Source organism: Sciurus carolinensis, chromosome 15 (genome assembly GCF_902686445.1).
Source record: "Sciurus carolinensis chromosome 15, mSciCar1.2, whole genome shotgun sequence".
NCBI classification, from domain to species: Eukaryota; Metazoa; Chordata; class Mammalia; order Rodentia; family Sciuridae; genus Sciurus; species Sciurus carolinensis.
In genome coordinates this window covers 20320599-20392687 of record NC_062227.1, presented here as the reverse complement: position 1 = coordinate 20392687, position 72089 = coordinate 20320599, and the positions used below count along the sequence as shown (strand labels likewise).

Here is a 72089-nt window from a genome sequence, read left to right as displayed (position 1 = left end):
GCCAACACCTGTTGTTGCTTGTATTCTTGATAATTGCCATTCTAATTGGGGTGAGATGGAATCTTAGGGTGGTTTTGATTTGCATTTCTCTTATTACTAAAGATGGTGAACATTTTTCCATATGTTTGTTGATTGCTTGTAGATCTTCTTCTGTGAAGTGTCTATTCATTTCCTTAGCCCATTTGTCAGTTGGATTATTTACATTCTTGGTGTAGAGTTTTTTGAGTTCTTTATAGATTCTGGAGATTAGCGCTCTATCTGAAGTATGATTGGCAAAGATTTTCTCCCACTCTGTAGGCTCTTTCTTTGCATTGCTGATAGTTTCCTTTGCTGAGAGAAAGCTTTTTAGTTTGAATCTATCCCAGTTATTAATTCTTGCTTTTATTTCTTGTGCTATGGGAGTCCTGTTGAGGAAGTCTGGTCCTAAGCCGACATGTTGAAGCTCTGGACCTACTTTTTCTTCTATAAGATGCAAGGTCTCTGGTCTGATTCCGAGATCCTTAATCCATTTTGAGTTTAGTTTCGTGCATGGTGAGAGATATGGGTTTAGTTTCATTCTGTTGCATATGGATTTCCAATTCTCCCAGCACCATTTGTTGAAGAGGCTATCTTTTCTCCATTGCATATTTTTGGAACCTTTGTCTAGTATGAGAAAATTGTATTTATTTGGGTTTGTGTCCGTGTCCTCTATTCTCTACCATTGATCCACCTTTCTATTTTGGTACCAATACCATGGCGTTTTTGTTACTATTACTTTGTAGTAGAGTTGAAGATCTGGTATTGCGATACCCGCTGCTTCACTCTTTCTGCCAAGGATTGCTTTAGCTATTCTGGGATTTTTATTCTTCCAGATGAATTTCATAATTTCTTGCTCTATTTCTGTAAGGTACATCATTGGGATTATAATTGGAATTGCATTGAATCTGTATAGCACTTTTGGTAGTATGGCCATTTTGACAATATTAATTCTTCCTATCCAAGAACATGGGAGATCTTTCCATCTTCTAAGGTTTTCTTTAATTTCTTTCTTTAGTGTTCTGTAGTTCTCATTGTAGAGGTCTTTCACCTCTTTTGTGAGATTGATTCCCAAATACTTTTTTTCGAAGCGATTGTGAATGGGGTAGTTTTCCTAATTTCTCTTTCTGAAGATTCATCGCTTATATATAAAAATGCCTTAGATTTATGTGCATTGATCTTATATCCCGCTACTTTACTGAATTCACTTATGAGATCTAAAAGTTTTCTGGTGGAATTTCCTGGTTCCTCTAAGTATACCATCATATCATCAGCAAATAGGGATAGTTTGAGTTCTTCTTTTCCTATTCGTATCCCTTTAATTTCTTTGGTCTGTCTAATTGCTCTGGCTAGAGTTTCAAGGACGATATTGAATAGAAGTGGTGAAAGAGGGCATCCCTGACTTGTTCCAGTTTTTAGAGGGAATGCTTTCAGTTTTTCACCATTTAGAATGATATTAGCCATGGGTTTAGCGTAGATGGCCTTTACAATGTTAAGGAATGTTCCCACTACCCCAATTTTTTCTAGTGTTTTGAGCATGAAGGGGTGCTGTATTTTATCAAATGCTTTTTCTGCATCTATCGAAATAATCATATGATTCTTGACTTTAAGTCTATTGATATGGTGAATGACATTTATTGATTTCTGATGTTGAACCAACCTTGCATCCCTGGGATGAAACCCACTTGATCATGGTGCACTATCTTTTTAATATGTTTTTGTATGCGATTTGCTAAAATTTTGTTTAGAATTTTTGCGTCGATGTTCATTAAGGATATTGGTCTGAAATTTTCTTTCCTCGATGTGTCTCTGTCTGGTTTAGGAATCAGGGTAATATTGGCTTCATAGAATGAGTTTGGGAGAGTTCCCTCCTCTTCTATTTTCTGGAATACTTTGAGAAGTATTGGAATGAGTTCTTCTTTAAAAGTTTTGTAGAACTCAGCTGAGAACCCATCTGGTCCTGGACTTTTCTTTGTTGGAAGGCTTTTGATGACTTCTTCTATTTCATTACTTGAAATTGGTCTATTTAAATTGTGTATGTCCTCCTCGCTCAGTTTAGGCAATTCATATGTCTCTAGAAACCTGTTGATGTCTTCGAAATTTTCTATTTTGTTGGAGTATAGATTTTCAAAATAGCTTCTAATTATGTTTTGTATTTCAGTCGTGTCTGTTGTGATATTTCCTTGTTCATTCTGAATTTTAGTGATTTGGGTTTTCTCTCGTCTTCTCTTTGTTAGTCTGGCTAAAGGTTTATCAATTTTGTTTATTTTTTCGAAGAACCAACTATTTATTTTGTCAATTTTTGTATTGTTTCTTTCAGTTTCAATTTCGTTGATTTCAGCTCTCGAGTTTAACTATTTCCTGTCTTCTACTACTTTTGGTGTTGGTCTGTTCTTCTTTTTCTAGGGCTTTGAGCTGTAGTGTTAGGTCAGTTTATTTTTTGAGTTTTACTTCTTTTATTAAATGCGCTCCATGAAATAAATCTTCCTCTAAGTACCGCTTTCATAGTGTCCCAGAGATTTTGATATGATGTTTCTTTGTTCTCGTTTACCTCTAAGAATTTTTAATTTCCTTCCTAATATCTTCTGTTATCCATTCATCATATAGTAGCATATTGTTTAATCTCCAGGTGTTGGAGTAGTTTCTGTTTTTTACTCTTTCATTAATTTGTAACTTCAATCCATTATGATCTGATAGAATACAAGGTAGTGTCTCTATCTTCTTGTATTTGCTGACATTAGCTTTGTGGCATAATATATGGTGCTATTTTAGAGAAGGATCCATGTGCTGCTGAGAAGAAAGTGTATTCGCTCTTGGTTGGATGGTATATTCTATAAATGTCTGTTAAGTCTAAATTATTGATTGTGTTATTGAGATCTATGGTTTCTTTGTTCAGTTTTTGTTTGGAAGATCTGTCCAGTGGTGAAAGAGGTGTGTTAAAATCACCTAGTATTATTGTGTTATGGTCTATTTGGTTTCTAAAATTGAGAAGGATTTGTTTAACATACATGGATGAGCCACTGTTTGGGGCATAGATGTTTATGATTGTTATATCTTGCTGATTTATGCTTCCCTTAAGCAGTATGAAATGTCCTTCTTTATCCCTTCTGACTAACATTGGCTTGAAGTCCACATTATCTGAAATGAGGATGGATACTCCAGCTTTTTTGCTGAGCCCATGTGCATGGTTTTTTTTTTCCCATCCTTTCACCTTTAGTCTATGGGTATCTCTTTCTATGAGGTGAGTCTCTTGCAGGCAACATATTGTTGGATCTTTCTTTTTAATCCAATCTGCCAGTCTATGTCTTTTGATTGATGAATTCAGGACATTAACATTCAGGGTTATTATTGAGATATGATTTGTATTCCCAGTCATTTGGTTCATATTTAATATTTTTGACACGTCTTGGTTCCTCCTTTATTTGACAGTTCCTTTAGGATAATTCCTCCCTTTGCTGATTTGCTTCTTTGTTTTTTATCTCTTCCTCATGAAATATTTTGCTGAGAATGTTCTGTAATGCTGGCTTTCTTTTTGTAAATTCTTTTAGCTTTTGTTTATCATGGAATGATCTTATTTCATCGTCAAATTTGAAGGTAAGTTTTGCTGGGTATAAGATTCTTGGTTGGCATCCATTTTCTTTCAGAGCTTGAAAAATGTTGTTCCAGGCCCTTCTAGCTTTTAGGGTCTGGATTGAAAAATCTGCTGATATCCGTATTGGCTTCCCCCTGAATGTAATTTGGTTCTTTTCTCTCACAGCCTTTAAAATTCTGTCTTTATTTTGTATGTTAGGTATTTTCATTATAATGTGCCTTGGTGTGGGTCTGTTGTAATTTTGTGTATTTGGAGTCCTATAAGCCTCTTGGACTTGATTTTCAATTTCATTCTTCAGATTTGGGAAATTTTCTGATATTATTTCTTCAAATAGATTGTTCATTCCTTTGGTTTGTTTCTCTAAGCCTTCCTCAATCCCAATAATTCTCATATTTGGCCTTTTCATGATATCCCATAGTTCTTGGAGATTCTGTTCATGATTTCTCACCATCTTCTCTGTTTGTTCAACTTTGTTTTCGAGGTTAAATATTTTGTCTTCAATATCTGAAGTTCTGTCTTCCAGCTGTTCTATCCTATTGGTTATGCTTTCTATGGAGTTCTTAATTTGGTTTATTGTTTCCTTCATTTCAAGGATTTCTGTTTGGTTTTTTTTCAATATCTCTAACTCTTTATTGAAATGATCTTTTGCTTCCTGAATTTGCTCTGTTAACTGTCGATTGGTGCGATCGTTCAATGCCTGCATTTGCTCTTTCATCTCATCGTTTGCTTCCCTAATTATTTTAATTATGTACATTCTGAACTCCCTTTCTGTCATTTCTTCTGCCATGCTGTCGTTGGCTTTTATTGATGTAACATCTAGATTTGTTTGGGGCATTTTCTTCCCCTGTTTTCTCATATTGTTCAGGAATCAGTGGGTCATTAAGATATTGCAGATTTCCTCTATCAACTTATAATGTCCCTGAATATTGCTAGTATATCCCCTCTTATCCTTCAGTAGCCTGAAGTCTTGGAGGAGGTTGATAATGCAGAGCTCCACGAAGAAGCTGCCTCTCTAGGTGTGGTAATCCTCAGGTGGCGTATATTCCCTGTTAGTGGGCAGAGGTGCCTCCACTTGTTGACCAATGGTCATCCAATGGGGAACTAGACTGCGGGCTGAGGCAAGGCCTGTTTGTGCCTATGTCTCTGGTTTTACCGTCCCTGTGAGAAAACCTCCCCCGGCCGGGAAGAGTCACTCGGTGGGGACGTCTCGCTGGTCAGTTGCCCTCCTAGAGGTTCCCCTCAATCTTCAACTACCACCTGGGCTGGGCTGTCTTCCTCTGCAATGATCCCAGGGGCCCGGACCTACGTCCTGGGCCTGGGAGCCTCACCCTTCACAGGCGAGTCTCCTTAGGCTGCCTCTCCCAGAGAATCTGCCCGCAGCCCTGGAAACTTCGCTCCTGCCCCTAGGCATGTCTCTGTGCGGCTCTTCCAGCAAGAAGCCACCTAGCTCCTGGGACCTGCTCTGCACCAATCGCCTGACTATGCAGCCCCTCCCCTGAGCCACCACCTGGAGCCCCGTACAATAGCTCCGAGACCCAGAGACCCGCCACACACCTCCTCCTCCGGACAGCCGCCCGGTTTCCGACGCAGTCACCAGGAGTCCAAACAACTCACCTCGGGTCTCCTCCTCCCGCCAACCACCCGCAGTCCCAGGCAGTCACTCCAAGTCCAAGTGACCCACCCTGTTCCTCCTCCTCCTCCTTGGGGTAGCTCCCCGAGTGTTCAGGAGCGGTGGCTCCGAGACCAGGCAACTCTCCACGCTCCTCCTCCAGGCAGGCCACCGGTGTTCAGGAACGGTCGCTTTTAGTCCAATTAGCTCACCACTCGCCTCCTCCTCTGGCAACCGCCTGTGGTTCTGATGCAGTCACTCCCAGACTAAGCGTCCCACCGCTCTCCTCCTCCAGGCAGGCCACCAGTGTTCTGGAGCAGCTGCTCCGAGTTCAAACAGCTCGTCACGCAGCTCCTCCTCCGGCAACCACCCGCGGCTCTGATGCAGTCACTCCCAGGTCAAGCAACACGCCGCGCTCCTCCTCCTCCTCTGGGCAACCTCCCGGCACTCAGGAGCGCTCGCTCTGAGTTCAAACAGTTCACCACGCAGCTCCTCCTCCGGCAACCGCCTGTGGTTCTGATGCAGTCACTCCCAGACCAAGCGTCCCGCCGCTCTCCTCCTCTTCCTCCGGGCAGTCCCCCGGCACTCAGGAGCGCCCACTCTGAGTTCAAACAGCTCACCACGCAGCTCCTCCTCTGGCAACCGCCCGTGGCTCTGATGCAGTCACTCCTAGACCAAGCGTCCCGCCGTGCTCCTCCTCTTCCTCCGGGCAACCCCCCGGTGTTCAGAAGCAGTTGTTCTGGGTCCAAACAGCTCGCCACGCAGCTCCTCCCCAGGCAGCCGCCCGGAGCCCCAGCGGCTGCTCGAGTCCAAGCGCTATGCTGAGTCGCCTCCTCTACGATGATCCCAGTTGTCCGTGATTACCGCTCCAGCAGGGGGAGGGGCGTCTCGCCGAGCAACTCCACTTCACAAATTCCCTGCATTCCGGGGCTACCGCCCCATCCGGGACGCCTCCCCAACAGGAGAGACTCACCCGGCAGCTTTGAGTTGGTCCCAAGTCTCTCACTATCTCCTCTTTTGAATCTTGCGTCCTGGAGCAGCATGAAATGCAGCCGCCCTCTAGTCCGCCATCTTGGCCCCAGGAGGATGAGTTTTTATTTGAGTTGGTTTGCTAAACTTGGCTTTGGGAGTGGCAGATGATGGACAGAGAAGCTGAGGAAAGAAGCCATTTAGATTAACAGTGGGCAGGAGTGACAGAAGCTGCAGCAAGAGGACTGGGGCCTCTTCAGAGAAAATATCCACTGCCCTGAGAGTCACCCATGGGCCTGCCACTGTACCTTGAGATAAAATGGCAGGAGGAGCCAGGTCTGTGAGCTCACAAGGGTGCTGTAGGGCTGGAGTGAGGCAGAAGCCCTCAGAGGCTTTTGTGGAATGTCTGTTGGAGGAGGGTCTGGTGGAGGACTCAGCCTTCTGACTTCATTGATTCAGTCAATGAAGCAGGCAACCCTGGTGAAGACGCTGGGGTAGACAGGATGCCAGCAGTCCAGGCCCCGGCTGGCTAGCCCTACTAGGACCCAGGCATTGGGGCCATAGCAGATAAGAGGACTCTCAGAATCACCCTGAGGAAAGAGAGAGGAGTTAGTGTGGGGGCTGAGTGGGATCAGAGACACCAGAAGATAATGTCAGACACCCTAGGCTGCCACTGCCTGAGTCAGAGCCCCACTGAAGGCCTACCAGATCAATTCCCCAGTGAGGGACACCAGAATGGAATAGCAAGAAGCTCCTGAGATGATCCTCCCAGTGGAGATCATGTTTCTAAATCCATCAGTACATGGCTCCACCATCTGCTCCCCATGCCTGGGCTCCTGGTGACCCACAGCAACGTACGGGTAAGACCTGGAGGTGACAGCTCTATGGGCAGAGGGGCCGGTGATCAGGTTGGGTCAGCTGACACCTCTGTGTAGACCCTCACTCTGTAAACCCTGAGCTGCAGGGATTACCCACACTTCTTTTTGGTTCACTGAGCACCCAGCTTCTTAGAATTTTGTAGGAACAGAATCATACAAGTTGTATTAATTTCTTTTGTCTGGTGTTTTTCACTAAAGATTCTTTTCTTCTACTTGTTTCTTTTCTTTCTTTTTTTTTCTTTTTTTTTACAGTCCTGAAGATGAAAAACAAGAGCCTCATACATGGCAGGTCAGCATGCTATTAAAGTCATTTAGCCCCAGGACAGTTGTTTAGTAATTCACCTGGGCAGTCATGTGCACCCATAGTTTATTCCTCATTATTGCTGAGCAGTGTTCTAGTGTAGCAATATTCCACAGTTTGTTCATTAGCCTGCTACTGATCTTTTGACTTTTTCTTAGTTTTGAACTATTACCCAAGAAACCTGCAGTGAATTGTCTTGTGGTCATGTAGATGTCTTTATTGACCAGGTGCTTTCATTTCTCCTGGATAAATACCTAAAATTACTATGTCTGGGTTGTGAAGCAGAAGTGTATGTAGTTTTTTACATAAATGTTTTCAAAATATTTATGCCAGTTCACATTGCTACCATTTGGGTATGAGAGTTTCAGTTGCTTCACTTCCTTGTCAACACTTGATATAGTCAGTCATTTTAATTCAGTCATCCTAGTGAATGTGCAGAGGTATCTCACTGGTGTTTGAGTTTGTATTTCTCCAGTGCCTGAGAGGCTTTTTCATTTGCTTGTTTGACATCTGCATGAACTTTCTGATAAAGATCTTATTTCAATCTTTTGCACACTTTTCAAATCTTTCCATTTTAAATAATATAGATTTAGGCTAGAATTGTGGAATTAGAGATGGATCATTAAATACATATTCGGATTTTACTAAGTACAAATATCCCTACTCTATTCCAGGGCTCAATCCAGTATTCCACTTATCTTTAATTATCAAGTTTTATTAACTTTCTTCAATCTCAATATTTCCTTCTTTTTATAACCTTCACATTTTTGTATACTACCAACCAGATACTAATATTAACATTATTTTGGGTACCAGAGAGTGAGTCCATGGGCACTTTATCACTGTCCCACATCCTCATCCATTTTTATATTTTATATGAAAACAGGGTATCCCTAAATTGAAAAATGTCTCACTAAATTACTAAAGTTTGCCATGAACTTGCAGTCAACCCCCTGAGCCACTAGGTTTATAGGTGTGCACCAGCACACCAGGCATGACCAGATATTATATAGGATGCCCTCGATGTTGACTTACCCTCTATTTTTTGATGATTAGACTGCTGCTATGAACTTACAGTAAAAAACGCTGGGTACAGATATAATGCTAAGATACAGAAGATGGCCAACTGTAAATCTCATTTGCAGAAAATTTCAGAATCAGTTCTAAAGATTAAAAGTGAATCTGCTGGTTAGGGATGAGAGGAGGGCTGGATGGGAAGTTGTGGGTGACTGGTAACAGGTTGCATCAATATCAGAAAAATCATCATGCTGTACACTTATGAATAACTCATCCTTGTGTTTATGCTACATGTCAATCAAAGTTTAAAACAGGCAACTAAAATGGATTCTGTTTGAGGGTCTTTGCAGCAGACAGCTTTGTGCTGGTCTGGAGGAAGACTGATAAGCCAAGAAGCCCAGGAAAAATATTGGAGGAAAGGAAGCAGGAAGTCTGAGGGTCTCTGCAAAGATAGTTGAGGCCAACACAGCCTCTTCAGGGGAGACAGAGGTCAACAGGACAGGCAACAGTGCAGTAGAACCCAGCCTTACTCACTTGGCAGATGGCCTTTCCTGCTGAGATGTCCCTTGCACACAGCATCTCTTCATGCACAGAATAGTCCTTGCCTTTTCCAGATGTTTGCCCATAGCTGGTATTGCAGAATGTGCTCTCCACAAGGTTCACCTTAGCTTCCTGGAGAGAGTGGGGTGGTAGCAGTAGTGCTGTGAAAATAAGGGGGAGGTGAGAGACATGCACTATGCCTTAGCAAAGAAACCCAGACTACTCAGAACCCCCAATCTGCCTGACACTCACCACTACTACCAAGCATGGGGTTCAAACCTCGATTCAGTCTTTCATCTACCCCTGATAAGATCCTCTCCTTTTTCTCAAAGCTGTCCATATACTTAACCTAGTCCCTCCACAACAATAGAACACACCTCCCCTATTGCACAAAGTGGCAAATCCCACTCTCTGGGGTTCAGCAACCATTCACTCACTCACCTATCCTTTCATGAACCATGTAGTCCACTCTCCTCCCATCCATCACTTATTTTTTGCCATCTCTGTATCCACCCATCCACTCACATGTTCACTCATTCACCCACTTTGCCATCCATCTACCTATCTCCCACAGTAATTCTTCCATCCACTCTCATCAATCTCTCCATTCCTTCTTCCTCCTCCTCAGCCATTAATACATTCAACCACTCATCCACCCATTCACCCATCCATCCATCCATCCACCTATCTTTTCATCCAGTTGCACACTCATCCTCCCATCTGTCAGCCCCTCCATTCACTCATCCAATCACTTATCTATTCACTTGTCCTTGTCTTTGGTGTATTTTAGACACTGATGGTATAGAGTGACACTTTGAGTTGGGAGAGACAGAGCAATTAAATGAAGAAATTGTAACATGGGATGAACTAAATATAATGGGGAGATGATAGTAGAAGTTGCCTATTTCAGCTGACAGGATTGAGGAAAACTAGGAGTACTGAGCTGAGTTGAGCTGTAAATGTCAAGAAGAATGCAGTCATGCAAAGAGGAGAGGGAAAAGCAAGCTAGGCAGGGAAAGTAGCGAAGCAAATGGTCCAGAGATGGAGATGGCCTTTCTCAGGATGAGCAAAGTTGACTGTGCTGCTAGGTATCAGGTATGTGAGGGATGCAGTAGGAGATGAGGCAGAGAAGGGGCAGGGCACCAATATTGTGTACAGCTTTATAGCCGAGGTGGGGAGTTTACATTTAATTCCAAGTGCCCATAAAAGGGCCATGTGGGGACTTGAATGGAAGTACACAGCATAGAAAATGGGAGACAAATTTGGGGGCAACAGGCAGGAAACAGTACTTTACTAGGCCAGGGTAGAAGAGAGCAGTGGAGTACCTCCCAGGAGCCAGAGCCTAGGACATCATTCAGGACATTTAAACAAGACTTAGTTCCTGCCTTCAAGGAAGAATCAACACATGTGTTTGTGTGCACTCATATGTATGCTGGGTGCTGGTGATCACATGACTAGGGAGTGTTCCTAGCACTGAGTGGGCAGGCATTAGGGTTGTTGGCAGAGCCCCACAAACAGAAGACATGTTCTGTCCAACATACACATAGCACCTCTGTTGAGAAACACTGAAACAAATTCTGACCCCATGGATAATTACAAATTTGTACTACTTTTCCTTTCATTGAAAGAACACCAGAAGTGTTTCCCAAACCATAAACAATCCTTTCTTTATTAAATCATCCATGCATAAGCCTTTGTCTATAATTCTCTTCTTTCAACTTGTCAAAGTGACAAAAAGCTAACTCATATACCAGGTGTCTCTTCCAATGTCTACTTTTGACCCATCCCAAGGCCTCACTACCTCTGCAGCCCCTTCCTGAAGCTTTTCTGCCTGGAAGTAAGTGCTCACAAGGAATTTCTTAAATGCATGAAGGAGCACACAGAATGTAAGCTCTCCTTGTTCCTGAAAGAGAATGAATCTTCATGGGTTTGTTCATATAGCTCTCTGACCTGGAGGGTCCCCATCTACACCAGGCCCAATTCCTCCTTTAGGGAAGTCCCTGCAGCTCCTTGAACCTGACCCCTATATTATAGCACCTCTCTGGACCCCTTCCTCATCTGCCCTCCTTGCCCACATTGAGCTTTCCGCCTGAAAAGATGGAGACACTTTGTCATGGGTGTCATGGATGGAGACACTCGCCACCCCTCATGTCAGGGAGGGTTTCAGGGGAATACACACAGAATAGATGCCAAGAGGACCCAGTTGGGGTCTCAAGGTCAGTAAGTGCTCAAGCTGCAACTTTCCAACCTGGACTGTGAATCCCATGTTCCCTCTGGGTTCCTCCACATGTGTTATGAAGTTAGGCACAGAGGCCCAGGAGGGCCAGGAAAGTTAGACTCCAGGTTGTCCATGTCATTCTCCAGGGTCAGGGAGTCCTACACTCCCCACCTACACAGCCTGACACATGGGAATGGTGGTAGCAAAGTTTCCTCACAGGAATGGAGTTTAATAAAGATAATGAAAGAACAAATTTCATTGCTGGTCATATCTGATCTCTACCTACAATCTTACTCTCAGGAGTGTGGGGTAAAGTGCCAATGTTCTCAGGACATGTCTGTTTTAGGACATAGGGAAGAGGGGTCTCCCAGCTGGGGCTGAAGATGAAGGATGATAAGAACCCAGGCAAACAAAGAAAGCACTGGGTGACCAGTGGGAAGGACAGTCCACATGGAGCAGACAGTGGATCAAGGAAGGAGCAGTGTGCATTTGGTGGCAGCACACTGACCATGACAAATCCCAAGGAGGGCCATCCCCTCTGCTCCCATTTTCCCTTCTCACCCTTGCATCTTCCTTCCCTGCCAACCCCCTGTGAGGGCCCCAGGAAGTATAACTCACTTGAGAAAGCAGTGGGCAGTGGAAAGTAGCCAGTAGGAGTCACTGAGGACTGCTCTGCTGAGGTGTCAGCCCTAGTAGAGCAGGCTGGCCTGCCATGGCCACTGGCCAGCCACTGCATAGTGGCCACTGTACACCTTCCCTATCACCTTAGGCTTCCCACACACTGTGGAGACAACCCCAACACACTTGTTACACACACCTGTGGTTCCCCAGAAGACCACCCCAAGGAGGCCCCTGCTTCACTTCACAGATGGGAAGACCAAGGTCAAGGGATAAGAGACCTGGCCTAAATGACTGAGGGCTGTCTTGACCTCTGTCTTCAGTGACCATAGCCTGCACCTAGATGGCTTAGAATAGCTAAGCACATGCTGTGAGAATATTCATCTAGTGCTCTGGACAGCATGGGGCAAGGAGAAAGGATGCCCACAGCAGCCTGCCAGGGGCCCAGGGTCTGGGAAGGACGCCCTGTGACCTCATTCCCTCCACTAACACACCTCTGTGCCTACTTTTCAGATGGAAAGACTAAAGTCCTCTGAGGTTACTACTCTTACTTGTTCAGGATCATGATTTCTAGGTGACTGTCCCCACTTCACACTCTCCACCCATGTCACAGAGAGAGAAATCACAAGCAGGTGTCTGTGGTGCTGTGTGACCTGGGGTGATCACTCCCCTCATGGCAAGTTCCATTTATAAAGGGGTGGGCCTAATGAAGACAACTTTGTTTAGAAGATTTCCATCTTGGGGGTGTGGGGTCTGTGGTCCTCACATTTGAGGAGTGTTGTCTTGGTCCCTGGCTGTGCTCCCCAGATATCAGGAAAGGGACCTGAGACTCCTAAGCCTGCCTGCCTCTACCTCTGGGCACCATACACCCCAAACCCTGGGTCACACCTGGGCCACCTGTGCTGTTCCACAGTCCCATAGCTGATCCCTAGCAGGGATTCCCATCCATAAATTCCTCACCAGAATGGGACCCTGTCCTACTTCAGTTGATGTCATCTCTGTGGTCTCCTGCTTCGGGCAGAGGCAAAGAGAAGATACTGGTAGCTTCTGGCATCAAAGCCTGCCAGAGCCTGCTCCCACCCCCACCAGCCTTTCCCACCAGCCCCTACATCAAACCGACCTTGGGCTCCGCCCACATAGCCCTGGGGCCTTCTTTCCATGGGCTCCAGTTCCTCCTGTACCCCTGTGATCCCATGTACCTTCTGTGGATTGTGAGGGTCTAGGGGCACCAGCAGCCTTAAGATTCAGCGACAATAGCATCAACAACAGCTACCACAGAGCCATGTGCCTAGCCCACCTCGGGTCTGCACCTGCCCTGGATACCATCTGGGAGTGCTGGACTGGAGAGATGACCCCGCCTTGACCTGTACCTATCCATGTGCAGATGGTTCCTAACCTGGCTGGCGAGACAGGCACGAACCCTCCAGCTACTGTCCTATCCACACCTCGCCACTGACCTGACTACCCTCACCTGTGGCCAGATGAACTGGAGGTCCTGACCTCATCCTAAGACAGACTCCCTTCACACACACTGACCCAGTACCCTGACCCCTCCCACACCAAGTTTGTCCCAACCTTGACCACAATCAAGGGCTCCTACAAATCGATGAGAAAAAGAAAAGCTATTTTGTAGGAAGCAACAGGAAAGGATATTAAATAGTAATCCACACTGGGGGTGTTGCTTGGTGGCAGGGTCACTAGGCTCGGGGTTCAATCCCCACTACAGGGGGCAGTTCCTGTAAGACATAGAAAATGTAATTCGTGGAAAAACAAATAAAAGACTCACAGTACACAGGGTGAAATGTTTTATTATTTGCAAAGTGAAAATTTGAAAGTGTAATTTTCAATCATCAAAGTACAAATATTTCAGGACACTGATTAAAAAAACCCAATCTTCTGTTCATCAGTCATTTCTCCATCAAGTGATGGGAATAGGGGAAGTCCTATATTCCAAAGGCATGCTTCTTTATGTTTACATTATATTACCATGTAATATACTGAATTTGTAGTTGTCAATCTACATTTATTTCCTCATGTCTTTTTCTTCATTTCTGGATTTTAAACTTAAGACTAAAGGGAACTTGTAAACCAATGTCCAAAAAAAAAAAAAATTGATCAAATGGATTAGAATTGTTTCTGGGTGCATAAGTGGAACAGGGGGTCACTGTAATCACAGCTCAAATGCATACACAGTTGAACCTCTTATTGGCCTGCTGACCAAAGTGGGCCACACTGTCAGTGTCCTGAAACATTGCTAAACTCTGCTGATCTTCCTTCCACCGAACTATCCAGAGACTGAGACTGCACCCATGCTGCATCCTACAAAATAGCTTAATTTTTCCAGAACAAGTCTTAAACAAAATACAAAACAACACCACCGATGCCTCGCTCAGGAAATACTTTGAGGGCTTTGGGGACATGGAGGAGGCTGGGGTTATTACCGACCACCAGACCGGCAAGTCCCGCAGCTACAGCCTCGTGACCATGGCCGACCGTGCAGCAACTGAGAGGACTTGTAAAGACCCAAACACAATCATTGATGGGTGGAAGGCCAACATGAACCTGGCATATCAGGGTGCCAAGCCCCGGAGCCTTCAGACAGTCTTTGCTGTTGGCGTGTAGCAGCTACACCCCACACTGGTCCCACAGACTTATGGGCTGACCTCCCACTACATCTACCCGCAAGCCATCGTGCAGTCCAGCGTGGTGATCCCAGCCACACCGGTGCCATCGCTGTCCTCATACTACATCGAGTACACGCCTGCCAGCCCTGCCTATACACAGTACCCACCAACCACCTATGACCAGTACCCATATGCCGCCTCGCCCGCCACGGCCGCCAGCTTCGTGGGCTACGAATACCCAGCTGCCATACTGCAGGCCCTGTCGGCCACGGCTCCCGCGGGTGCCGCTTTTGTGCAGTACCAGGTGCCACAGCTGTAGCTGGACAGGATGCAGTGAGGGCTGTCCCCCGCTGCTGGGAATGTGGTGACGTCGCCCACCAAGCAGACAGACTCCGGTTAGCGGATGGCTCAGCTCTGGGCACCAACAGCACCTGTGCCTCTGAGACCCCTGGCACAGCCAGGCGGTGTCTCTTTGGGCCTGGGTGCTGTTGTACCTTAAGGGGGACTTCAGGACGGAGTAGCTGAGAGGCTGTCTGAAGAGACATCTCTCCACTGGGCCCGCCCAGGCCTGTCCTGCCCCCACACTCCAGGTGCCTAGAGCCGCGCCGACACTCTTCCACCAAGGTGCCTTCTCAGGGGGACTGGCAGACAGGACCCAGGACTGCAGGTTGGAAGACGAGACCAGGGCGGGCCCCTGGCCCCCACGTGCCAGCCCGCACCTGCCAGCCGACCCTGTGGCCCTCTTCCTGCTATCGTCCTTTGCTCCTGAGATGATTTCAGAATTTCAGTCCATTTTTTCAACAGACACTGCTGCGGCCAAGAACCCAGAACCTAGTTTGACTTTGAGAGACTTGTTTTTGTGGATGGCTCCACCGTGGAGACGATGACAGTATTTCTGAATGACAGTGTCACCAACGGATGGTCGGGCCCTCAGCAGGGCGGGCATCACAGGTCGGCAGGGCCCCGCTGGGCTGGCAAAGCGTGTCCACCCCAGGGTGAGTTCTCAGGTGTCTTAATGCATCATCGCTGTCCTCTGCCTGGGCCCTGCTCCTCCTGCCTGGGGTAGGCGCAGCCCGCTGCCGTCGGTCTGGACTGAGGCAGCCCCCCCCCCCCCGCAAGGCTCTGAGTGCAGGTCCTGCGCCCGCTGTCCCTTGCCATCGGCTGCACTCAGCCCGAGACGCAACTCCTTCCAGCTGAGGGCGCCATGGGGGCTTCTGGTTCATGGTGGCAGCTCCCAGGGGCGAGGCTGGAGGCTGAGGGGCTCCCGGCAGTGAGGGGGCCGCCAACGGGCAGGCAGCTGAGCTGTGGCTTTGCCATACCTCAGGGAGCCCAGTGGCCAGCGCCCACTGTGGAGAAGGCCCAGAGGTGAAGGTAGCTAATGTTATAATATTTTTATTAGAATGTTCTGATTATAAAAATAAAACTTGTTCTCTATAAAAAAATATGAAAACAAATACTGGATGGGGGAGGAATAAGAAACCTTACACACCACTGATGGGAATGTAAATTAGTATCAACCCTATGAAGAACAATATGGAAGGGAGGTACCACAAAAATATAAACATAAACTGATCATATGATCCAGCTCTCTCATTCCTGACTTATACCCAAAGGAATCAAAGCAAGCACATGAGAGAGATACTTGCATACCCATGCTTATTTATGTACTACTCACAACAGCAAAGTTATGCAATCAGTCTAGATGCCCATCAAGAGAAGAATGGACAAACAAAATGTGCTATATAAGCCAGGCATCATGGTGCATGCCTGAAATCCCAGTGAAACGGGAGGCCTAGGCAAGAGGATCTCAAGTTTAGCAAGCATGAACAACATAGTAGCATTGTGTCTCAAAATACAAATTTTAGAAAGGACTGGGGAAGTTACTTATTAGTAATGCCCTCTGGGTTCCATCCCAAATACTATTTTTTTTTATTGTAAACAAATGGGATACATGTTGTTTCTCTGTTTGTACATGGAGTAAAGGTGTACCATTTGTGTAATCATAAATTTACATAGGGTAATGTTGTTTGATTCATTCTGTTATTTTTTCCCTTCCCCCCACCCCTCCCACCCCTCTTTTCCCTCTATACAGTCCTTCCTTCCTCCATTCTTGCCCCCCTCCCTAACCCTAACTCTAACTGTAACACTAAACCCTCCCACACCCCATAATGTGTCGTCATCCACTTATCAGTGAGATCATTCGTCCTTTGGTTTTTTGAGATTGACTTATCTCACATAGCATGATATTCTCCAATTTCATCCATTTGCCTGCAAATGACATAATTTTATCATTCTTTATGGCTGAGTAATATTCCATTGTATATATATACCACAGTTTCCTTATCCACTCATCAACTGAAGGACATCTAAGTTGGTTCCACATTCTGGCTCTTGTGAATTGAGCAGCTATGAACATTGATGTGGCTGTATCTCTATAGTATGCTGATTTTAAGTCCTTTGGGAATAGACCAAGGAGTGGGATAGCTGGGTCAAATGTTGGTTCCATTCCAAGTTTTCTAAGGAATCTCCACACTACTTTCCAGAGTGACTGCACTAATTTGCAGCCCCATCAGCAATGTATGAGTGTACCTTTCTTCCCACATCCTCGCCAACACCTGTTGTTGCTTGTATTCTTGATAATGGCCATTTTAATTGGGGTGATGGAATCTTAGTGGGGTTTTGATTTGCATTTGTCTTATTACTAGAGATGGTGAACATTTTTTCATACGTTTGTTAATTGCTTGTAGATCTTCTTCTGTGAAGTGTCTGTTCATTTCCTTAGCCCATTTGTCGATTGTGTTATTTGTATTCTTGGTGTAGAATTTTTTGAGTTCTTTATAGATTCTGGAGATTAGTGCTCTATCTGAAGTATGATTGGCAAAGATTTTCTCCCAATCTGTAGGCTCTTTCTTCGCATTCCTGATAGTTTCCTTTGCTGAGAGAAAGCTTTTTAGTTTGAATCTATCCCAGTTATTGATTCTTGCTTTAATTTCTTGTGCTATGGGAGTCCTGTTGAGGAAGTCTGGTCCAAAGCCGACATGTTGAAGATCTGGACCTACTTTGTTTTCTATAATCTGCAGGGTCTCTGGTCTGATTCTGAGGTCCATAATCCATTTTGAGTTTAGTTTCATGCATGGTGAGAGATATGGGTTTAGTTTCATTCTGTTGCATATGGATTTTCAATTCTCCCAGCACCATTTGTTGAAGAGGTTATCTTTTCTCCACTACATATTTTTGGCCCTTTTGTCTAGTATGAGAAAATTGTATTTATTTGATTTTGTGTCCAAATACTTTATTCTGTACCATTGATCTACCTTTCTATTTTGGTACCAATACCATGCCGTTTTTGTTACTATTGCTTTGTAGTAGAGTTGAAGATCTGGTATTGTGATACCCCCTGCTTCACTCTTTCTGCTAGAGATTGCATTAGCTATTGTGGGTTTCTTATTCTTCCAGATGAATTTCATAATTGCTTGCTCTATTTCTGTAAGGTACATCATTGGTGTTTTAATTGGAATTGCATTGAATCTGTATAGCACTTTTGGTAGTATGGCCATTTTGACAATATTAATTCTTCCTATCCAAGAACATGGGAGATCTTTCCATCTTCTAAGCTTTTCTTTAATTTCTTTCTTTAGTGTTCTGTAGTTCTCATTGTAGAGGTCTTTCACCTCTTTTGTGAGATTGATTACCAAGTATTTTATTTTTTTGAGGCTATTGTGAATGGGGTAGTTTTCCTAATTATTCTTTCCAAGGATTCATCACTTATGTATAAAAATGCATTAGAATTATGTGCATTGATATTATATCCTGCTACGTTACTGAATTCACTTATGAGATCTAAAAGTTTTCTGGTGGAATTTCCTGGTTCCTCTAAATATATAATCATATCATCAGCAAATAGGGATAGTTTGAGTTCTTCTTTTCCTATTCGTATCCCTTTAATTTCTTTGGTCTGTCTAATTGCTCTGGCTAGAGTTTCAAGGATGATATTGAATAGAAGTGGTGAAAGAGGGCATCCCTGCCTTGTTCCAGATTTTAGGGGAATGCTTTCAGTTTTTCACCATTTAGAATGATATTAGCCATGGGTTTACCATAGATTGCCTGTACAATGTTAAGGAATGTTCCCACTATCCCTATTTTTTCTAGTGTTTTGAGCATGAAGGGGTGCTGTATTTTTCAAATGCTTTTTCTGCATCTATTGAAATAATCATGTGATTCTTGACTTTAAGTCTCTTGATATGGTGAATTACATTTATTGATTTCCTGATGTTGAACCAACCTTTCATCCCTGGGATGAAACCCACTTAATCGTGGTGCACTATCATTTTAATATGTTTTTGTTTGTGATTTGCTAAAATTTTGTTGAGAATTTTTGTGTCGATGTTCATTAAGGATATTGGTCTGAAATTTTCTTTCCTTGATATGTCTCTGTCTGGTTTAGGTATCAGGGTAATATTGGCTTCATAGAATGAGTTTGGGAGGGTTCCCTCCTCTTCTATTTCATGGAATACTTTGAGAAGTATTGGAATGAGCTGTTCTTTAAAGGTTTTTGTAGAACTCGGCTGAGAATCCATCTGGTCCTGGACTTTTCTTTGTTGGTAGACTTTTGATGACTTCTTCTATTTCATTACTTGAAATTGGTCTATTTAAAATGTGTATGTACTCCTCGTTCAGTTTAGGCAATTCATATGTCTCTACGAACCTGTTGATGTCTTTGAAATTTTCTATTTTGTTGGAGTATAGATTTTCAAAATAGCTTCTAATTATGTTTTGTATTTCAATCGTATCTGTTGTGATATTTCCTTATTCATTCCGAATTTTAGTGATTTGGATTTTCTCTCATCTTCTCTTTGTTAGTGTGGCTAATGGTTTATCAATTTTGTTTACTTTTTCAAAGAACCAACTATTGATTTTGTCAATTTTTTGTATTGTTTCTTTAGTTTCAATTTTGTTGATTTCAGCTCTGAGTTTAACTATTTCCTGTCTTCTACTACTTTTGGTGTTGTTCTGTTCTTTTTCTAGGGCTTTGAGCTGTAGTGTTAGGTCGTTTATTTGTTGAGTTTTACTCTTTTATTGAATGCGCTCCATGAAATAAATTTTCCTCTAAGTACTGCTTTCATAGTGTCCCAGAGATTTTGATATGATGTTTCTTTGTTCTCATTTACCTCTAAGAATTTAATTTCCTTCCTAATATCGTCTGTTATCCATTCACCATAAAATATCATATTGTTTAATCTCCAGGTGTTTGAGTAGTTTCTGTTTTTTACTCTTTCATTTATTTCTAACTTCAATCCATTATGATCTGATAGAATACAAGGTAGTGTCTCTATCTTCTTGTATTTGCTAACCTTAGCTTTGTGGCATAATATATGGTCTATTTTAGAGAAGGATCCATGTGCTGCTGAGAAGAAAGTGTATTTGCTCTTCGTTGGATGGTATATTCTATAAATATCCATTAAGTCTAAATTATTGATTGTGTTATTAAGATCTATGGTTTCTTTGTTCAATATTTGTTTGGAAGATCTGTCTAGTGGTGAGAGAGGTGTATTAAAATCACATAGTATTATTGTGTTATAGTCTATTTGGTTTCTGAAGTTGAGAAAGATTTGTTTGACATACATGGATGAGCCACTGTTTGGGGCATAGATGTTTATGATTGTTATGTCTTGCTGATTTGTGCTTCCCTTAAGCAGTATGAAATGTCCTTCTTTATCCCTTCTGACTAACTTTGGTTTGAAGTCCACATTATCTGAAATGAGTATGGATACTCCAGCTTTTTTGCTGAGCCCATGTGCATGGTATGTTTTTCCCCATCCTTTCACCTTTAGTCTATGGGTATCTCTTTCTATGAGGTGAGTCTCTTGCAGGCAACATATTGTTGGATCTTTCTTTTTAATCCAATCTGCCAGTCTATGTCTTTTGATTGATGAATTCAGGCCATTAACATTCAGGGTTATTACTGAGATATGATTTGTATTCCCGGTAATTTGGCTCATTTTTAAATTTTATTTATTTATTTATTTTTTGACACGACTTGTTTCCTCCTTTATTTCACAATTCCTTTAGGATCATTCCTCCCTTTGCTGATTTGTTTCTTTGTTTTTCATCTCTTCCTCATGGACTATCTTGCTGAGAATGCTCTGTAATGCTGGCTTTCTTTTTGTAAATTCTTTTAGTTTTTGTTCATCATGGAAGGATTTAATTTCATCGTCAAATTTGAAGGTAAGCTTTGCTGGGAATAAGATTCTTGGTTAGCATCGATTTTCTTTCAGGGCTTGAAAAATGTTGTTCCAGACCCTTCTAGCTTTTAGGGTCTGGATTGAAAAATCTGCTGATATTCGTATTGGTTTCCCCCTGAATGTAATTTGGTTCTTTTTTCTCACAGCCTTTAAAATTCTGTCTTTATTTTGTATGTTAGGTATTTTCATTATAATGTGCCTTGGTGTGGGTCTGTTGTAATTTTGTGTATTTGGAGTCCTGTAAACCTCTTGAACTTGATTTTCCATTTCATTCTTCAGATTTGGGAAATTTTCTGATATTATTTCATTGAAAAGATTGTTAATTCCTTTGGTTTATTTCTTTAAGCCTTCCTGAATCCCAATAATTCTTAAATTTTGCCTTTTCATGATATCCCATAGTTCTTGCAGATTCTGTTCATGATTTCTTACCATCTTCTCTGTTTGGTCAACTTTGTTTGCAAGGTTAAATATTTTTTCTTCAATATCTCATGTTCTGTCTTCCAGGTGTTCTATCTATTGATTATGCTTTCTATGGAGTTCTTAAGTAGGTTTATTGTTTCCTTCATTTCAAGGATTTCTGGTTTTTTTTTTTTTTCGATATCTCTAACTCTTTATTGAAATGATCTTTTGCTTCCTGTATTTACTCTTTTAACTGTCGATTGGTGCGATCATTCAATGCCTGCATTTGCTCTTTCATCTCCTTCTTCAATGCCTGCATTTGTTCTTTCATCTCATCGTTTGCTTCCCTGATCATTTTAATTATGTACATTCTGAACTCCCTTTCTGTCATTTCTTCTGCCATGCTGTCATTGGATTTTATTGATGTAACATCTAGATTTGTTTGGGGCATATTCTTCCCTTGTTTTCTCATATTGTTCAGGTATCAGTGGACCACTGAGATATTTCAGATTTCCTCTACTGACTTATAATGTCCCTGAAGATTTCTAGTATATCTCCTCTTAGTCTTCAGTAACCTGATGTCTTGGAGAAGTTGATAATTCAGTGATCCACAAAGAAGCTGCCTCTCTAGGGGTGGTGGCCTTCAGGTGGGGTATATTCTTTTTTTTTTTTTTTGAGGTTAAATGTACTGTTTTATTTATAATTATGTCATTGAAATATTGTTAAAAGCAAAAGGCATGAAATTAATATATACACCAGTGCCTATTCTGTCTTTTTTTTTCATTTTTATTATTATTGTATACAAATGGGATACATGTTGTTTCTCTATTCGTACATGGAGTCAAGGCATACCATTTGTGTAATCATACATTTACATAGGGCAATGATGTTTGATTCACTATTTTTTCCCTTCCCCCCCACCCTTCCCACCCCTCTTTTCCCTCTATACAGTCCTTCTTTCCTTCATTCTTACCACACTCCTTATCCCTAACCCTAAACCTAACCCTAAACCTAATGCTAACCCCTCCCACCCCCCATTATATGTCCTCATCTGCTTATCAGCGAGATCATTTGTCCTTTAGTTTTTTGAGATTGGCTTATCTCACATAGCATGATATTCTCCAATTTCATCCATTTGCCTGCAAATGCCATAATTTTATCATTCTTCTTTGCTGAGTAATATTCCATTGTATATATATGCCACAGTTTCTTTATCCATTCATCAACTGAAGCGCATCTAGGTTGGTTCCACAATCTGGCTATGGTGAATTGAGCAGCAATGAACATTGATGTGGCTGTATCTCTGTAGTATGCTGATTTTAAGTCCTTTGGGTATAGGCCAAGGTGTGGGATAGCTGGGTTAAATGGTGTTTCCATTCCAAGCTTTCTGAGGAATCTCCATACTGCTTTCCAGAGTGGCTGCAGTAATTTGCAACCCCACCAGCAATGTATGGGGTATATTCCCTGCAAGTGTGCAGAGGTGCCTCCACTTGTTGACCAATGGTCATCCAAAGGGGAACTAGGCTGTGGGCTGAGGCAAGGCCTGTTTGGTCCTGTGTCTCTGGTTTTACTGTCCTTGTGGGAAAACCTCATCCGGCAGGGAAGACCCACCCAGTGGGGAGGTCTCTCTGGTCAGTTCCCCTCCTAGAGGTTCCCCTCAACCCACAAGTACCACCTGGGCTGGGCTGCCTTCCTCTGCAATGTTCCCAGGGGCCTGGACCTACCTCATGGGCCTGGGAGCCTCACCCTTCGCAGATGAGTCTCCTTAGACTGCTCCTCCTCAGAGAATCTGCCCCACAGTCCTGGAACCTTTGCTCTGCCCCTCAGCTTGTCTCTGTGTGGCTCTTCCACCAAGAATTTCCCTAGGTCCTGGGACCCTGTTCTGCACCTAATTGCCTGGCTATGCAGCCCCTCCTCTGAGTAGCCACCTGGAGACCCGTAGTCCCAGCTCTGAGTCCCACCAAACTGCCGTGCTCCTCCTCTTCCTCCAGGCAGCCCCCCGGTGTTCAGGAGTGGTTGCTCTGTGTCCAAACAACTCACTGTGCGCCTCCTTCTCTGGGCAGCCACCCATAGCCCTAGTGCAGTCACTTTGAGTCCAAGCGACCTGCTGCATGCCTCCTCCTCCGGGCAGCCGCCCAGAGCTCTGGTGGGTTGCTCCGAGTCTAAGCGTTGTGCTGAGCAGCCTCCTCTACAATGCTCCCAGTTGTCTGAGTTCACTGCTCCAGCAGGGATAGGGATGTCTCATTGGGCAACTCTACTTCACAAAGTTCCCTGCATTCCAGGACTACCGCCCCATCCGGGATGCCTCCCTAACAGGATAGACTCACCCGGTGGCTTCGAGTTGGTCCCAAGTCTCTCAATATCTCCTCTTCTTGAATCCTGAGTCCTGGAGCAACATGAAATGCAGCCACCTTCTAGTCCACCATCTTGAAACCCCCCAATACTATTTTTAAGAAAAGAATTTCATATATGTGAGAAATAGAAAATCTGATGATTAATTTTCAAAATATAAATTCTCAGATAAGTAGATTTTAGAAATTCTAAACACAGGGAAAATAAGGCAGACTGGAAAATTATCACAAGAGAGTTCATATAGCAGAGTGAAAAATTATCATGAGGGTTCATTCAATAACTTGTGAGTGTGGCAACCCTGAGACTCATGCACATACAGTCCCCTTTTAGAAAACAGGATGTGGGAATAGGAGCCTGTTTAACAGATTAACAGAAGAAAATACCTACATTGAGAAACATCAGCTGAAGGGGGAAGAGATCTTAAACATAGTAAAAGGGTTTCCTCACTTACGAATGTGGGGTCTTAGTCAAAGTTCAGGAAGGTTGTGACCCCCATAGTACTCAACCAAGGAGGAACTGGATGAGGGACCTTTGTGCACTTGGGAATAAAATGCAGGTTGTATCTGCCCTGTAAAAGTCTCACTTTAGCTGCATTCTGTATCTCCATGTCCTTTCCTTGGAATTGGACAAATGCTCCTGTTTCAGGAACACACACACACACACACACACACACACACACACACAGAAACACATTAGTATTATCCACATAAATAAAATAAAAATGATATCATGTCATTTTCAGGAAAATGGATAGAATTAAAGATCACCATATAAGCAAAATAAGCAAGACTCATAAAGACAGTATGGAATGTGTTTTCTCATATGTTAAATCTGGGAGGAGGGGCATAGTATCAAATAAAGAGGGTCTATCAGGGATGGAGGAGGGAACCAGGTGGAGGGAGACGGATATAAATGGAGGAATAGGAAAATGTACACTCAATCAAAGCTCCTTAGAATTGTGTACGAACATTTCACAATGAAACCGATTATTCTGTACAATTTATATGCTCTAATATGTATAATAAAATTAAACTACGGAAGTCTCCAATTCAATTTTTTAAATTTGTAAAAAGAAAAAACTGTGAATGGTAATTAAGCACATGAAAATATGCTCCACATCATTAGGCGTTAGGGAAATACAAATTAAAACTGCAATGGGATACCAATTAATTTGAGTAGAATGGCTAATGAAACAGACAATACGAAATATTGGCAAGGATGTAGAAAAAGTGGAACCCACACACATTTCAGAAGGAATGTAACATGAGAGATCCCTTAGAAATCAGTTGGAAATTTACAAATTATTAAACATAAAGTTACCACATAACCCGGTCGTTTCACTTCTCAGAATCTACCCAAGAGAAACAAAAAGGCATGCCCGAAAAGAAAGAAAACTAAACAAATAATGTAAAGTAGTTTAACTTAAAAACAAAAATATTCATAACACCATTGTTCATAATATCACAAAACTGCAAACAACCAAATTCTTGTCAACCAGAAAACAAATATCAAAGTGTGGTACAACCAAGCCATGGAATAAAACATGCAAAATATGGATATGTGCCAGAGTCTAGAAATTTAAAAAATGTTACCCTAAGTGGAGGAAGCCAGATGTGGAAGACAACAATTTCTGTGATGCTATTTATCTGAAGTACCTAGAAAATGAAAAAAAAAAAATCTTAATGTGATCCTACAATTTGTATGATCAGAAAAATGAGAGATTACACTTCACTTATGCATAATCTAGCAAAATAAATAAATAAGAAAGAAAAAAAGTGGTAGTTATCTAGAGGTAGAAGTGAGAGTGGAGGTTAATGGCAAATTGGTTGATTATTGCACAAATCTGTGAATTTAACACTGTTTCAAGGAAAAAACTCGAAACTGAGGGATAATGCTTTAGGGCACTTAATATGCAGTTGGGAGACCATTGCAAATCACCTCTGAGACATGACAACACGCACTACTGAAACACTGAACTGGGCTGCCTGTTCAGGTGCATCCTGACTGAATGGATTACTCTAACAGCAAGGATTTTGGAGATGGCAACACTGTGAGTCAGGAAGTAAGACTGCTGCTGGAAAAATTACATCATTTTGTAGGAAGGGGCATGGGTACAATCTAAGTCTCTGGATAGTTTTGTGGAAGGAGTGATTTGTATAGAAGATCAAGCATTTAACAGTGTTTCAGGAAACAGGTAGTTTGGCCACTTTGATCAGCATGGTGGGGTGCAGCCCAGATAAAGGTTGAACTTTGGTTTCCAGTGAGATCTGATTAACAATGGCCTCCTGCTCCATTTCAAGTGCCCAGAACCAATTCTGCTCCATTTGATTTTTTTTCTGACAGTGGTAAATAAAATAACCTCCCTCTAATCTGAAGTTTATGGTCAGACATGAAGAAAATGTCATAAGGAAATAAGTGTAAAATGATACCTCTCTGGAATCCTCTGGTTGCTGGCTCTAGGCCCTCTTACACCCTAGGAATCCTATCAACCTCCCACAGAATGTGCAAAGGACATGGGGCTAGAAGTCTCAGGGTTCAGGGACAACAGCAATGGCAGCAATTGCCAGAGGCATGGTCTGGTTTGGCTCAGGTCCCCACAGTCCCTGCCCATCTGGAGTGCAGGACTGGAGGGTGTGACCTGGCCCTGACCTGAGCCTGACCCAACTCTAGCCAATCCCTGATATTCCCCAAGTCATGCCCTTTCTTCCCCCACTACAGTCCTGACCCAGCATTCACTGGGGACCACAAACACAGGAGGCACTGGTTCAATCCCAAGATGGAGTCCCCCATAGACATTGTACCCCAACTCTTTCATACACAGTGTTGGCCCCAAACTGACAGCACAGTGACCTATGTTGGGAGTGACTGGCCCACATTGCAATCTATTACTCTTAGAAATCAATGAGAAAACCCAAAGGAGGCTACACACCACATGGTATATGAATCATTGAAACATGGAATTTTGCAAAGGAGAACAATTTCCTTGAAAGGGGTCCAAAGTTTATTGCTATTTATGGGATGAAAATTGGGTTGAACTTGGGCATGCACAAAAGTGATTGGAGGTGAAATAGTTCATGATTTGTCATTCATAATCAAACTTCATGGTTCTTCAGAGGACACAGTTTCCAAAAGTGGTGGCATTAGTGTGATCTGGGGATAGGGTTTTCACCCCTCTGGCATTAGGAGGTTACCCATCAAACACCATTATAGGTCCAAGGGAGATCAGTGGTTTTAATGGGAGCAGGCATCGCAGCCCTGAAAATTAATCTAGGAAATTACTATTCTAAACTCCCATTTCAGAGGTGTTATCTCCTACAAAGGTTTGGGAAATGAACATTGTATTGTTCAGTGGCCTGTCCTCCAAAGTTAGTGATGTGTAAAGTTGACAAAATGCAAGTAACTACTGGCAAGCAAGTGAAGCTAGAGGGCTTATTCAAGTTTCTCCTTAGTTTCAACAAGGCCCTAGAAATCCACTCAGGTTGCTGCTTCATCAATACATTGTTTCTCTTAATTAATTGCTGAGTTCTTCCTGGGAAGACTGTGCCATGGCTTGTTTCAGTGTTCACCACTAGGGTGGGCCAGGGGGTGTTGTGGTTGTCTCCAGTTTGGTCCACCATGAATGATTGTGTACTGATATCCACTCTGCTGGGATAAACACCCAGGAATGTAGTCGCTGGGTCTATGGTAAGTGTGTGTTTAATTTTATCAGTTTTTAAAGATACACACTATTTTCCAGAATGGCTTTACCATCTTCTGGTTCCACCAGGAGTGAACGATAAATGGGAGTGCTGGCACTCTCACCAGCATTCAGCGTCATTACTGATGTGTGTTTTAGCTGTTGTAATTGACATGGAGTGATTCCTACTGGGGGTTTCTACTTTGCATTTCATTCTTGGAAAGTGATGTCAAACATCTTTTCATGTCTTCCTTGCCAAACATCTGACCTCTCTGACAAAAGATAGGTAGATATCTTTTGCCCCCTTTCTAACTGGATTGTTTCTGTTTCTGCTATCCAGTTTTTTTTAATTTTTAATTTTATTTTTTCTAATTAGTTGTAAATGACAGTAGAATGCACTTAAACATTTTGATACGTAATACACAAATAGAGTGTAACCTTTCATCTTTCTGATTATTGGAGGATCACGTTCATGCAGTCATACATGTACATGAAATAATAATGTCTGTTTCACTCTACTATCATTCCTTCCCCCATACTTCTTCCCCTCCCTTCACTCCCCTCTACCTAATATAAAGTATTCCTTCCTATCCCATCCCCTTTTTGTGAATTAGCTTCCGCATATCAGAGAAAACATTTGACCTTTGGTTTTTGGGTTTGACTTGTTTCACTTCTCATTATATTCTCTAACTCCATCCATTTACCAGCAAATGCCAGAATTTCATTCTTCTTTACAGTTGAGTAATATTCCATCATATATACGTACCACATTTTCTTTATCCATTCATCTGTTGAAGGGCATCTAGGTTGGTTCCATACTTTAGCTATTGTGAATTCAGCCACTATAAACATTGATGTGACTTCGTCACTGTAGTATGTTGATTTTAAGTTCTTTGGTTATAAACCAAGGAGTGGTATTCAGTTTTGATAGTTTGTTATATATTCTAGATGAAAGATTTTAACCAGATATTGTATCTGCACCAAATGATCATCAAAACAGATCTTTCTGCTTGATCACAAACAGAATGTTCCCAAAATATTCAAGTGCTATGTTGTTCCCTTGAAATGAATCAAGACAGTGCTCCCAAATCACACTAGTAGAGATTATATTTGAATGTAATATAGCTGAATGAAAAATGACATTTTCAATTAATAAATGTCCTAGATGAAGCAGTAGGGATGATTAATGTTCTTAAATCTTGACCATGAAGTTTGGTCAGGCTGCTGGGGCAGAGCTCTCCACTTAGCACATAGCACTACACGGGACTCCACGGCAGCTGCAGCCCACAGAAACATAAGGCTGCACAGGGTGTTCCACCTCGGTATGAATCCGGAGGCTCACGTGCTCAGCCTTGTTTTAGTTTCACCACACAGGACTATGCCTAAATCCTCATGTCATGCTGGAACGGCACTGTGAAATGTGGCTCTGCAGGAGGCTTCAGAGTACGTGTTTTGAGGTAGACAGGTAATACTTGCTCAGAGATCCTCCCAGAGTGACCTGGGGACCATCTAGTGAAGAGTAAGCCTGGGACACTAACCCGCAGCATCCTGGGTTCACACAAGAAGGTGGGTGTCTGCTTCACAGGCTCGCGGCCCCCAGACCAGCTACTCCAGTGCTTCCTTGCCCCTCACTCTAGGTCTCACGGCTGCTGCTTCCAATACTCTGTTTAGGTGAAGCTGGAAGCAGAAGAGAACAAGCAGAACTGGATGCCAACAATCCCAGCACAGCTTTCAAGGTGACCAAGGAAACCCCAGGCCTTGGTGAGGCCTCCTGGCAACACGGCCTTGGACAGACTCCCGTGTACCCAGCAAGAACTGGTGGGCGCTGCCAGGCAGGGACCATAAGGCTAGGGTCATGCTTGCCTCACAAGGGCTGAGGAAGGGGTCCCAGAAATACCAGAACTCCTGTGCTCAAGTTCCAGGACCATGGGGCTGCTGCAGGTGGTGCCTGAGGCGCCAGGTGCTCCTCTGCTGGGTATGGGGGCACAAGAGTCCATGCCGGCAGAACTCATCCCCTAATTCAACAGCAATACCACCCCTGGGGAGTCGAGGGCTGGCACAGAGCACACTGTCTGCTACTGGGAGACATGTGCTTGGTGGAGCTGAAGCCCCCTGGTCCTGGTCTGCCTGCCCTGCCCCAGCACTTTCCTGAGAGGAGGGTGGCAAAGCACAGAGGCCGCCATCCACGGGAGGGAGAGCCTGGAGCTGGCACCCCAGCTCCTCATTGGTCAGACAAGCCCCTGACCACCATGCCCTCCTTAGCACAGAAACGGGGAGGACAATGTAGGAAACTAAATGGCAGCACCAGACTATCCATGCCCTTTTGGATAAATGCAATTTTTTAAACAAGAATGGTCTTTGAGCCAGCACTGAGCTGGCCGAGCTGCCCCTGGTCCACCCTGCCAGTGCACCAGAGCCATGGTGTGGAACCTGGTGACATGGGTTCGGCCTGCCTACAGCATGGATGCGTGCCTGTGCTGGGCTGCCAGGATGGGTGAACACCAGCGCTCACTCAGTACCAAGGAAAACCTCTTTTGGTATGCTTTAAATTTAATCTTTATATATCTTCTAAGTCTTCAGGAAGCTAAAGGCAACATAAATATTTACCATGAAAAGACTTTTTCAATAACTTAGGAAGGACTCAATAAAAGTACAATAGGTTTGAGGCTTATTAAGAAACCAATCCGTGAACTAAACTGAAACAAACTCAGATTCCTGAGACCTGGAAAGCGAGCAAAGTCTGTGGGACAGTGACCTGGAGCCAGTGCTGCACCTGCTGCCCGAGGGCAGGTGGTGGGTGAGCATGTGCTGCTGCACAGAACTGCAAGTGTTCTGTCCTCTGTGAATGGTGCTGGTAGTATCTGGTAGGCAGTAGGTTCTCTTGTACAAAGTTATAAATACTCTCTATTCAGAAGTCTGGTCCACCTGGCACCCACAGACAAGTTCCGCTGCGCAGGTGCTGTGCACAGCCACATGGCCCTGGGATGCAGGGTCAGTCTGCAGAGCCAGGCTCACGGAAAATACATCTTGTGTCTGTAGTGTAGCAGGAGAGGCACCTTCTGTAAGAAAAAGACACAGGCTCAGCAGATTGCCAGGACCAGCAGACACGCTGCCTCCTGGGAAGACAGGAGCTGAGCCCCATGCTGGCTGGAAGACCCGCAGTGCCACCCTTGACTCTCCTGGTCTAGGGCCACGCGGTGCTGCAGGGCTGCTGGGAGACAGCCCCAGGGACCACCTTTGCAGTGCTCAGGTCCTACACCTGGGCCAGGCTGCTAGCTCTTCCACCGGCTGCCCCGCCATCCATGCCGGCTCTGGTCTCTGCTACTCTGGTTCTCACTCCTTTGGCCATGTGAGACCTGCCTGGGGGGGCGCTGACCTGCCATTCAGCCCCACCACCTCCCACCCCTTCTGCCCAGAATGGGGTTCCACTACAGTACCCTGCTTCAGGAAGCCACTGAAGGTTCACATGTTTGCTGACCATGGTAGTCACTGATTCCTGCTCCTAACCAGAAGTGGGACACTGAAGACCCCCACCTGAGGGGACCCAGCCAGGTTGAGAGCCCAGGAAGAGGAGAGTTACATGGCAGGTTCTCAGGGTAAGTTCTCACCTTGAACCTCCACCGCGTGACCATCATGAACTTGAGGGTGTGGTCCTTGCCCAGGATCTCCTGGTTCACAAGATGTCCAGTTGGTGGGGGAGGGGCTTACATTAGAGACTTACTGACTGGTGGTTAAGGCCCTGCTGACCCGTGTGGAGACCTGTGCCATCACCAGCAGGAGAGAACACACTCCTCAACATCTATGGCAACCCTGGGCACCGTGGGAGGGCCTGCCTCCCTTGCCCACTCGCTGCTGCCCCATCAGAATAGAAATCCAAGGAAGCAAAGGCAAGGTATCAATCACTCCTGCAGGGCAGACCTACCCACATGAGCCTGGGGCTCAGCCACAGGGGGCCCTGTGGACAAGGCCTAGCAGCCGTTCCAGCCCCCAAAGTCACATATACTATGTCCTGCCCAGGCTCATGGCTTCTTGGATGAGCGCTGGAGGGCTTGCATTGTCCCCTTCTCCTGGGGCCACTGTCCCCAGCTTGTGGGCCAGGAGCCACACTACCCATGTTCCTGCCTCCATGTCCTGAGGGGCAGGACATGGACCGGCTCCTGAGCTGCCAGTCACAAGGACCTCAAAGGTCAGAAATGGTTTGTTCAGCAGCAGGGATGGCACCAAGGTACCTGGACAGTGGGAGGGCAACTGCTGGGCCCAGTGGACACTGCACACTGGGAATGGCCTCATCTGCTACACTCTACCAGCCAGTTGCTTTCACAGACAAGCCCTGCCTGTCAGTCCCCTCCCCTCTGTTCTGTCCTCCCCTGCAGTGAAGGACAGGGCCCCCAGGCTTCTCCCTGAAGAGACTGTTTTAGAGCCTTTTAAAGTTCCAATCACACTGGTAGGAGAGTGCCCGCCCAGCCCACCCAGGCCAGACACCCATGTCCACACCCCAGGTGCCTTTGTTTGGTGCATGAACTGTACCCACATTGCCTGCTGTCTGTAAGAAACTGGCCGGATGCTATCCAGCCTCCCCACCACCAAGGCCGCATGGGCTGCTCCTGGTGCAGTGTGGCTCACAGTGTGAGATTTCTACTGGACTTCCCTGACTGCAAGCAGTGGTGACCCCAGTGGGCACTCCAACTGCTCTGCGCACTCCACAAGCCCCACACAATGGCTGCTGTCCTCTGTGAGGTGTGGGTGTCCTGTGCCTCTCGTCTTCCACACGCAGGTCCCTCTGTCCTGCGCAGTGTTTGTGAAGGTGGCAGTGTCCTTTAAGAGGCTGCAGGGTCCCGGAGCTCTGGGACCAAAGCAGATATCTCACAGCCTCCTACTGCTCCCAAGGACAGCTCCTTGTGCCAGGGAGAGTAGCCACCCCAGGCTTCCTCCCCCAGTGCACTCGTGCTACTTCTAACAAGCTCTGCCTCCCCCTTCACAGGATCCAAAGCCCCATCACCCATTCTAGGCCGGCCATCAGTGGGCCAAACCACAGCCCTTCCGTGTTTTCTCCTCTGCCTTCTTCCCACCACAAGCCACATCTGGACATGGTTTTCCTATGGGTCCCAGGTGTCTGGCATGTATCGCATGTCCTATGGGGCTTCTCAGGCCCAGGACTGGGATCCTCCCTGGCCTCGCCAAGACCTGGCTCTGGGGCCTTGTGGCAGAGCTCTGCAGCCACACTGTGGACCTGGGTGCCACAGGACTGCGTTACTGCAGAGGCCCTTGGGGCCTCTTAGACAGTCTCTGCAGCTGTGCACATAACCAGATGGGAAATCCACAGAGCAGGAGCCTTACACAGGGTGAGGCTGCATTCATGAGGTCCTCTGGGCCCTGAGAGCAGAAGAGAGAAGAGAGCAGCCTGTCCTGAACCCCCGAGCTGCCCTGAGGTTAGGTCCCCACAAGGGACTGAGGGGACACAAGTCTGCGAGTCTGTGTCTCACCTTCCATCACCTCATTCTCACACAGGGCTCTTTTATTATTGGATTTAGGATCCAGGCAGATAATCCAGGATTATTTTACCTCAAGATCCCTAATGTGATTACATCTGCAAAGTCCTGCTTTCCAAATAAGGCGCATCCTCATGTTCTGGCCAGGCCAAGGTTCACCTGCCAGGCTGTGTCCACACACAGCTCTCCCTGGCCACCTGGGTCCTCTGCAACACCCAGCCCTTCTCTCTCACACCACTTGACACCAGCCTCTCTGGCTCCCATGCCTGTTCCCCAGAGCCCATTTTTCACCCAGCCTGAGGGATCTGTAAAGCTATACCACAGGCCAAGGAGCCTGTCTGGGGCTCTGCAGAGATGACTCCTGCTGACCATCTGCACCTCCACGTGGAGGGTCACTGGTCAACACGGTGCCCCATGCCCAGGCTCCCAGATAGACCAGCCTTACTACCATCACATCCTCCAAGACAGCATATCCCCCAACCAGCCATAAAGGATGGGAAATCAAGGAGCAGGACGCGTCTCCAACCTACACTCAGAACCTGTCCCTTCTGTCCACAGTCTTTGTTGCATTTCCTGTGGACTACCTGGCAGGGTAGGAGAAACAAGTAAGAATTTTTGTTTTTGATTAAAATTTCTGAAGTTGTGGGAAAACAAAGCAAAATAAAACAAACTGAAGCACTTTAGAAGGATCTCTAACAACTGAGAAATGACGCCTTATCGCTCTGCTTGCGAATCAGTAGTTACCTCATTGAAGGAGGAAAGGTTGAGCTTTTTGGCGATGAACTTCTTCAGATGTAAGGCTGTGGCCTGGGCTGAGCAGCAGATCCACTTCCATTTCAGGCCCCACACTTTGTTGCTGTTGCATTCCAAGCAGATGCTCACCTGGAGAGAGGGGAGGTCAGTGGTTGGTCAGCTGGTCGGCTGGTCAGCATGTCACTGCTCTGCAGGCCTCCACTGGAGGCCCTGCCCAATACCTAGGACCTGGGCCTTTGATCTAAAGCTGCTTTGTGTCAACACTGTAGTTCCACCTCAGCACACACTCTCTCCAAACCTGCATGGTGTCAGCGTGCCTCTGCAGCCAGTCCACTCCATCCTGTCCTGACTTCTGGTAGGTGGCACTCGGGAGCCCCAGGCCCTCTGGGTGTCATGCCTACCCTGTCCTGTCATCTGGCACATGGGCATCCTGAGGAATCCTGGTAGGGTGGCAGGAGCATTCAGAGAGGCTGGGAAGGATGTTGTAGGGGTGTGTCCTGAAGAATGGAGCAGACATGGAGACTAGAGTGGCCTTGGAGGAAAGGTCTCCAGTGGATTCATGGTGTGGCTGTGCAGTGCTCTGGAGGAACAGCAGCTCCCAGGGGTGAGGGTGGAGGTCGTGTAGCATCCTAATGCTGGACACCACAAGGCAAAGGCAATCCGCCCTATCCCAGGACTGCTGAGGAAGCCCACCATCCACAGGAGGTGGGGATTGAGCACCCAGAACTGACTTAGGCCTCTTAAAATTCAGATAAATAGAATCAATGACACACACATGACTAATGTGGCAAGAGGTGCAAAAGGGAGGGTTAAAAGTGTGAGACGCCGGCGTAACGTCAACGAGCAAACTATCAAGCGAGAGACATGCCAGTCTTGGTATGGAGAGGTTAACCTCTGAGAATTCTCTGGAGGAAGCTCATCACAAGAAGCATGGAGACAAGGCACCAGCTCAAGAAGTGAAGGCAGCAGAGCACAAGAGAGGCGAGCCAGATGGACAGATGTGTCCAGCTAGTGTGCAGCAGCTGTGGGGCTTTGGACGCTGGAGAGGAGTTCCAAATGGTGAGGCACAGTGGTTCTCACAGAACCAAACAGATAAGTAACAGAAAGTGCTGGGGTGGTAGCACCCCCATAATCCCAGTGACTCAGGAGGCTGAGGTAGGAGGATCACAATTCCAGCCTCAGTAACTTAGTGAAACCCTGACTTGAAATAAAAAATGCTTTAAATAGGGTTGAGGGTGAGTCTGGTAGAGCACTGTGGGTTCAATCTCAGTAAAAAAAACAAGACAAAACAAAACGAGAATGACACAAAGCCAGTAGCAAGCAACTGTGAAAAACAGAGCCCAGGGAGGAAGAGAGATGGAGGAGGAGAGGCCTGTATGGGTAGTGGACAGCTGCAGAGCAACGCTAATCCTGGACCTTCAGAACACATTCACTTGAGCAATCTGTGGCCACTAGGCGAGCAGAAGCAGAACTTATAACCAACAAGCAGCAGACAGATTAAGGAAAACTTAGCAATTCTCTGCCACCAACATCATCTTGTGCCAGAAAGGGGGAAGCGGAGAAAAACAGGGAATGCAGAGTCACAGAGACCCACTCACACTCACCAGTGGTCACAGGGAAGCAAGTGCCAGTTAAAGAAAACTTGCAATTTGACTTTAAAATCCCTATCAGCAGCAGCTATGGAAAGCATCACACTTTAGATATTTAAAAACTAACTCCCGCTAAGGTCAACCAAAACAAAGCTGGTCTAGCTAGACTCACTCGACACACAAGTTTAAAAAGAGGTGAAGGGGGCCATCTGAACCCACTTGCACCAGCAGCTGACACAGCAACAGACTGGGAGCACAACATGTGGACATGCCCAAGCGCAGCAGCAGGTTGGGGGTACCCTCCCTGGTGTGGGGTCAGCTGTGCCCAGCTGTCTGCTCCAGCCACAGCACTGGTGAGGAAGTCGGCCTTGTGCCGGCCTGAGAGTTCAGTTCTGCGCAAGACAGAGGGCAGGCCTGGACCACTGAGGGGCCTGCATCAGAAGCCCTCTCCTCACTAGGTGCTGCTGCCCAGACTGTGAAGCATGTGTAGGTGCTGAGGCCACGAGGCAGAGGGTGTGCTTGGCTGCAGGATGAGTACAGCAAGGCCCAGATCAGCGAGGTCTTGAATCTAAAATAGCGTCCCCCACCCCTCCCAGTGTGCCCAGCCGAGGCAGTGGCTAAGTTTAGAAGTGGTACTCAGTCATCAAGTCAGGCTGTCCCATCTGCTCACTTCCACAAATTCCACCAGAATCTGCAAACAGAAACCTGTGTAAGCTCCCCAGGCCTCCTGAGCAGCTCTGACCAAGGCAGACTACTGCCAGAGGGCCCCGAGGCTCACTGACCACAGGGGCCCAAGGATGAGCACTCTTCCATCAGAACTCTGCCTTTTCCCAGCAAAAATGTGCAAAGACAGGGCTGGGGTTGTGGCTTGGTGGTAGAGCGTTTGACTTGCATGTGTGAGGCACTGGGTTCGATTGTTAGCACCACATATAGATAAATAAATAAAGATTCATCAACAACTAATGAAAATATTTTTAAAAAATCTAAAGACACTCAATTCCCTCTGATAAAGGTTCCAAGGACTTGCTCAGGGAACCTGGCAGCTGATTCCCAAAGCTATGAGGAACAGCAAAGGGTCATTTACTCAAGACAATCTTTTCTTTCTCCCCCTCCTCTTTGGTACTATGTACCCATTGAACCCAGGGGCACTTAATCACTGAGCCACATTCCAGACCTTCTTATTTTCATTTAGAGACAGGGATTTGCCAAGTTGCTTAAGGCCTTGCTGAGGCTGGCCTGGAACTTGCAATCCTTCTATCTCAGCCTCCTGAGTTGCTGGGATGATGGATGCACCATCTCACCCAGTTCTTAAGACAATCTTGAGAAGATTTTCCTAACACATCACAGCTCAGCTCATTTTTTAAATAATTACACATGAAGCAGGGTGGTTTACATGGGACTTGTTGGGCAGAACAGACCTGTGTGTGGAGGTTGTAGATCTCCTTTTGGAGAGCCCTGTAAAAACTTGTGATGAATACACAGACCGATTCACAATGGCCAACTGCATCTCCTTCCACAAAGTCAGCTATGGGGGTCCACAACCTGACCACACAAAGCAAACTTTGCATTGAAGAGAGCCTTTTTAACAAATGGTGCTGAGAAAACTGGTTATCCACATGTAGAAGACAAGACCCTTTTTTCTCACCCTGAACAAAAATCAACTCAAAATGGATCAAAAAACCTAAGAGACCAAAACTCCTGGAAGAAAACAGCATCAATACTCCAGCTTTTAGGTATAGGCAAGGACTTTCTCAACAGGACCCCTAAAGCTCAGGAAATAAAGCCAAGAGTTAATAAATGGAACAGCATCAAATTAAAAAGCATCTGCAAAGCCAAGGAAACAATTAGGAATGTGAAGAGAGAACCAAAAGAATGGGAGAAAATTTTTGCTAGCTACTCTTCTTACAGAGGATTAATATCCAGAATATACAAAGAGCTCAAAAAAGTTACCACCAAAACAATGAATAACCCAATCAATAACAAATGGGCAAATGAACTAAACAGACACTTCTCAAAAGAAGAAATACAGTCAACAAACACATGAAAAATGTTCAACATTGTTAGCAATTAAGGAAATGCAAATCAAAACTACACTGAGATTTCATATCACACCAGTCAGAGTGGCAGTCATCAAGAATACAAACAACAATCTGGAGAGGATGTGGGGGAAAAGGGACGCTTTTACACTGTTGGTGGGATTGTAAGTTAGTACCACCGCTATGGAATTCAGTGAGGTTCCTCAGGAGACTTGTCATGCAACCACTGCATGACCCAACCACACCACTCAGCGGTGCTTACCCTGAAGAATTATAGTCACCTTACTGCAGTGATACAAGCACACCCATGTTTACAGCAGCACAATTCACAGTTGCCAAATTCATCAATCAGCAGACGAGTGGATGAAGAAAAGGTGGTATGTATATGCAGATAAGTTTTATTCATCAATAAAGAAAAATGAGATTTTGTCATATACAGGAAAATGAATAGAACTAGAGACCATCATGTTATGTGAAACAGCCAAACTCAGAAGGCTAAGGGTTGTGCATTCTCTCTCACATGCCAAAGATAGAGAGGAAAACAAAGTGGGGGAGATCTCATGAAAATCAAGGAGAGATCAGTGAGGAGAGAGACCAAGTGGTGGGAGGTGGAAGGCAGGGGGACAATGCTGGGGAGTGACAATGGCCAAATCGTACTGTTACATTGTGTTACATGCATGTACAAATATGTAACAACAAATCCCATCAATATGTACAAAGGTGCACCAATAAACAATGTGCAAAGAGAACAAAACTTTAAAATATATTTATAAGAAAATGTAGGTCAATGTACTTATGTGGAAGAGGTTCTTAAGATACTGAAGAAAATAGTAATAAGCTAAAGTTGTGTCAAATTATAAAATCATGAGTGAGGATGGGCCAACAAGACAGCAGACAGCACAGGATGTAGGGCACTCTGGGGGGTCCCCAGGACAAGTGCATCTGCAGCATTTCGGGGAAGGTTGCCCAGGACACAAGCACCTGCAGCACCCCTGGGCGGGTCCCCCAGGGTATGGACACTTACAGCACACCTGGGGCAGGTCCCCACTGCACGACAGGCCACAAGACACACAGCACAATGGGCAAGAGCACACACAGGCACATGGCCAGAGAAGGCACCACTGCTGGGGAAGAAGCAGAGGGCAGCGGGCTCCTGAAGTGCTGTGTCTGAATGTGCGGTGCCCAGAGCTCCTCCCAGACACGCAGGAGAATCCACAGGGTAATGGCTGCATCAGGAAGGAGCTGTGTGAGTGGGGACTGCAGGTGGGGGTGGCATGGCTTGGGACTCTGGGACAGGCCACACCCCTTCACACTGCTGCCCTGCCACTGAGAATGGAACCCCCGTGCCCATCTGCCAAGAGGTGCAACCTCACCTCAGGCCACAGTCAAGGAGTCACCCAACCCAGGACAGAACCTCTGGAACCAAGAGCCCAAATAATATGTTCTGCCTCCAAGCTATTCTTGGGCATTTGAATCACAATGACTAACGCAGAATAAAACATGCATTGTCAAGCACACATGCACAGTAGTCAGGACTGGCATGCTGCCCCAGGATATATGGAGAAATAGAGTGAGAACACCAGTGTGTGGGGCCCCTGTGTGCAGAGCTGCAGGCTCTGCCAGGCAGCACACAGCAATCTTCAGCAGGCCAACAGTGGAAAACTCAAGCTGAAAAACCAAAGTCAAGTGGAGAACACTAGGTACATACCAACACCATCCATAGCACCTCACGTCCAGACGCATGACTACGTGGTCCAGGTGCAGTGCTGCAGGGGACAGGGCCTTGAGACAGGGGCCTCATCCGAGGGACCCTCTAAGCTCACTCTCAGATGGTGCCTGCCACTGACTCAGGACCAGACACCAGCATGGACTGGGGCCACACCAAGGTGACCTGTGCTCTGGGGTCCAGGCTGCGATCAGAGCTGCCATCATCACATCCCAAGCACCTGCAGACCTGTCCCTGCTTCTGTAGGGCCCCCGGAGTGTCACTAGAGTGCAGATGTGGGTAAAGAAACATCAAAGGTCCCAGTGCTCTGACCTGAGCCATGGTTCAGTGGCCCTGTGCTCTGCTGTGGTGAGCCAACTCCTCCGGTGCCAAGGCCCTGAGCTGAGTCTGAACATGTGTCACCTGGGGGCTGCCTGGCAGATGGTTCACCCCTCCCAGCTGCTGGGACCACAACAAGGGGTGGCTGGGCACTGTCCCTGACAGCACCTTTCCCTCCAGGGATGTCGAGTGAGCCCTCTTTGATTGTGGACAGTACCCTGCAACTATGCATTCCCACATGTGAGCTCATCACCCAGAGCAAAATCAGTTCTAAGCATCTCCAGGTGACTGTGTGAGGCTCTGAGAGAACCGCCACAGGCCGGGCGCCATTCGCTCTCACACCTCCTGGTCTCTCCCCAGCGTGGCCAAGGCCTGCAGACCCACTGAACAGTAGCCTGTGATAGTCCCTGGCCCTTGTTTTATGAGATGATGGCACTGCTTGACCAGGAAGCACAGAGACTGCAAGAGTTTGCAGAGGGAGTACACGTGAGGGAGTGCCATCAGCAGGGCCAGGAGCTTGGTCTGGCTCCCTGGTCCCCCAGTCACGTTACTGCCCCCCACCGCAGGTACCCTCAACAGCACACCTGACTGGCTGGCCAGCAGGAAGCATCTGAGGGGATGGTGCACAGAGAAGCCTGCCTTCACCTGGGGCCCATCTGCTCGTCGCTCCAGTGGTAGTCATCATCCTCCTCCTGCTTCTCCTCTGCAGTGGCCTTGTGTACACTGTGGTCTGCTTTGGTCTCACCTGTCACACAAATGGAAAATGTGGAGATTTGGGGACTCCCTCCCCTGAACCCCAGAGGCCCACTACAAGCCTGAGTGGTGGGAACCCAGGGAGTGCTAACTGGACGGTGAAGGCCGAGGTATGCTCCTCCCATCCCCAGGCACACTCCGGACTGCCCTCTGTGCCTCTCTGAGACTGGTCCCTGTCCTGAGCAAAGGCCTGCTGAGAGACCAGTTCTGCCAGGCTGCAGGGCTCCTGAGGCTGCCCTGAGGCAGGGGCATGTCTGAGAGCTCAGAGCGACCAAGAGCAGAGGAGCAGCAACACTGACCCCAGCCACCTGGTGCTCACTACAGCATTGCCTAGTCCAGAGCTTGCCCCAGAGCCCACGCAGTTTTAGGGCCAGACTCCGGCCGCCTCCCTGGCCTGGGTTACTCCTGAGGACCGGGCAGCTGGCTCTCTGTGTGGTGGTGGCCAGTTCTTCCCATCTGTCTTCTGGTCAGGTGTGCACAGGGTGGTCCAGAGATTCCTCAGGAACTTGTGTGCTCCACCAGAAAAATACCAGGCCTCAAAGATTTGAACTACTTACAGTATGCACAGACTAAGATACCATTTACTTCACACCAAAACCAAATGTTATTTGGCATTTTATGGTAAGACAAGCCAAGTCCCAAACCTTAGGATGTCTGCCTTCAAACTTCTTCCTTAGGCTCTCCGCCCTCTGACAGTGATCTTCAGGCATTTTCTGGTACCTCCAGCTCTCTGACCCACAACCAGTGGCTTTCTCACAGGGTGGTGAAGCCACTTAGATCTGCACAGAGGCCTACCACACCCTGGGTATGTGCAGGCCATGGAGCCACTCACCACTGCGGGGATCCAAGTGCTGTCTCCCTTGATGTCGCTTGTCATTTCCAGGCCCAGCTTGTGGTAGAATTCCCTCTGCTTCCTCATTTCTGCTATTAAATGTTCAGCCTTCAGTCTTCAGTAGGAAGGGATTAAGCAAGCCTGTGCAGATGGTGCACAAGGAAGCGCAGATTTGGGTTATGAACCCTGAAAGCTGCTGTTGCCATGAAAGCAGCAAGTGAAGCATGAACTCCCCTGCCCGTGTGGTGGCAGGCAGGAACCAGGGCAAGGCCCAGCCACACAAGACCCTGGTGTAACAGAGAGTTTCCTGAGCACTGTGACCCCGACCCCCTTAGCTGCCCATGACATCACAGAGTGCCAAGAGTGCTAATGGAGGTGACTTTGGTGACTCTTAGATGTCACCACCTGTGCACTGACAGCTCAGCAATTCGGACGTGCTGTCTGGTGCCCCATCACCACTGCCCCACAGGCAGTGCAAGGGGGCTCTCATGGACTGAGGGTGGACTGTGCCAGGAAGAAAAGGACCAGGGCAGCCTGGCCTGGAGTCTCCTGGATGCTGACAACATCCACCCGGCACTGTGCCAAGAATGTACCCTGGTGTCAGTGTCCAAGAGAACAGGGCAAGAATCGGAGGAAACCCTCCCCAGAGAGGAATTCCCCCCAAAGACAGGCATACAGTCCACATCCCATACCTTTGACTGATCTGCCAGGCCGCTGGCTGACAGGAGACTCAGCATGCAGCTCCTTCACTGGGACTGACAGCCTGAACACAGCCACCAACCTGCGCCCTCCACTGGACAGCAGGCCAGGCTGGCACCTTTGTTCCAGGGAACCATCAGTTCCCTGATACTTGGTGACTTAGCAAATGCCCCACCCATTTGACTAATGCTCAGACCCAGGGAAGAGCAAGGGGCTGGTCACCACTCAGGACACACAGGGAGCCAGGAAATTTAAATGAGTGCTCAGACCAAGACCCATTACGCATCTCTGTGAAAACTACTTTGTGAAGCTGACCCAGAAGTGCTTCATTGAATTTTTTATCTGCATGTGTGTTTTTTCTTACAGATGGTGAGCCCCAAGAGCATCTGAGAAAAGTCCTGGGTGTGTCCATCCCTACGTGGCTGTTCTGAAAAGACCCAAGGAAAGCAGACCCACAGCTGAGCATTGCAGGAGCTGCGGACACTGCCAGGGGGAGGGAACTGGCCAGGGTCAGTCCAGAAAGAGGTGTCCCCTCACCGTACCCAGGTGCCCCAGACAGAGGTGCCGCACCTCCTGTGCAACACGACAGCCTGGCAAGCCCAGGGGACATGGGACATGTAGGGGAAGCCACTCGGGTTGGATTCCTTGGCTTATGCTACTTCTTTACTTCTAACCCATGAGAATGCACAAGAATGAAATAAGGGCCCCCAATGCCAGGTCTCTATTCAGAAATGTTAGATGGGGATCATTTTTGGCACTGTATGCCTAAAATACTTTGAAATTTAACAATGACACAGAAACCCTACTCTTGGTCACCTATTCCCAAAGAACCAGGTAAATGAGAAAATCCAACTCCAGCTACCCACTGAAGTCCTGTTTGTAATGCTGGGCTATAAGAACTGCCTGGGTGCTGCGGGTCCACGGCAGGGCTGGCCCTTCAGACAGTCCCCAGCAGCGCACCAGCACCTACGACTTGGCAGTTGCTCCAGCAGAAGCCGGAGCACTGGGCCTGCAACCATCACAGCCACAGCAAGGGAACCCCACACACGTGCTGCCCTTTGCCCAGCAGCCATCCACCGGAGACCTCATAGTTGTCTGATGGTGACACACACCACAACACAGGCTTGCACCACCAATGGGCCAGACTTCACCTGGGTGATGCCCCATTAAGGAATGAAAATAGGAAGCAGCAATGTCAAGACCCGTGACCACTCCCAGGAAAGCCTCTGGTCACCTGGGCTGCCTGACAGGAGCCCCTGGGCCCATGGTGGGTGCCAACCCAGGTGTGGGAGGCTGAGCCTGTAGACAAGGGTAAGCCCCCAGCATGTGCACCAGTCTATCTGACACCACGGCCAAGCTGGAGTGCCGCCCAGGGCCAGAGCTCTCCCTGGGAAAGACAGAGGGCAGGGTGGGGTGGGCAGAACTGAGGCTCTGCACACCTCGGGTAAAGATGATGAACAAATCCCCACGAGTTTTTATTGATGAAATCCAAAATACTGTGACCGCCACCAAGGGCAGTTTTCTAAAGTGAGAATGGAGTCCCTCTGGGGTGACACTGCTCACCTGGAGTCTGGACCGATGCCTGCAGGCCCCATTCTCATCTGCCACGAGGCCTGTGTGTCTGGCCTGTGCTGCGAGCCTCCCTGTGTGCAGAGAGGCAAGCGCAAAAGCCTGCCCCTGTGCTGGCCTTCACCATGCCCGAGCCAAACCACTGGCTGAGGTTCAGGTGTGAGCTCCTCCACAGGCTGAGGCTGGACACAGGGAAGCTTCCTCTGAACTTTCATCCAGGCCCTAGACAGTGCTGGGCCGGCAGCTGCCATGAGTTTGGATAATGAGGGTCCTGCTTCTCTGTGGTGTGACAAGTGATACACAAAGGCCCAGTACTTGAGTCTTGGTCTCCAAAAGGGCACTTTGGGGAGGTGGTGAATGAAGAGGCAGAGCCTTGCCGGAGACCCTCCAAGAGCCCCAAGTGAGCAGCTCTGCTCTGGTCACACTCCGCCAGATTGTGCCACCTCCCCGCAGGCCTGAGGTGATGGGATCAAGTCATGACTGGGACCTTCAAAACCAGGAGCCAAACCAGTGCTTTCTCTATGCCAGCTGATGGGGCTGAGTTCCCACACTCCAGGAGGGTGTGGCTCTGCTCTGTGGCACCAGACTGGACAGAAAGAAGCCACAGGTCTTCCACAAGAGCCATTCCAAAGCCATTCAGAGTCTGGTGGCTCTGAGCAGAGATGATCTTGGCCCTCAGGTCAAAGCCAGTCCAGAGGCACAGGTGGCTCTGCCAAGTCACGGAACCCTGTGGTGGGCAAGAGCAGCATGCAGCTTTACCCCCCACGAAGTTCAAAGAGCAGAGGTGGCTCTGGCCCAGGAGCGAAGAGTGCTGCAGTGACAGCGCTTGGGCCAAGAGCCATGCAAGTCACCCACAGATATCTGGCCTGAGGCATTGGCGACCCTGGCTGACACACAGGGCTACTCACTGTTCACACTCACTGACCACCACTCACTGTTCACACTCATGGCTCACTTCACATTCCTCACACCTTCACACTCACCCTCACACCTTCACATTCACATCTTCACACCCACTCCTCACATGTTCACACTCCTCACATGTTCACACTCCTCACATGTTCATACCTACTCTCACACTCACTCCTCACCTCTTCGCACACATTCCTCACACCTTCACACTCATTCCTCACACTCCAATGGCCACATCTCTGAACAAATGCCTTGTGAGTGGTGCCACCTTGCCAAGGGAAGGCAACTGGAGCTGCCTTTTCCTCTCATTTTGGATGGTGCTACTGCTGCTATCCCCAGCTGTCCCCAGGCTGCCCCCAGCGTGCAGACCTGGAGGCAGGGGCTCGCTGTCAGGGAGATCTCTCCAGGGCTGTGTCATGCATGGCAAATGCAGCTCCAAATAGCAGACAGCCAGTCAGTCCTCACTCCGGCCTCACCATTGTGTCCACTTCCATGAAGTGGTTCTGCTTTCTGAGCTGATCTACTCTGTGAGCCCTCAGATAGGGTGGGAGGAGCGTGGTCAGGGTGCAGGAGGGCAGTCAGTCACGGGTCCTCATTTTTCCTTCCTCTTCTTGGACATGTGGGGTGGCATGACAGCCTTGATCAGCACTGGTGAAGATGCTTGAGGGCTGTCACTCCATAGGTGTGATGATGAGTGTGCAGAATGCTGCCTGCATCTCAGAGCAATGAGCACATGACTGCTGGTCTGTGGCAGGCACCTACCCGCCACTGGCCAGGAGGCAGACAAGACACCAGGCACAGCCACATCACTGATGCACTACAACCCTCAAGCCATGATGCTGGAGGATAAGACACTCTGCACTCAGGTGCCATGAAGGCAGTGGGTCAGGCATGGGGCATGGGATGTAGCCACTGTGCCAGCCAGGGCACAGGACACAAGATGGAATCAGACATAGGCACCACATACCCTGCAGTTCCCCATCCACAATGGCACCAAGAGGTACTTTGGCCCCTCTGCAGGCAAATGCCTGGTTTCAGAGCAAAGGATGAGAAGCAGGTAGGTGTTGCTGCTGAGTGTGGGACAACTCTCCAGGCCCCAGGTGTATGGGAGGGAAAGCAGGGAGGTGGCATCAGGTGTGAAAGATTGACAACCTGATTAGCTCAGAGAAGAGGCCTTGCCTCTGAGGAGACAGGTTTAAATACCACAGAGCTGAAGAGAAACAACTAACCACTAAATGGATTCTGGCCTCTCACATGCAAAGCAACAGGAGAACCCAGGAGTTATCTGGCGTGTTATGGATGTGACAGTGACTTAAAAGCCAGTGCTGCACCCTCGTGGGCACAAGGCACAACTATTTGGAGACTCTGACCTGAGAACGAGGCTTATGGATATTGTCACAACTAGAGAAGCAAAATGACCTGCAACCCACCTCCACTGCGAATGCAGCGAATTGCCAAGTTAAAGGTGAGACTCACCCAAGGACTCACCCGAAAAATCTTGAGAAAGACATCTGACCCACAGGAAATGCACAGGTTGAAGAATGCTTAGGGTCCCACTGGAATAAGGGCTAAGCCCAGATGTGTGAGTCTCCTGCTCAGGACATGAAGGTCAGAACCTGACTCTCCAACTCTGGCTTTTCCAACTTCCAAGTGGGGCCAATGGTGGTCATGGGATGGGGCTCTGTGTGGTGTGGAAGATGCAGTGCCCAGGAGTGAGCAGGCATTCAGGTCATCTGGCCTCCTACACCACAACTCTCCTCCAGGCAGCAGCCCAAAAACAGTAGTTCAGATGTACCCAGCACCTGGCACCAGCCTGAGGCCTTAGATGTATGCCCACCCATGGTGAGAATCCTGGGAAACCCCAACACCTCCTACCCTGGAAGCACTGGCCACCAAGGCCACCAGGGCTGTCACAGAGACCCTGGCCCAATGTGAGATGCCTGCTGGTCATAGAAGAGCTTCAAAAGGACAGTAACAGCAAAGCACAGATGGCAGGACTGGGTGGAGTGTTGGGAAAGAGGACGGACTCAGCATCTGTCCTGCCTGCCCTACAAACAGCATTTCAGGGAACTTGAGCAGCAGTGTGTCTCTGTCAACAACTTCCAGCCAGGAGAAGAAGGAAATAGCAGGACCAGTACAGCATCGCCACTGCCTGCCAGGAACCAAGGACATGGTGGATCCCTCACCTCCAGGGCCAGACAGCAACTGCTCAGGTGGAGCCAGAGCCATCAGCCAGACCTGGACCCACTGTCAGTTCCACCAACCCAGGAGGCAGGTCCTCTTCAAGTCGAGACATGAGATACCCCAGGGATGATAAGTGCAAAGGGACACCAAGGAGGCTGTGGGTCAGTCCCAAGCACAGGCCCTATGTGCATCCTGCCAGAAACATAAGCAAAAAGGCAGCATATTCACAGGACAACCAGAGACATTACATGAGTGACATTTGGCAGGAAGCAATCCCCACACCTTTCCCACTGGTCACGTGGGCACTGGGCTATGCAATTTGAAGAGCCACAAGCTCAATACCAGTAAGATGGGGCAGGTGGCACAGGAGCCCACCAGAGCTGCTGACTCGGTTTGGCACACAGTTCCTAGTGAGCTTGCATGGAAGCAGCTCAAATGCTATTGCAAACACATCTTCAAGTCTTGGCATCTGACTTGGAGGTATTTTTGCCTTTTCCCAGGACTGAGAAAGTCCACATGCCCCAGAAAGCGAGTGGAGAGTTCAGCAGGAGTCAGGAGCAGGGGACACAAGATGGGATGCCACATCATTCTGTGCACTTGCCCCTCATCCAAGGGCCAATCCCCTAACCTGGCCACAGCACAGGAGACTCACCTTCCTGGAGGCCTGGCACCAACTTGTAAATGATGTCCTGCATGGTCCTCTCATGGCAGCAGAGAGAGCAGAGAGGGAACAGGGGGATGCTACCTCTGGCTCTCCCAGTGTCCATGTGGTCAGCACAGAGGTTTTCATAGTATTTTCCTTCAGTTTGCACATGAACGTGTCTGTGCTACCAAAAGTTCTCAACAACTTGGACAGGGCAGCATTCAGTTTGGTTCCAGCTGCTCATGAGCATTTCAAGCAATGATGGCAGATGAGAAGGTCACCCCATGAATGCCTGTCCTACTGGACCTGGGGCAACTCACGGGGCAGCTCTGGCTCACCAACACCTGCTCCTACCCTCCCACCTGGGGCCCCAGCTCCATGAGGTCAGGGCTGAAGTCTGTCTGATCTACTGGAAGGATTCTGGTGTGGAAGAAAAGAGGATATCAAACATGGTACTTTTCCTGTTTGCTATTTTTTAAATAGAAACTCTATGTTCAAAAAATTGTTTTCTTTTTCAGGTCAAAAACTGTCACAGAATTGTTAGTTTTCAGGCCAATTTTAATTTCCAAACATGATTTCCATAGAAACAAAACCCTTATGTACCAAATTAGTGGTATGTAAACAACTGACAAATTATTACTTTTATAAAATTCACAGAAATCCAGTCATCCAGGGACAGCTGCATGCTGTTCATGAAGAAGGCGGTACACCCGAGAAGCAGGACGGAGGGTGAAGGACCGTGTAGGCTCCCAGGCACTCCTCACCCCACGACCTGAGCAGGACACTTGTGTTCATCAGGCCTTCAGCACAGGCAATGCCATGGACACCTCCTGGTACAATCCTCTCTCACCAGAGCACATCCAACCCAAGCACACTGGGCCACGATGCCTGCCACCAAGCTCTACATCTGGGTCCCTCACAGTGCCAGGCTTCACCCACCTGTTGGAAGTTGCAGGGACTTTTCCTCAGAGCAGGTGCCAAGCACATGGGCAGGACGGCAAGGGAAGCTTCTCATGTGGCAGCCCCTTGAATGCAGTCCCTTCTCTGCCAGGCTGAGAGGTGCACCCTCTCCCCTCATCACATACTCCATGGCCCCTGCCAGATGCTGGAGCCCAGCACCTGCCCAGGGTGTCTGCCAGCCCTGTCCACCCTAAACCCTGGAACACAAATTCTGAGGCCAAGAAGACTCCGCCACACCTGGCCTCTGTGTAATGACACCAGCTCCTGGGCCACCTGCCCCACCCTGCAGGACTGTCTGGGAAAGTGAGGAGGGTGTGGAGGCTGCCATCAGACTATGAAGGACGGAGGAGCTGAGTGCCCAGAGGCCAGGGGCCCTCCAAAGAGGAGGGTTTCCACCCAGCTCATAGCCATGAGAAGAGCTGCAAAGAGGGGCAAGGAACAGCCCTCTGGACCCAAGCCCAGTCCCCCAAGGTTCCTGCCCGTCTCCTGCACCTGGCCAGCTCCAGTCCCAGCCTCACCCTCATACTCTCCCTATCAGCATGACAGCCTGGGTCTGTCCTCCAGGTAGCCAGCACCAGGGCTCTCACACCTACCTCAGGTTTGCGGAACTGTACCCCAGACAGAAAGCAGATGCAGAGCCACCAGTGATCACCCCACAGAGGATGTCTCCCAGAGTGGAACAAGCAAAGTAAGATACTACAGGAAGAGAGGTGTGGACCACCAGTAGACACCCAAAGGGCTGCAGGACCATGCAGGGCTGCCTGGAGGCTGGTGGGGCCTCTGAGGACTGGTATCTTTCCTGTGTTGCATACTGTACAACTTTAAACAACACAAACACAAACACTTGTCTTCAGACTTCTTTTTGCTCCCTCAGGTGGCAAGGGGGCACTGTGTTCCTCCAGTGGCCCTCCAGATCTGAAACTTCACCTGGCCAACCCCTCACCTCATGGCCCCATCCCAGCCAAGGGTCAAGTTATTTCCACAAAAAGGTGGGTCTTGGGACTGACTTGCACTTTAAATCTAACTTTAGCTCCTCGGTTAAAACTCGTGAAACCCCACGAGGCCTAGAGGTCTCTCCAGCAACCAAGGCAAGTGTTGCTGGATGTTCCTGCCCTGGTCACTACATGGCCTGACATTTGGGCACCTGCAGGGATGTGCAGATGCCTGTGGTTCCTCATTCCCATTCTGCCCGGTGTGGCATGCACTCACCCAATGTACTGCAGTGGGTGACTCTGGTGGATCACAATCGTGCAGGTGGGGCAGGGGTTGTTCTCCTCCAGGTACTTCACCAGGCAGCTCCTGCAGACTGTCCACAGTGCACTCAATGAGAAAGTCCTAATGAAACCTCTTTCACATGGTTATATTTTGTCTATTCCTGATTTATGTCAAGTAGAGCAGGTCAGGTTGGTTGCACTGTGAACTGGCAAACTGGGCTGGTCACCCTGAGGGTGGCAAGCATAAGAGAGTGACAGGGAGCAAGGGAGAGCTCCAGGAGCTGCTAAGTTCAGCCATCAAATGAGCTCCAGTGAAAAGTTGGAAGTTGCTGGCTACTTCTCTCAGGAAGGTAAAAGGAGAGCTGCTACACACTAGGCACTAAGAGTCAATGACATTAAATCTCAGGGATGCTAACACTAAGATCTGAGATCCACTTGTCCTCAAAACTCAGAGCTGCTAATACCAAGGGAGATGCACTTTGCTTTATTGCTCTCTGCATTGGGCCAAGAACCCTCCATTGATTAGTAAGAGAGATTTTTAAGGGACACAGATCATGAAGGGATGCACAGAGAAGATCCCCTAAACCAAAGAAGGCCATTGGAATGGGGGTGATGAGTTGGGTTCTGGGAGCTTTTGGTCTGTTTTCTCCCAGGATCAGTGGAAGGACCAGTCTAAATTTGGAGGCAAGACCCAGTGAATGGACACCTGTGTGTCCTGGGGCTTGGCATCTCCAGTTACCTCCTCCTCTAAGTTCTTACTGTATGGAGTTGCAGATACACATGGCAGAAGGCAGCAGCCTGAGAAGATTTTTCTACAAAACTGCCACTAACACAAGGTCATCAAGGTACAACTTCCCACCAGGCTTGAACATCCCATTCCCTCACATCTCACTACATTCCCTATGCTCTCTCCCTGCCCATTTTTTACACTCCCAATACCCTCCCCCTTTCCCTTCCCTTTCCTGAGTACTAGTAGTAACTGTCCTGAGTGAGGAGGGCCCTTTGGCCCTTGGGGCACAGAATGCAGTGAGGGTGAAATATTGCCCAGACTCCATTGGAAGAGCAGCCACCTCAGAGACCACACAGCCCAACAACTCCACTGTCCTCATTGCCTCTTCCTCTTCTGGTTGCCTGATGACTTGCACTTTCTTTTCTGAGGCAGTGAGCTTCCAAACAGTCTCAGAGTCAGATCTTGACCTCCAGAGATCTGGAGGGTAGGCATGGAATGGGGCATATTTTCCACACAACTAAACATCCAGTGACAGCTTGCTTCCTGGATTGGCAGCTCATGGGGGTAGGGCCTGAGGGGTTCCATGCAAGTTCCCTGGCTCTGGGACAGTCCCTAGGGAAGCAGATGGTGCTGAAGGGGAATGGGGACTGAAGCCTCCTCTGGACAGCTGGGTTGTGGGGTGCTTGATGTTCTGAGCAGAGGGTTTCTATGTGAGGTCCCTTTCTCTGGGACAGTGCCCAGGGCAGGAGATGGTGCTGGGAGGCTAGGAGCAAGTCCAGGCTTTGGAGGTCATCATCCATACTTCAGGTACCAGATGTCCTACGTGACCCCCCAAAGAAGGGCGTCTTCTAGGACCCACTACACCTTTGTTCCTCAAGTTCAAAGAGGAGGATCTGAGGTTCTAGGGAGAGCAGATGAACTGGATGGTCCTCAATAAGAGAGATCCGTGATAATTCAGGAGGATAGCAGTGTCCTTTGGTCCCAGTAACTCTGAGTCTATGACCCTGTACTGTTTCAAGTCCTGGGAAGCCTAGGAAGCCACCTCTTGGAGCCAGTTCTCCATGCTGATCCCTTGATCGGTGTGATGGTTATATTTCTCTGCACCTTGGTTGGCAGCTGCCTCAGAAGTTCTTGAGTCCTGTTGGGACACACCATGACCTTGGGACAGCTGCATACCACTTGTCTCATTCCAGGGCAGGAATTACTTCTCCATCAGCTGCAGCGGGAGATGGGTGCTGGCTACTTCTTCATCATGCATGATGAGGGCCAGAGGGACTCAGGACAAGTACACTTGAATGGGAGTTGGTAGCTGGAGGTGTCACCCATCTTAGTCTTAGAGGGACAGACTGAAGCTCTGCTGGCCACCCTCCTGGGCTTCCTCTCAGCTTGATCCACTGAACGCATATCTGACTGGCCTGTCTCCTTCCTCTCTTTCTCCACTTACATCCTCTATCCTGGAGCAGTCTCACTCAAGGAGCCATGTATCACAGGCAGGATAGGAAAAATAAAGTCCCCATGGGCCATGTGAATAGGGCCCTGTACATGCCTCATCTACCTGCTATCTCTCATCCCCCTGCCCACTTGTGGTCACTCCCTTTCCTGCCTACCTGTGTCCCTTTGTCTCCTTATCTACCACATACCCCTCTCTGCTTGATCCACTTGATGTCCTTCCTGAAGTCCTTGTGTCTCTACCTCTGCTTTTCTACCTGGTGAACTTCTCTCCCTTGTCTAGATTTTGTTTCTTCCCAACCCTTGGTATTGTAGTTTCCCTGCACTTATTTTACTGGTGTCCCTGCATCTCTTATATAACTGGTGTACCACCTGCTCCTGGTCTACTGGGAGACACTCCTTCCCCTCTCTACCTGGTCAGGGGTGAGGCTTTCCTCCTTCTCCAGCTCTTTCATTAGGTCCAATATATTAATTTATGGTTTGGAGGAAAGCAATTCCTCCAGGAATTGTGGTGAATCATGGACTCCACCCAGGAAGAGAAGGAAGAGAATGTGAGTGACCTTGGGAGGAAATGACCCAAAGTCAAAAAGACTCCCAGGACAAATAGGAAGTAGTGATGTCCCCATCCTGGTCTGCACCATGATGAGGTTGTTAAATCCTGACCACCAGCTACACATGATTACAAGTGTGTGAACACACACACACACACACACACACACACACACACAATGCTGATAATCTAAGGTATGAAACTCAGTTCTACAGGTTGTGAAACTTTGTAGACATAATGATTGTTGGCAAAGTTCTGATAATAGTAGCTCAGTAGACTTTCATCTGAATATAAATCATCCTCTATTGAGTTTTGATCCAGTCCATCCTCCCCCAAGTTTGCAGCAGGTTCTCCTGTGGGCAAGTAGGAGGGATCCCATGTGGCAAAGTTGGTAGGCCTGACTAGCTCATCCATGATGTCCATGTACCCTTGGATAACTTCAGGTGCTCTCTCCTTGTGTACCTTGCTTCCTGTCACCTTGGGTTTCACTGCTAATGAGTTGGCATGCCGTGTCTTAAGGGTAGTCTTTCTGGAGGTGCACGCTAGGACAAAGAGGACCAGAATAGCACATGGAAGTGGTATCCAAGTTCATCCCAACACTTGGTAGAAGGCAGGGTTCAGGGGACCTAACCTAGCCAAGCATAAGAACAACCTGACCTGAGAACACACGGGATGTGACAGACACCAAGTGCAATATCTAGGACAGTCACCTGGGATGACATTTGGAGCCACTAATATTTCAAACAATCTGCCCACCCATAACCAAGTCCCAGGCAGATTGTATGTTGGTTCTTAGGACAGGCAAGGAGAAAAAGGAGTTCTCAAGTTGACCCAGTCAATATGCAGTTCTAAACAAAGGGTGGGAGGGACCTCAGGTGCTAGTGGGCTATTCTTCTTGCACGACCTAATCCCCTACAGTGAAGGAAAAGTTCTTATTTGGTACAAAAACCTGCCTTGGCCCTTGACATCCCTTGGACACTATAATGGGTTTCTGTGGGAATGTCGGGACCCCACCTGGCTATTGGACAGTCTGAGGGGCTGGGGACCTTGGAAGGTCCACCCACTGTGGTACAGGAGGAAACTGGCACTAGTAGACTCCTGACAACTGCATCTTTGGATCTTCCATCTCCTCTGTGGTCTCAGACTCCACAAACCTTGGTAGGATTTGGGTAAGGGAGACCCAGTCTGAGCTGAGAAATAGGTCAGACATACCAGGCAGGTGCTAGTCCAATTCCAGGCAGGAGCTGGTGGCAGGGATGTGGAGTTGCGTTGTGCAGTGGTCTGGGCCAGTCCCAGGAGGGAGCTGCTCCTAAGGGAGAATAATAGTTCTGGAAACACTCTGCATCAACCAACACCTGAAGGGAATCAGATCTGAGGGACCCAGCAGGACCCCTATGTGATCCTTGTTCTAGGTCTCTCCTGTCCCTGCCAGGAATCACACAGATCAGATAACTGCCAGAAGCTGGTCAGAGGTGTGATTTATATCAGGGAACACCCGGGGTCCTGGCCCAATACAGGGATACTGAGATTAGGACTGTGATCCCTGGAAGGATCACCTTGGAGACAGAGGCACAGGAGAGGAAAGTGAATGTGAAACAGAACATTGGGTTGCTTCCAACGAGGGCTGTTTCTTTTTTTCTTTTCACTTATTAGAATGGCAGGGATTACATCGAACAAAGGTGATAAAAGACAAGAGATGTGTCTTTAGGGCTTCTGAAGTGCTGGATTCCCCTGACCACACACTTCCCACTGCCACCCTCATCTGGAACATCAGGTTCAAGTAGTGGCCATTTTCATAACCTCAGGTAGTCCCCACTCTGTAAAGTGGTGCCAGATCCCAGGCAGGTGGCCTGTGTGAGGCTAGTGAAACTTTTCCCCTCTGAAGAGTCAAAAAGAAGAAGGCCACCTTGTGACTGGACTGGTTATTCCTCCCCATCCTCCCCCTGAACCTCGAGGCAGAGCAGGAATCAGGAACATTGAGACTGAAGTTTCTGAGATTGTTGCAGAGAGAATGTCCAGTCCTCCAGCTAGAGGGAGCTGCTATTTGGAGAACTAGATGCCTCAAAGCAAAGTGGTAGGTGACAGGCCCTACCAGACCCTGCTGTGCAGATTCATGATCCCCCGACACTTGGGTCTGGGCTCTGACACCTGACTCACTTTTCTATGTTCTCATAGAAGATCATGCAGTCAAAGTGGCTTGTGATCTGCCATTCTTTCAAACCCTTCCACAGGCCCTCTTCCATGGTCATGGTAGGCTCCAGTCAGGACAGGAACCAAATCACTGGGCTAGAATTTATCAAGATGAGTCAGGGTCCAAAGGTCACCCTCTGTTCTCAGCTTACTTGGACCCTTACACCCTCCTACCTTTGTTACATCTGCCCCATCATGTTCAAGTCAAAAGTATTGGCACTGGGGCTGGGACAATGTAATTTATACCAAACATTAACACCAAGGTCTCATTGGCCCATTTGATTTTACTTAGATTCCTCAGTGGTGTGGGTTATTATATGGTGAATTTTTTTATCCTTCAAAATTCACCTGTTGAAGTCTCTATACCACCACCACCAAAGGACACTGAAGCACTCTGTTTGAGGAATCTCTGAGTGTGGGAAATGTTCTGAATGTGAGGGGGCTCTGCTGGCCACCTTTCTGACCCATGTTTCCCAGCCACAAACACACCAGGGAAGTTAGCTCCTGCTGCCACATTCTAGGGAAAGCAGACAGCACTGAATGGTTACCCTGGGAGATAGGTGCAGTCACATGTGGTGCCAGAGACAGCTCCATGAACTGCTGGTTGTCAGCACAGGGGCAGATGGAAGAAAGGGCAGGCCTCTGATGGGAAACATGGGGGTACCAGGATTGAAGTTCCTGCCTTGTGAATGTGATACAGATGCTGTGGATGCAAAGCAAAGGGGAGAATGGAGGAGGGGAAATGGCAGCAGGAGTGAGGCCCCAGTTTCTTGGTCACTGGGAATCAGACTGGGAACAGTAACTCAGGGCCCTGTGAGTTGGGAAGTTGTGCAGTTTTCAAATGTCCCTGAGTGAATTCTATGCTATGCTCCTACCCAGGTAAAACATGTTTCCAGTGCATGGAGATGCCCTGAACACTGTCTGTTGACCGTGACACCTCAGCTCTCCCTATCTATTAATTGCCCCTTGTGCATCCTTTGTAGACACTCCATTGACCTCCTGGGTGACTCTCTAGAAGTGGTACAATTTGACTCAGCTTAGGGGCACCGTCCTTCTCCTCAGACTGAACAACAGGAAAGGAACCTGCTCCAGGGCAGTGCCAGGAGCTGCAAGGTCTTTTGTGAAGGTGACAGGTTCCAAAGATTTTTGCCCCATCATCTCCTCAGATTTCCTTTTGCTAATGTTCCTTGCAAAGAATTCTGTTTCTTTCCTATGTTTGCACAAACAAACAAAAGCATCTGAATAAACTCTCTCCCTGGCTAGAGGCTTAGGAACCCTGAAGTTTACCCAGGAGCACATCCCACCCAGCATGTGGATTCTTTGTCTAGCACATTTTTTTAGTTATTGATGGATCTTTATCTCTTATTTATTTGTATGTTGTCCTGAGACATAAACCCACTGCCTCACGCATGCTAGGCAATCACTCTACCACTTAACTACAATCTCTGCACTTTCCCCAGCACTTCTGACTGCAAAAACCAGTGGAAGCACCAATTTTGGCCAGCCCTGTCTCCAGTGTTCAGTGGTCCCTACTTGACACAGGAAGCTCTGTTCCCAGGGGAAAAGTCTGTGTGATAGAAATTGAGTTCTCTGAGATCCTCTTCTGGAATGACCAACAACAGCTGCTGAGTTTTATGAAAGGTGATGGGATGGTGATTGATGGGGCTTCCCAAAGATTTTCACAGTAACTGTCCATGTTGTTATTGGGTCTGGGTATTGGAGTCATTCTGAGTTACTTTTCCTTTAATCTCCCAATTATGGGGAGGAAAGTGTTACAGAGAATCAGGCCTGTGCCAGCTTCCAGGTGTGGCAAGGTTGCTAAAGCACATCCCTGTTCACCAGGTCATCATGCACAGGGTAGTCAAGTGCATGGTCCACAACACTTCAACACTTGCATATATTAAGAAGGATTCCTGCCAAAGTTCAAATGACAATAGTACAAATAAGGCCCCTTCTAACTGTGTGCTATTCTCCTTCCTCTCTTGAAAAGTACATAGTTGTCTTCAAATTTGATCCTGGAAAATGGACACCCCACATGTGTGCACTTACAAGGGAATACCAAATAAGAAAGATGTGCAAAGTCTTCATGCCAACATAAATTGGGTCTCTCCAATGTGCATTTATGATCTGAAACCCTGGAGTCAATCCCTCACAATAATATCATAGGCAGCTTCCAGGTGTTTGAAGAATGGACACAGGCTCAGCCTCTCTCCTCCAGCTAGGCCTTCCTAACCAACACTGTAACACCATCTCAGCCTGCCTACAAACCCTGTGTCTATTCTACAAAGAATCAACCCTCAAATCTCTCTTCTTTGTGTTGACCCAGTGCACTTCCCCTGCCTTGTCTAGATCTGTGTCTTAGGAGCCCTCCCCTCATGAGCAGTATCATTCTTCCCTAACCAGGTCACATGCATCAATTAAGGCTCTTTACTTCCTCTACTTCTGCTCAATCAGTTGACCACAGGGGAAATACTCCATTCAAATTCCCAATGATTTAGGGGTTGACTGGCATTTGAATAGCAAGTCCCTGACCTTCTAGTCTCACCTTCTACTAAAGGCCAGGATGATGGACAGAGTTTTGCAGTCTCCAGTGTGGGAAACATCAAAACAGGATCAGAGAGTGACCTGGCTGTAACAGCAGCTCAGGTTCCAACTGCAGCTGGGAAAAGTTTGAATGTAAACCCCAGTGGAATGATGGGTCAAGACATTTCTCATGCAGGGAGGGCCCCAGGGCAGCAGACCTGTGTGGGGCTGGGCAGACATTCCATGAAGAGCTATGGCAGGTATGGAAGAACCTCCAGTTACTTTCAAGTAATACAGTGGTAACACACGTGGTGTGGTTCCTCTGGGTCATTTTAAGATAGTTTCTCAGATTCACAGGAGAGTGGGTGACAGATGCAACTCTATTCCAATGCCTCAACGATTGTCTTTGTTTGCTTCCCCTGCTGGGCATGATCAGTAAGCTCTGGCTCTCACCAGTCACACAATCATGAGTATAAACAGTCAATACTCTAAACTGTGGGATGTGGCTTGCATTTTATGGATACAGTATGTTTTCATCCAATCATGTCTGCAAAACCCACAGTTGGGTGTTCATGATATATTTAACACCTTCTTAAAAGTCTTCTTAAAGGAATGGGACAAAACAGGATACTCAGACACTGAAAATAGGCTTCTTTGACTGTTCTTTCACTTGTCAAATCAGCTCTTTATTTCCCTTAGTCTTCATTTATGTCATTGGTATTAGATCTGGAGGGCTTCTTTCTTTCTTTCTTTTTTCCTTGACCTAGTGATATAAAAGACAGTGCAATAAAACTGTCTTCTCCTATTTCCACATTTTTTAAATAATGGTTTACTGTAATGAATGATGGAGACCAGACTTCCAAAGAAAGTTTTTTTTTTCCTAGACCAAGATTGAATTTGGGGCCCTTGCATACTCTTGGGCAGTGTTTCACCATTGAACTTCATTCCTAAACCCATGAAATCAGTTTTGCACTACTTCAAAATGCTAGACTCTAGATTCACATGTAATGCAACTAGCCCAAATTTAATTTGTGCAGACTGGCCATGGAAGGAGCAGTTAAATGTCCTTCTACCCTATCATCTGACCATTGTTACTATAAATCCCTAGGATAACACGGATTACTTAGGAAAAAAAACAAACAAACAAAAACAAAAAGACAAAAAAAAAAAAAAAAAAACACATGTCTGAACATGGCTGATTAGCTTCACAAAACATAAGCTCTTCCACCCAATGCAGGAACTTTGGAGGAATGGCAAAAGTCCTCTCTGCTTCCTTTAGAGCTTTTCTGTCTTCACCCACAGTAGCCCTTGACAGTGTCACATGTGATCTTTCTGCCACATTATTTTGGGAAGGAATACTATTTACCTGAAATTCCAGAAACAGCATCAAGAGAGTGGATTTTTTTCAATGTTATAAGTCCAAGTATGTCCATGGTACACATTTTAAAAGTATGTCAACTGATGCTGTTGGCACCAAAATAGACAGGTAGAACAATTGTACAGAATAGAAGACACAGAGACAAATCCACAAAAGTTCAGTTAAATCATGCTCAGCAAAGTTGCCAAAAACATACAATGAAGAAAAGATAGCTTCTTCAACAAATGGTGCTGGCAAAACTGGAAATCCATATGAAGGAAAATGAAATTAAATCCCTATCTCTCATTCTATACAAAACTCAACTCAAAATGGATCAAGGATTTAGAAATTAGACCTGAGAACCTTCACCAAATAGAACAAAAAGTAGGCCTGAATCTTCATCATGTTAGCTTAGAACCAGATTTCCATAACAAGATCCCCAGAGCACTAGAAATAAAAGCAAGAATCAATAAATGGGATGAATTCAAACAGAAAAGCTTTCTCTCAGCAAAGGAAACAATTGATAATGTGAAAAAAAGAGCCTACAGAGAGAAAATGTTTTCCACACACACTTCAGACAGAGCACTAATCTTAAAAATTTATAAAGAACATAAAAACTTTATACCAAAAATACAAAGAACCCAATCAATAAATGGGCTAAGGAACTGGGCAGACACTTCACAGAAGAAGATACACAGGTGATCAACAAAAACACGAAAAAGTGCTCATCTTCTCTAGTAATTAGAGAAATGCAACTCAAAACTACCCTAAGATTTCATCTTAATCCAATTACAATGACTATTATCAAGTACACAAGTAATAATAAGTGTTGGCATGGATGTGGGGAAAAAGGCACACTCATACATTGCTGCTGGAGTTGCAAATTGCTGCAGCCACTTTGGAAAGCAGTATGGTTATTCCTCAGAAAATTTGGAATGGAACCACGTTTTGACCCAGCTATCCCACTCCTTGGCCTATACCCAAGGACTTAAAATCAGCATACTATAATAACCCAGTCACATCAGTGTTTGTAGCTGACCAATTCACAATGACCAGATTATGGAACCAAACTAGATGTCCTTCAATGGATAAAGAAACTGTGGCACATATGCACAATGGAATACTACTCAGCCATAAGGAAGAATAAGATTATGGCAATTGCTAGTAAATGAATGTAGTTGGAGAGTATTATACTAGGTGAAATAAGTGAATTCCAAAAATCATCAAAGGCTGAATGTTTTCTCTGATTAGTGGATGATGATACATAATGGGGGGGTTAGCAGGAGGATAAGAGAAGGAGGAACTGGGATTGTGTAGAGGGAAATGGGGTGGGAAGGACTGGGGGAAGGAGAGATAGTGAACTGAGACAGACATTATTACCCTATGTACATGTATGATTACACAAATGGTGTGAATCTACATTGTGTACAATCATAGAAATGAAAAGTTGTACTCCATTTGGGTACAAAGAATCAAAATGCAGCCTGTAAAAATAAAAATGTTTTAAATGATGGGGGAGGGAGGGATAAACTTGTAGCTTAAAATTAAATAAGTATGCAAAAAATAAAAAAAAGTATGCTAACTGAAATTTTGACATACAGTACAAACAGGGAGAAGGTAAAATTGCTCTGATGATTTTGGTCAATGTCACGTCTTGATTAGAGGTATAACAAACACATTCAAAGAAAACATTTGTGTATTCATTCATATATATTGGGAAAACTCCCCATATCTAAAAATACACTCATTACAGTAAATACAGTAGGAAAAAGTCAAGGAATGGAGTGTCCATAAAAAGGAGCATGAAATATCCTTCTGTCCTATCATCTGACCATTGCTGATGTAAAGTCTTGAACTAACAGTGATCACTGAGAAAAAATATTTCTAAACATGGATGTCCAACTAATCAGGGGACTATGGAGGAATGGCAAAAGCCCTGTCTGACTCGTGAAGAACTTTTAGGTTTGCACACCATGAGGCCCTTGGCAGTGTCACATTTGACATGTCTTCCACATTGTTCTCTGGAGGGCAGTGATATTAATTACCCAAATTCCCAGAAACAGCATCAAGGGAGTGAAAAATTTTTTTCAATGTATTACCAAGTCAAGTGAATCCATGGTACAAATTTGAAAACTAAAACTGTAGGAGAAAAGGAAGAGGATTAAATTGCTCTGTTTACTGAAATTGGTTACCATTGCCAAGTCTTCATTAAACATATAAGAAAAACATTCAAAGGAAAAAGTTGAGCATCCATATATATTGGGAGGGCTCTCTGTATGAAATCATATGCTGAGTACAGTAAATGTGGAAGGCAAAAATCAAGGAATGGGGGTTTTAGAGTGTTACCCAGACCTAATTCTTTGCCAAAACTGCTCTCCAATGGAATCTACACATGGAGTACGAGGAAGACACACACTGATGTTTGGACCAGTGAACAAGAATCAAAGGGACGCGGTGCAAAGGGGGTCAAAACAATTGTCCTAAGTAAGTAGTTTGAGCTTCAGGGTTGAGATCTTGCAATGCTGCAGCCAGGGCGGTCTCCAAAGCAGGCACGGCAGATTTGTAATAGTGAACATCATGGCGGTCGTTTCAGGTGCACTCCCTGGAAGAAAGAGCAGCCCGAGGCTCCCCAAGGAGGAGCAGCCTTTCAGGCGACAACTTGCAGACCCTATGCACTTCCATCCTGTCCTGCAGGAGCTCCGTGCTTCCCGCCGGCAGTCCTAGTGTATGCGCACGCCCTTGGACAGAGGCGCCATGTCGCTCGCGGGCCGCCATCCAACGGTACAGGGATGGTTGCGGCTGCCGTGGGGCAACGTGCAGGCGCGAGCGTGGGTGGCGGTTCCTCCACAGTCGGCACGGCTTTCATGGCGGCGTCCAGAGTTGGTTTCCAGCCCAGAGGTACTGGACCCGCGTGGCTCTCCCTTCCCGAGTCTGTCGTGCGCAGGTCTTCAGTCCTGTGCGGCGGGCCTTCCCCGTGGTATGTCCCCGCCGGCGCCGCCGCCCGCGGCCTCTTCTCACCTGGACGTGGGCAGCGCCCAGAACAGGCCCTGCGCAGCCCCATGGTCTCATGTCCTGGAAGCCAGATGTTGGTCACCAAAGCGGTGTGAGAGCAGAGCCTCTGGGTTGGCGTCAGTCACAGCCCGTGGGACTCGGCGCTGAACGGAGCCTCAGAGGTGTGCAAGCAGCGGCGTCCAGTCTGCAGGGAGGTGTCTGGTGTCGATGTCAATGAAGTTGGACGGCCTCCCCTCGACCCGTGAGACGTGTGAGTGCTGGAGACTGTCAGCGACCTCCGCGTCCTTAGGCAGAAGGACACTCCTGTTCGGTGACGCTGGCGACTTTGCAAAAGGGACTACCTAGCCACTTTTGCCCTTCTGCTGTGGTTGCGTCATGATGGACGTGCAGTCATAGGTTGGCTGTGGTGGAGGAGTCTGGAAAATGAACTAAATGACCTAAAGACATTTTGCAATAAAGAGATTGTAATTTCGTTATTAAATTGTGTGATTTTCATCGATCGAACATGTAAAATTGATTGCATGCTCTCGTGTGTGTTGGTGGGTTACTGGGAGCTATTTGTCGGTATTTTTGGGTGCAAGGAAGTTTTCCTTTAGTTTTGAAGGCATGATAATCAATGGATGGCGATTTGTAAGAGAAAAATGAGATGTTGTGCTTGTCCTTGTAAGGATGGTAGGAATTCAGAGGGCATGAGTGGTTTGTCACTCTTCCTTTTGTGGGGTGGTGGTGCCCCTAATGTATTGATATGCAGAGTTTGGGGTTTGTTTAGTTTGCAAGTGACTGATGAGAATCTGCTATGTATTCAGAAGTGTGGGTGGTGGTGAGTGGTTGTAATTTGAGATTATGGGAGAGTAGTGACTGATGTGTATTTGGAGGGTGGGGACATAAACTCAGAGTTGAGTTTAGGTGTTTGTAATTTGGATTTTGTAATATTTCACATGTGATTTTTTGTTTGTTTGTTTTGCCCCTGAAGACTGGTATGTGTGCATGCAGGATGGTAATTTTGGAAATAAATATGTGTTTGTGCATGTGGGCAGTGTTAAGGATCATGTTTGGGTATATTTCTCTGGGTTTGCAAAGTGATTGAGATTATTGGGACATATAGGAGTATTTTTACGTTCAGTACATGGTGTTTGGTTATGTGGATTTATTTTGGTATTCATATTCACTGAGGCCAGGTCTGTGAGTACATTTTTTGTAGGAGTAGTATAAATATAAGTGATTGTGGTGTGCAGTTAGTAGGATTCTGCATATTTGATGGGGAGTTATTTCTTGTATTGACATTTTGTGATCCTGTGTATGATGGTAGTATAAGGTACTATCTATTTGGCAATATTTGTATATTTGTGTGTGCCAGTTAATCATGTATGGATGTGATGCTTGTGGAGAGGTACATGTATATTGAGATTAAATTAACTAGCACACCCCAGAGGTGCTCATTTGTGTGTATCAGTGTTTGTTACATGAATGAGCAATAGTAGTGAGAAGGAAGAATGTTCAAGTGTATGTGTACTTAAGGGACATGGCAGTTTTGATTTTCTGTGGCCATGTGTGTATTTAGTAGAAATTTATTTGCATACAACCGGGAAGTAGGAATTTATGTGTGGGATGGAGAAGAGGGGCATTTACACAGGGAAGTGTGGGAATTGTGTTTATATGTGTTAGAGATGTGCGACCGAGTGATATCTTCGTATTGGGGTGGAGAAGAAGTGCATTCTTGCAGCCAGTGATAATATGAGATTTGTAAGTGTTTTCATGTGTATTTTATATAATATACTGGAGATGTTCCTGTATGTTGGGCGTGCACATTGGTTTGTGGATTTATCACTAAGTGGTTGCATTCTATAAATTTTTTCATTGGGAATGAGGGTGGTAGGAGTATTCAAAGGGTATTTGATGAATGTTGTGATGTTTATAGGCATATATAGACATGTATGACTGGCATGGTTGGCAGGTTGCTTTCTGGAGATGTAGACTACTATACAATGTTTTAGGGAATCTCTGTGAGATGTTTTGGGAATATTCATGAGTCTATTTCCCGGTTCAAACTGTGTATATATTGATCAGTGTATAAAGATTAGTGCATGTTTGGTTTTTTGTGTGTGCTAGTATTGAACTTTTCCTCATGCATGCCAGGTGAATGTTTTTGTATTTTCTGTCTATGCACATGAGTGTTTAGGTGTATGTTCAGGGGTTTGTGGATGCGTATATTTAGAGTCTATGCATATACAAGATGCTCAGGAGTTGTGTTTGTGTGTATGGTGGAATGTAATCCTTGAAGATTTGTGTGATGTTGCCTGAGTGGTCCTGATATTTGTGTTCAGTCTCGTGTGTTTGAGAAGTAGAGGTTTTTGGTGGCTGAGAGTGTCCTTGAATTCGTGGAGTGTGTATTCTGGCAGATGTGGGAGGTTTATTGTATGCTTGGAACTAAGCTGTGTACATTGTGCATTGAGGTGTTGTGGAGAGATGTATTTGAGAAGTGTGGGCCTTCATTTGTGTCTGTTTGGGTAGTGCATAAGTGTTTGTATTCTTGTTGGTTTCCTAGAATCTGAGCCTGTAGGTTATTCATTGTGTGTATGGGGGCAGTGTATTTGTTGTATAGACATGTCTCCAGCTCATGTTGTATTTGTTGTTTTGTAGGAATGACACATGAACATTTAGGATGAATCGAGTATTTTGTGTAAACGTTGATATAGTAACAAGTGTTATATCTCTTTAGGGTGCAGAGAGCAGTTGCACTTATGTTCAGAAGTAACAGGCATTATATCTGTTCAGGGTATAGATAACAGTTGTACATACGTTCAGGTGTATTTATTGCTGGAGACAGTGATATAATTTTCATTGTGTATTTGGGGTTGAAGTTGAAGTTCATATTCCAGGGACAGCCAAATTTTTTGCACAAACTACTTTGTATGCTGAAGTGGACTGGAACTAGTTGTGGTAACTGATGGGGCTCATCACTTTTTGTGTTCATATTTAGTCGTATCTGGTTGTTAAGTTGAAATTAATCTTGGTTGACTAGATACACCTTGTAAACTGAAAGTCAAGACTTTTTTACTTCCCCCTGGATGACATCTTATTAAGCATTTACTAGCATTTCTCATGGGTATGTGTGTTTGATTTCAGGATGTATGACGAGTCATCTCGTGTGAAGTAAACATGTTCAGGCAACAACAAGTTCATATGTTGGCAATTCTATGTGTATTGTGGGTGGAGCATCAGGAATCCTTGTGTGTATGTATTGACTGTGGTCACTCTGATCCATTGCATTGACTGTGGTCATTCTGATCCACTGCTCCTAACTGGGTTGGTTTATCTTTGAGGGACCCAAACTCTCATGAATGTTGATTTGTGACTTTTCCTCATGGGGATAGATAGATTCAGCTGTGTTCATTCCATAGACATATGGATTCCTCTTCAGCATTTGTGTGGGACTTGTGGACAAAACAGAAATTTTTATTAGGTTTCTTGTTTGTGATGGGCAGCAGGCATAAAATTGTGGGGTTTCCTGGGCAGGAGGTGAGATGGGAGAATACCTCTCCTATGCCAATGCCCTGAGAAATAGCTGGGCAGCCAAGAATGCAGTTGGCTCCTCTGAGGCTAAGCTAGTGGATGAAGACACCAGCCTCCACAGTGTGAAGCTACTGAAATCCTACAGAAAATCTACTCCAGTACCCAATGTGCCCTGCGTGGTGTTTGCTGCTGGATATCAGGCACCCTTTCCCTGTTGAATCCTGAAACTTGAGGACTGGTCAGTAAATCCAAGGGTCCCCAAAATTCAGTTCAGATTTTGCTTTATTTTTGGGAGACATGTTCACTGGGTCATGTTTTGAAGTGTTCTTCAGTTCTTCATCCTTTCTTGAAGTATTAGGATTCTATTTCAGTGGGAAGCACACTATGCTTCATGCTTTTCTTAGAGTATTTCAGCCTTCTCATTTTCTTCATTTCCACTGAGCAGGTTACCTATCAGTGAATTGTGTGATCAGGGTTGGCTTCCAGGAGACCATATAATGCCTCCTTCTTCTCTGGATTCCACCTGTAGTTTTCTGTGCCTGACTCCTTGGTGACTTTTCCTTTGGGATGTGACCCAGGGAAAAATTCTGAGCAGGTTTTTTCTTTGCATGAAGTGGTGAATGGAGTAAGTAAGGGGATTTGAGTATGATTTGGGATTGTGTCTTTCCATATGGGATAGGCTCATGAGTTAAAAGCTTGGTCTCCAGTGGTTGGTGCTATTGAGAGGCAGTGGGATGCAATGGAAGGAAATCATATTATTGGGGAATGGGATATTAGGACATTTGCCTTTCCTGCTCCCTCCCTCTCCTTCTCATTCTCTTGCTTCCTGTCTACCTTGAGGTGAACAGTTTTCCTCCATCAAGATATACTGCCTAGCCACAGGCCTAAGAGCAACAGGACCAAGCCATCATGGACTGTAACCTCTACAAAATGATCCCAAATTAATCTTTCCTCCATTCAAAGTATTTACCTCAGAGATTTTTGTACTGTGACAGACAGCTGACTATCCCAGAAAATTGGTGCCAAGAGTGCACATTACTATGACTGTACCTGATCATGTGGTTCAGAAGGCTTTGGAGTTTGTTTTGCAGGAGTGGTTTGGAAGAGCTTGCATCAGCAGGCTAGAGAAAACCATGAGTGCTAAGAGAGAACTTCATGGGTGATGCTGATGTGATGTCAGACCCCAGAATGTGGGGAGTAATGCAGACAGTAGAGGCTGTGTCCATGAGATTTTGAGATTAATATAAGTACCTTATTAGGAATTGGATTAGAGGCCACTAATGTGACTTCTAGCATGTATTGCTCTACATTTTGTGTACTTTTTGCATATATATAGAATTCATGGACACTTTATTTAAAGGTTACAGATGGTTATGCTTTGATGTGAGGTTCCCCCAAAATCTCATGTATAAGGGAGTGCAAAAACCTTTAGAGGTGAAATGATTGGGTTGTGAAAGCTTTAACCTAATGAATGCATTAGTCCATTGATACAGATTTATTTACTGGGTTGTAAATGTAGGCAGGTATGTGTGCCTGGAAGAAGCCAGTCAGTGGGGGCAACCCTTTGGGTTTCATAGTTCGTACTGTGAGCAGAATATCCTCACTTCTCCCTCCTCCCCAGTTTGTGATTACTATGTCCGGATCTGCTTTCCTGCTGCATACCATTCCACCACGATGTTCTGACTCACCTCAGTCCCAGAGCTATGGAGTTTGCAGTCATTGGACTGAGATCTCTAAGAACATGAACCAAATACACTTTTTCTCCTCTAACTGTGTTTGTGATCTATGTCAAGGTGAGGAAAATGGTCCTGAAAACACAGACTAATTAATCTGATCAAAGAAATTTTAAGGCAACATATCATTTAGGATGTGGCCTGCATATTTCTAACTGGTTTTAGCCAGATTTATAGTAGCAGTCAGTAGCAAAAAGAACAGTGGGAAGATTTGAAATACTTGGAAATTTCCCAGAAAAAAAGGGCTTAGTAGGGGTCAAGACAGGTGTAGTTAGTAAAGAGATGAATGCCATGAAATGTAGCTAAATACTTTGCACTAATACACTAGATATATGCTTTGTGAGCAAGACTTGTTTGAGATGAGAATGTCAGGGTACCAGGGTAGCCTAGGAATCCTTACTTCAAGATCCATTCCTTGTTTAACTAACACCACACAGGCATACAGAGACCGTGGTCTAGGCTGCCTGGCTACTGCTCTCATTGACAGCAGATCATGGCATTGTCCACTTGATACTGGAATCAGACATACAGAATGCAAGAGTTGTGGGGCCATGGACGGTTGTACTGATATTTGCAGGAAAGTCTGGTTGTCAAGAAAATATGTGTCACAGTCAGAGTTCCATCCAGCAGGTCCAGAAAGGGTGATTCGTTAAATTGAGAGTGAAGCCAGTGTTGTATTGGAGACCCCAGGAATGTAGCAATGCCAGGAACATGAAACACCTGCCATGGGAAGTCACAGGCAGTGAGCACAGCCAGGTCCATGGAGTGGTCCTGCGGTAGATAAGGCTGGAGGGATGAGGATGCCCAAGTCCTCTGGAACCCATATTGATCCATCATGTGCCCCAGTTCCACACATGGAGGACAAGACTTGATATTTGCTCTGCTGTGTTTGTTTAGATTCCTACTTGGAAGTTTTCTGTTCTTCCCTTTGGGATGGTTGTGTTTCTCCTTTGCAATTGTATCTTGGAAGTTTAAGTTCCTTGTCATTTTACAGAGGATTACAGCCAAAATAAGTACAAAAGTTTTGATTCTGCTGCTTTGCTTTCTACTGAAAGAAGCAATAACTGAAGAATCAGACTATTAGGAGAAGAAAAGGCTTTATTTTGTAACATGCCGACATGCCAGAAGAATGAATATCTAGCTCCTGATTTCATCTTGCTTAGCACTGCCCAGTGAAAATTTATATAGCATGTTATGTGGAATTGTTCCCTCTGTCTTGGGCATGTGGGCACCAGGGTAGTTCACTAGTGTGGACAAATGTCCTTTTCTGGAACATGTGTTGTGAGGGTCTTATGTGGATCCAGTGGTCATTGATTTATCTGGGACCTGTGAATCTTAAGATAACATGATTGTTTAGAAGCTTGCATTTTGAATGTTTGGGCTTCTGGTTTTCATCCCAGTCATTCTCTGCTCTACAACTCTGAAGTCCTTTTAATTTGGACATTTCTTGTGACCTAGGAAGGGGTAGTGCTCAGTGTAAAGGTTAGTGTTTTTAACTAACTCTATAGCTAGTCATCCGGACAGGGATGAGGGTGTGGGAGAAAAGAAAATCACGCTCATGAATTAAAAGGACAAAAGAGCAGAATACAAGCTTTTTTAATCAGGGGTACAGCTTCACTGAATTTCTTTGAGTGTCAGAAGTGGCTTTGGAGAAGGGCTTTTGAGCAATTCAGGAACTGTTGAGACTATTGGGACTCTTGAAGATGTACTGAATGCTGTGAGATGGACATGAGGTTATGAGGACAAGGACAGAACCTGATGGTATGGTCCTTTAGTGTCCCCCATATGTTCATATAGTAAATATTTGTTTCCCACCTGATGACTTACTGAAGAGTAGTGGCACCTTTTAGGTGGAGGGGCCCAGTTGGTGGAAATGAGGTCATTGGGGATGTGCCCCTGAATATGTATTTGGACACCTGTTCCTTTCTCTCTGTCTCTCTTTGCTTCCCAGCCACCATATGGAGAGCAGTTTTCCTCTACTATCCTCTGTCCACCACATGTACTGTGTTGCCACAGTTCAAAGGTGATAGGACCAAGTAACCATAGACTGTGACATCTGAAATTATTCAGAAATTGGGGGAGATGTGACTGCAGGGAGTTCAGATGGACCAGCCCAGGCCTAGCATGGGATCATACATTGCACAACGTTGTGTCCTTCCGGCTAGACAACATCTGCATAGGCTGAGATGGATAGTCACATGGGTCTATTTGTGGTGATCCTCCCCTTGAGGTACCCCCTTTGGTCTCAGAGTAGTTTCATGTCCATCACAGAGGACTGTCTTCCTATTTGAAGTGTTTTCTCTATATTGAGCTCTTCCTGTGTTTTATAGGAGGGAGTGTGCTCTCTGCTTTGCACTTTTATGTTCTCTTATATTTTCAACATGAAGGTGTGTGCCTGAAATCTGCATTTTCATCCCTCAACTTCTATCTGTGAAGAATCAGGGAAAGGATATGGAGCAGGACACCATGAATCATCTTGTGTGTCCATGTTTGATTGTCATGTGTATAATGATTGGATATGAGTGATTTGCTTGATCTGTGTTGGGTGAGTGCCTTTGTGGCAATGCATGTATTTAATTTGTTAGTACTGGTTCTATGATTTTTTTTTTGGCACTGAAATTTTGGAACATGTGTTCATACATTTGAGAAGATCTAGGATTGTGTATCACCATTTATTGGCTATGTGTGCTTTCAGATCTTAAAATTTATATGTATGTATGTGGTTTCTAGGTAAGAATTTAGGACATATAATTTTTGGTGTAGAGATGTGGAGAGAATGGCTCATGTGGTATGTTGGGATGCTAGGAGGTGTTTGTATGTAGCCTGTGGATGTGGACAGATGCTGTTGATAGATTTTCAGGGTGGACTGCTGTATATGTATTTTGGGCTTTGAGACGATTGGGTTGTTATGGATTATGGAGGGTCATCCTGTGTGAGGAGTTGGTGATGCTATGTAGGTCTGGGTGCTGTTGCTGCACTTATGTTCAAATTCTGAGGGATTGAGTGCATGTGCATGTTTGTGACATATAAGTGATCACATATGATACATTTTGCAATGGATATTGATGTCATGTTAAATATATGATGTGTTCTGAGCATATTCAGTTATTGATAGAGTGTGTTATTGCATTTTGTGTTAGTTGGCTGGTTTATATTGTTCTGGGATATGAGGATATGTGTATTTGTTTTAAGTGTTTCTTTGAAGCTGATTATAATTATGAGATTTTATGACGGTTACAGATAGTGATTTAATTGGGTTTTGTGATGTATGTGTTTCATATTTGGGTATGGGGAATTCTGAGTGTATAATCAGGTATATCACAGGAATTTTATACAATTGAACATTTTCAGAGTTCTGTGGGGTTGTATGCTTGTGACACAACAGATTTCTATGCAGTTGTATATATCAGGAGGTACGAGCAGTCCTGTACCTACCCATTACAGTGACAGAGTGACCATGTGTGCTTTTGATTCTGTAGATATACTATGTATGTGTAGATTTAGACACCTGCATTCTCAAGTTTGTGTAATCTATGACTGTGAATGTATTTAGAAATGTGGTGGCTGGGTATTTATTCTCGAGCTGTAGGTGGGTGGTGTATGCATCCCCTGAGGGAATGTAGGAGGTATGTTTGTATGGAAAGAGAAGTTAGGATGTTTGGTTAAAGTGTATGTGCATTGTTTATGGTGTGGGATTTATAGGTATTTTTGTAAAAGGAGTGCTTGAAGGTAGAATTTTTATGAGTGGGTATACTTTTTGACTTAGTGAGGGTATGGGCTTAGAGAGTGCAGTGGAGTATTTTGCACTGGGGCCACAAGTAGATTATGTGTGTATCTGGGAAATAATGACAAGCGAATTGTAGTTGACATCATTGTTATGTACATTTGGAGAGGGTTGTGAGTCTGTATGTGTTTGGGAGTTAGTATTTGCACATCAAGTCTTTCTGCAAATAGTTATGTTTATGCATGTATGTTGTAGGTTGCTCCCATATTTTTCAGGGTTGTGTATGTTCCATTTTTATATTCAGGGTGTATCTGGTTGTGTTAAGTCTTTGGGAAGTTCTAAGTTCTGTTTGTGTATGTGAGGAGGAAATAGTACTCATAATGCTTCTGGAGTATGTAAGTCTTTCCAGAGGATTTAGGATTCTGTGTGACTTCTGACTACAAGTAAGTTTATGTGCGACTACGTTTCTGTGTGTGTGTGTGTGTGTGTGTGTGTATTTTCAATGTTTGTAGGTGTCCTGTGCACATGTCTTCAGGGAGTGTTTTTCACATAAGAATGTACAGGCATGTATTTTGGAAAGTGTAGTTCACAGCTGCATGTTGGTGAGTATGTGGGGAAACCACTGGCATGTGTATTTGGGAATAGGAATTGAGTACATGCTTTTGAAGCCAAGGTATTGTGTATGTATTCAGGGAATGCAGGGATGGGGTCAATTTGTGCATCCGTGTGGTGGGATGGCAGTGAGCTAAGTTTGTATACTATATTCAAATATGAGTGGTTTATGGTATCTGTGGTAGAAGGGGTTGTCACCTGTGTACATGCATGAGTAAGGGTGGGTGTGTGGTGTGTGTCTGTGTGTTGGGTGCTGAATGTGGTCCCAGAAGAAAATCAGTGATGGCAAGCCCTTCCCACGTGCACTTGTTTCTCTTGATCTGGTGTGTTGTTCACACCCAGCTGGAGCCCACTGAAGGTCAGTGACTGTGGCAGAATTGAGATTCTACTTTCTGATTCTTATCCAGTGGGTGTGAGTACATTAGTTGTGCTGGTGGGTGGTCATGCCTCTTGTGCTTGAGTGGTGCTGGTCTCTAGGATCCTAGACTGGTGGATGCAAGCAGATCAGAGATAACCCCTCAGGAGTGGGGGGGGAACTTTTCCCCCAAGATGGCCATTCTTCTGAATGGTTCAGAGGAACTGACTGAGGAAGGAAATGACTGGGATATTCACAGATGTAGCAACAGTTCCTGAGATAGATATTTATGTTTTTCCACCATCGATTCCTCTCCTGTGTTATTTCCACTGCCACAACAAAGTCTAGGATCCTAAGGGCATTCCCCACAGGACCCCCACAACCTGGCAGTGTTAGTGGTGCATGTGTGCACATACCTGAGCTCACAGTGTGCATGCTCTAGCAATACCACTAGCTCTACAATTATCATATAATTGTGTCTTCAATCACAGTAGAAGAGGAGTTAAAAGTTGAAAATCCAGTGATAAATCCAGTGGCTTTTAAATTTTTCCTGAGAGCTAAGCTCATTATTATTCTTTACATTTTTGGCATGACTGAGTTAGTGATCCTTCCTTTCCACTTGCATGGTCCTTTAACATTTCTTCTTGCTATGATCTTCGAGTGGAGAATTTTTTCAGCATTTATGTGGAAATAAAATGTGATTAAATTATTCATGTGTGATCAAATCCACATAGCAAAGTTACACTGTCTTAACCATTTAGGACTGCAGGTGAGTGGTTTTCAGTACATTTATATTGCCATCATTCTGATACCCTGATACAGCCACAGAACTTTTTATTTTGGAGATTTGAAATCCACTCATTTGTTAAAGAATAAGTCTCAATTTTCCCTCTTTTTAAGGGTGTGGAAACCGCTTGTCTCTTTGTTAGTCACAGGATTTGACTACTTCATGTACCTCATGTGGATAGAGTCATACAAAATGTATTTGTTTACTTAGCATAATATTATAAAGGTCCATTTGTGTTCTAAAATTGGACAGAACTTCCTTTGTAATTCAGAACACATAATATCCTATCATATGCACATGCCACATTTAAAATAATCCTCCTTGAGACAGGAAAGTCAGTAATAGTGGAATTATTTTGATCAAACAATCCTAGTGCATATATGAATAGTCCACCATGAATTTCACCTTTAGGTATTCCTGTAAAGCACAAATTTAGAAACCTAACATAAGTGCCTCAACCAGCAAGGCCTAACTCCCAGTTCCAGCATGGGGTGAAGGGGATTAGAAAAATGAAGCTCACAAAGAGAGATTTGGAAGATTAAGCTGGAATCAGGTGGAGCTCTGTTCTCTGATGGAGCTGCAGATCTAGAGAGTTACACTAGCAATCTTTATTTATATATGTCTCATTGTTAGTTTTGTGTGTGTGTGTGTGTGTGTGTGTGTATCCAGTTTTCTCAACAGCATTTCCCATTGAATGTTGTTGTCAGAAATCATTTGATAGTTTATGTAAGGGCTTTGTTTTGCATTTTGTACTCTGTTTAATTCGTCTACATTTCTGTCTTTCAAACTGTTCTGATGACTAGCTTTTCAGCAGGACATTTTGAAAT

General features: G+C 46.0%; 2 pseudogenes; one reads left to right on the top strand and one right to left on the bottom strand.

The window, feature by feature from the left end:
* Positions 1–14133: 14133 nt before the first annotated feature.
* On the top strand, positions 14134–14718 carry LOC124965846 (RNA-binding protein 38-like; annotated as a pseudogene).
* A 15343-nt stretch (positions 14719–30061) lies between these two features.
* On the bottom strand, positions 30062–53705 carry LOC124965325 (polycomb group RING finger protein 3-like; annotated as a pseudogene).
* Between the last annotated feature and the right edge of the window lie 18384 nt (positions 53706–72089).